This window comes from Hibiscus syriacus, unplaced genomic scaffold (assembly GCF_006381635.1).
Source record: "Hibiscus syriacus cultivar Baekdansim isolate YM2019G1 unplaced genomic scaffold, ASM638163v2 tig00110163_pilon, whole genome shotgun sequence".
Taxonomy (NCBI): Eukaryota; Viridiplantae; Streptophyta; class Magnoliopsida; order Malvales; family Malvaceae; genus Hibiscus; species Hibiscus syriacus.
Window position 1 is genome coordinate 1,826,677 of NW_024062610.1, and position 67,276 is coordinate 1,893,952.

The 67,276-nt window shown below is 34.8% G+C and overlaps 3 protein-coding genes, 1 long non-coding RNA gene and 2 pseudogenes across 6 annotated transcripts; 4 read left to right on the forward strand and 2 right to left on the reverse strand.

The window, feature by feature from the left end:
* Positions 1 to 7,011: 7,011 nt before the first annotated feature.
* On the forward strand, positions 7,012 to 8,927 carry LOC120216793 (putative pentatricopeptide repeat-containing protein At5g43820; the record flags this gene model as incomplete). Its single annotated transcript, XM_039214120.1, has 2 exons — positions 7,012 to 8,714; positions 8,854 to 8,927. A coding segment is annotated over one exon (1,695 nt), but the record flags the coding sequence as incomplete, so codon positions are not given.
* Positions 8,928 to 14,296: 5,369 nt separating this feature from the next.
* Positions 14,297 to 18,426, forward strand: LOC120216794 (annotated as a pseudogene).
* Positions 18,427 to 20,335: 1,909 nt separating this feature from the next.
* Positions 20,336 to 21,310, forward strand: LOC120216795 (annotated as a pseudogene).
* A 1,182-nt stretch (positions 21,311 to 22,492) lies between these two features.
* Positions 22,493 to 41,712, forward strand: LOC120216627. Its single transcript, XR_005525070.1, has 4 exons — positions 22,493 to 22,574; positions 22,699 to 22,885; positions 35,496 to 35,500; positions 41,703 to 41,712. It is a non-coding gene; the product is annotated as an uncharacterized LOC120216627 (long non-coding RNA).
* A 10,332-nt stretch (positions 41,713 to 52,044) lies between these two features.
* Positions 52,045 to 54,407, reverse strand: LOC120216634 (protein CUP-SHAPED COTYLEDON 3-like). Its single transcript, XM_039213989.1, has 3 exons — positions 54,065 to 54,407; positions 53,151 to 53,425; positions 52,045 to 52,719 (listed from the first exon to the last, which is right to left on the reverse strand). The coding sequence occupies exons 1-3, from the start codon at positions 54,264 to 54,266 to the stop codon at positions 52,045 to 52,047; spliced, it is 1,152 nt and encodes a 383-aa protein (XP_039069920.1). The 5' UTR covers positions 54,267 to 54,407.
* A 10,065-nt stretch (positions 54,408 to 64,472) lies between these two features.
* LOC120216725 (SWI/SNF complex subunit SWI3B-like) lies at positions 64,473 to 66,854 on the reverse strand. Of its 3 annotated transcripts, none has more exons than XM_039214070.1 (6): positions 66,589 to 66,854; positions 66,037 to 66,464; positions 65,512 to 65,865; positions 65,358 to 65,418; positions 64,764 to 64,894; positions 64,473 to 64,687 (listed from the first exon to the last, which is right to left on the reverse strand). In XM_039214070.1, exons 1-6 carry the CDS (start codon positions 66,785 to 66,787, stop codon positions 64,547 to 64,549), a joined length of 1,314 nt encoding a protein of 437 aa, XP_039070001.1. In that variant the 5' UTR covers positions 66,788 to 66,854; the 3' UTR covers positions 64,473 to 64,546. The 3 variants fall into 3 exon arrangements, with proteins under 3 accessions (XP_039070001.1, XP_039070002.1, XP_039070003.1); XM_039214071.1 differs by having other exon boundaries at positions 64,550 to 64,687; positions 65,358 to 65,402; XM_039214072.1 differs by lacking the exon at positions 65,358 to 65,418 and having other exon boundaries at positions 64,550 to 64,687.
* Between the last annotated feature and the right edge of the window lie 422 nt (positions 66,855 to 67,276).

Sequence of the window (67,276 nt, forward strand, 5' to 3'; positions counted from 1 at the left end):
AAATGTATTCATAGAACCTTACTCATGTGTTCGGTGTTAAACTTTGGGTTTGTATTATCTGATTTTAAATTATGTGTAACGGAGCTCCGATTTTGTAAAATATTTTTATAATAGTCATTTATGTTTTAATTATTATACCATTCAGTATATTTTAAGAAAAATGAACAGGTTTTGAAAATCTTGGGTTGCCTCGATAGCCTAGTATGTCACTTTAGTCCTAATCGAGTTTAGGGTGTTATGTTTAGTGATATTAGAGCGTTAGGTTGAGTTTATTCTATGACTTAGTGGTCAATTATAGTAAGATTCCAGTGAATACATGTCCCTAGGTACTAAGAGTACTCTTTTAAGATTGGAATCCTGATGGTGCTTCCTCTTTGTAACTGTGTTTTCGAAAGTGGCAAGGGTAGAGAACCATGACTTTACCTCGGTAAATTTTTGTAAGAGTTCCTACATAGGGTAGAGGATCATAAGTTTTCGATATATGTGAGGATCGTTAAGATGACATTTTCTAGAGGTTTGACTTTCACGCTCAGTGTGGTAGTGGATATTTTTGTAAAGTACATATTGCTTAACCAGTTGCTCTAAGTATGACAACACTGATATAGTCCCCAGTAAAGGGAGCCAAAAAGTATAAGACATTCGAATTTTATGGTTTAAATGATAATGATTTGATTTTAGTCGATCAGTGGTTGAAGAGACCATGAGGAACTTGAGGCAGTTTCACCTTACCCTAGAGGGTAAGGTAGAGTGTGTCAATACTTTGCTCAAGGGTGATGCTATCGATCGGTGGGAGACTGCAAAGATGGATCTACAGCCAGAGGTGCCTACGTGGGATCATTTCCTAGATGAGTTTAGAGGCAAGTATATTGACAAGGTGCACGTAGATGGTTTGAGGATGCAATTCTCATAGCTAGTTCAGAGAGACCGCTCAATGTACGAGTACGAGAGAGAATTCCTTTAATTGAGTCGTTATGCTACAGAGTTAGTTACAATTAAGTTCTTAAAGTACAAGAGATTCCTAGAGGGACTTCATATCGATTTCTAGTAGCAGTTGATAGCAGACTCACGTAGGGTGTTTTCAGAGTTTGCAAGGCAAATTAAGTCTGTGGTGAGAGTACAAACTATGAAGAATAATTTGTTAAGTAAATCATGTAGCCCAAGTATGAGGACTTGTGTACCAGTAAATCTATCTTAATCAGCGGTAGAGAGGACCAGGGGTCCGCGAGAGCAGAGAATAGTGATGTTAGCTTTGTCACTCCAGTAGAGTCAGGGTTTAAATGTAGGATATTATAGAAAACCGTCAAATTCACCGTCTGTGGCAAGCTCTAGAGGCTTTGGTAGAGTATTGAGGTATTCATAGAGTGAGCATTATGGCAAAAATCATCGAAAAATGTACTTAAAAGTTTCTATGAAGTGCTATAGATATGGATCCTTCACGCATAGGGTGAGGGATTGCCCTAATTCGGATGATGTTGGTTTCATTCTTGAGTATAAGAGTAGAGGAGTGGATCGACATGTTCCCGGTTCAATGGTGCACGATACCGCTTGTCAAATCATAGAGAGACAGGTTCAGGATGTTGATGACACAGATGAAATACCAGGTATATTTTCAAACGTCTCAACTTTTCATGTTGCTTCAGTGGGCATGAGTACATGCATTCTTTTGTGGTGTTGAGTGAACTAAATAGGAAAAGTCTTCGTGTAGATGATCTTAGAATGATAACCCAAGTGCCGAGTAGGTCGAATTTAACAGATTAAGCAACATTTACCTTCGATATTATTCGAGTATTTGTGTGATCGACCCACAAAGAATTTTGAATCCCAAGTTCATCGTTGGAGACGAAGATCTGCACGAGAGTGTAGAGAACACCCAAGTCATCATAGTATGTATGTTGATGGCCATGTTAATAAAAATAACAGAAAATGCCTCAGTTAGTGCCAAGGCACTTCAGTTGCTAACTGGGCGCAGATGCCCTAAGTACTCTCGAGGAGTAAGTTAGCATGGTGCATGTTCTAATACAACAGTTATGGAATTTCAGCCTAAGTTTTAAAGGCACCATACGTTAGGTAATTAGTTACGAGTCTCGAGGTGCAGAAACCTCTATGATTTTGTTAGTGTGCATTCATGAACGATCAGTATGCGAGTGAGCTAAGTGAGCTAAACCTCGTTAGTTATATATTGTGTAGGTATATAAGCGCGAGCTATATACAACACATAGAAGTATGCAATGTTGCATAGTATCGCAGACTTTGGGTACTTCAGATTAAAGGAAATCAAGTGCGTTAAATGTCGTATGACTAGCAATAACTGTCGTCAATTAGCTCAGTAGTTGTAAGAGTTAGCGGGTCCAAGATATATAGCCTCATAACCCTTAAGTCAGAATACAATTGCAAGATATCTCTGTTAGTGTTGCGTGCTCTCCAGGAGAGCCAGATGTTGTAATTTTCACTAGATAAGTGATCGTTTTTCAGTTGTAAGTACCTTAGATGCTTGATTAGGTGAGCAGAGCCTATGTAGGTTGCAAGGTATATGAGAAACAGTCAGATATTGTGGATGAGTATTGAATCATAGTTGCGTATTATAAGCATAAAGGTTGACATTGGTCGAGAATTATCATCACCTCTTTAGTAGTCGGTATCGAGACAGTGTTGGCAAGTGCCATAAGATCTCAGGGTGTGTCATGACAAGTTGAATATGTTCAACAAGTAAAAGAGGTTATCGAGTTATGCAGTGAGTTAGCCAGAAAAGGGATTTGGCGATAACGGTGAATCTTGGAGAAACATCATCCTTGTGGAACATTCTGAGCGTATAATTCAGATAGAAAATGTGTGACTTCTTTAGCTTTATGTTTTCTGAAAGTTTTTGTTTATGTTCAGCGTTGGTAGCACATTCAAAAAAGCCATATATTGATTTTGTGAGTTTTGAGTTGCATGTCAGATTGCGAGGACTTATTCATTCAGAATTAGATTTGATATGAGTTTAGGCGTTTCAAGATTCTAAGCATTTTACCCAATGATGTGTTGTTGTTTAGACTGAGTAAATTTTGATGACGATTTTTTTTAAAGAGATGAAAGTTGTAACACCTCAAATTTTGATCTAGTAGTTTCAGGTTTACCAAAGAGGTAAATGGAACTCATGAAAGTCATAAGTAAAGTCGTTGGGCTTAATTGAGTTTGGTTTTGGTCCCATTTAGCCATAAAAAGGGGATTTTAAATTGTAGAAAAACAAGGAATGGCTAATTGTACAGTTTCCCCATTTTACAAATATGAGGGTTTTATATCTCATTCTATTTCTCTTTATTTGTTCTTCCTTTATCTTCTCTATGTAGCCATAGCTCCAAGGTAAGGTCTTGAACATTTTTCTTGTTTTATTTTCGTTCTTAATCCCCATTGCAACATAGTTTTAAAAAGTCAAAGTTTTGGTTTAATCCTACCTAAAAAAAATGGGGGGTTTCATCCAAATCACCAAGAAAAGGATTTTGGATAAGCAATTAGCTTAATTTCGGGATTCAAACATCAAGGTAGTGTATTTCTAATCATTTTGAGTATTAAGTTTTCATGAATTTGTCGACTTTGTTAAGATTTGGTGATTTGAACATTTTAGGTTTTATCTTTAATTTCTCAAGCCAATCACGTACCTTAAGACCCTAAACAACTTACTAAAGATTCATAATAAGTTTATAAACCAAACCAAGTAATTTGATATTACTTTTGAGTCATTCTCGAGCCTAAATAAAACATTTAAGGGTTTGAGTATTGATACTAAGATAAACAATATCGATACTAGTTAAATTGGGGCTAAAAATTAGGGATTTCAGAATGAAGCATCGATAATGCCAAGGTGAGTATCGATACTGTAGGGAATGACAATATCAATAATGAGCTCATTTTTCACAATAAAATGCAATTTAAGTACCGATACTCATAAGGGTATCAATACTTGACCATAGGGTATCGATACTACAAGTAGAGTATCAATACTACTCACTTCGGATGGTTATATTTGACTCGTTTACGGCCCGTAAGAGCTAAAAACGATCCGTAATAGTAAAAATTAGTCCGTGGGGGACATAAATGATCTAACATACCTAGGAATACTCATAAAAGTTGGTTACAACAAATGTAACCATATTAAGCGTACTATATCAAAATATCTTTTGTCGAGGACGTATATGAAATGTTAAGGATGAGGATCATTACAGAGTATGTACCGGTAAGCGGTACAATGAATAAGTCATATTTTTAATAGCGAAAAGCATGAGCTTCGAGAATGTCAGTGAACCCGAAAAGTGTAAGCCGTTCATTCAGTTCAAGGGTTATTGGAGGGAAGTAGGATAAGAGCGACTAGAGCGTCGCTACTTAAAGTTGAACTGAGTCAGATATTGGGCTAGCAAATAATATAACCAATGATCAACAAACTCATGATTGACGTTGAATTAGTAACGCTTAGAGACTTATCTTGAGTCAAAGTGACTAAAGCGTTCTTAAGTGAAGAATGAGCCGAATAACTGCTAGTGAGAGGATAACCTCACTTTAGTGAGTCCAACTATGATAGGGTGTAACCATACTACCTTATTTACCCTAATGGGGTATTGCTAGTGCGCGAGGCACTTCAGGAGGTAACTAGGGCGCGAGGCTCGAACACTCGCGAGGAGTGGGTTAGCAGTGTCATTGTTGTGTAGCCCTTAGCCTTTAAGTGTGCATGGGTAGTAATGATTATGAATTGCCTTAAAGGTATAAAACCCTAAAATATTATTAAGCTTCACATAGCATTCTAAGAGAGTGAACGATCGAAATACTAGTAAGCTAGGGAACGTTCTCACCTACTTGTGTTGCAAATGATAATAATGACAAGATAATAATATTATACGTGTGATAACTATAAGAACCTTATGAGGTAAGATTCTATAAGACTTATGCCTATGTTTGTTGCTCGAGAAACGATAAGGACACCTGAGCTACTTGTATGCATGACGATCGTCTAAAATATATATTTGAAATAACTGGATATATGTCAGAAGTGTTAAGGCACTTTATTATCAGTGCAAATGCACTTTCGTATCAGTGTTTGAGCACTTTAGTACCAATGCTAAGGCACTTCCGTGTATTGATGGCAATGCTAATAAATATATGTATATTTGATGTTTGGTTACGTATCATGCTTATTGCATTTTGTCATTTTGGTATTGCGGTTAGAGACCCAATATTTGTATACTCATGGTGAGGCTCTTAGTTGAAGACTAAGGGAAACACGATACTCATACTATAGCGATAGACTGTCAAACCCTAAGTAGATAGCACTTGATCTAGATCATGTATGTACGTACTGCTTAGTACCATGTCTTTAGCATGCTTATGTTTATGAATTTTTTATGCTGATATGGATTAGAGATTATATTGTTGGGCTTTGTAAGCTTAGTCTTCGGATGTCTTCCGTTGGCAGGTCAGTAGCTGTTGCAATTTGTCGAGCACCATCATGGCAGGACAGTAGCTGGTGCAATTTGTCGAGCACCATCATGGCAGGACTTCCGGCGTCTCCTTCAGAGTATTGTATTGTAGTTTAGTGGGCAAGTATATTCATAGAACCTTACTCATGTGTTCGGTTGTTAAACTTTGGATTTGTATTATCTGATTTTAAATTATGTGTCACAGAGTTTTAGTTTTGTAAAACATTTTTATAATAGTTATTTATGTTTTAATTATTATACTATTCAGTATGTTTAAAGGAAAATGAATAGGTTTTGAAAATCAGGGGTTGCCTCGGTAACCTAGTGTGACACTTTAAGCCCAATTGGGTTTTGGGTGTTACAAATAGTCTAAATTCAAAAAGATTATTATTATATTAGAACTCATCATGTCGATGTCGACATGACGAGTTCTAAGAAAAATAATAAAACATTGGACCCAACGACTGAGTACGTTAAAATATATTTTTCATTGGAACTCGTTACGTCGGTATGACAAGTTTCATGAAGACTATAATAAATGTCGTAGATCCTAAAATAAACTTGTTTGTGTCATATAGGGCTAATTTTTTTCACCTAGCCTAATGAAAAAAAACTGTTGCTGAAATATAAAGTTGATCCTCATGGTTTTAATGCGATAGTTCTGCTGTACGACAGCCTAATATAAGGCTAAGGAAAGACGCAAACGGAAATGTTAATTTTGTTTTAATATTTTCGGTGGAGTGCTACCTAAAATGTTAATTTCGTTACCTAATATGTTAATCTTTTAACATTTCCGGTTGTAATCTGAAATTATAACCGGAAATTACTTTCTCTATAATATTTCCGGTTACAACCGAAGATTAACATTTTAGGTAATTACATACTCATTTTAGTGGGGATTGTGTCGTTACAAATGTTTGGGCAAGAGACTGAACAAATATAATATCCACCCATAGGTTTTTAATTAATATCTATATATAATTATTGCACTTAATTAGTAATATTAAAACAATAAATCCAAGCACATCGTTATATAATAAAAATAGTATAGTACTGACTATCTTTATTTTTCTCTTACTCTGATATATAAATATATATTAATATTTTGATATATCATTTCAAGTTTATCATTATTTTTAATATTTTAAAGATATTTTATATTTAATTTAAATACATCTAAATTACATAAATTTAAAATTTAAAATTATTAATTGATTTGAATAATATAATTATATTTTATTTTAAATGTAGTTATAAAAAATAAAAGATATTTAAAATATTTGAATTTTATGCTAATTGATATGAATTAATACATAACAATATAAATTAAAATAGACCGAAATGTATCAAAACAATTTAAATATATTACTAAAAATTGATTAAAATCAAATTAAAATTATTATTTTTATTAAGATAAAGTGATTATAAAATAATATTTTAATTAAAATCGACAAAACGGATATACTTAAAAGAGTGTTAATTTGCGTATATCCTCAACTTTTCAGTATTCTAAGTTAAAAAAATGACATTTTCAGATTAAACCAGCAACCGAGAAGTGTTTTAACATGGCGTTTCATTCCGGCGACTTCCCAGATGGTACTTGAGTTCTAACAGTGGCAGGTACCATTCGCCCCAATTTAGCTCGTTCCTTTATTTATTTCGATTTTCAACTATTAATGCTCTTTCCGATTCCTCAACAAATGAACCGTCACTAAATCAAATCCATAACCGGTGTAATGTCGACGAGCATCGCGTCCTTAGTGAATTATCCGATTTTTTTCAACTTTCTCATATTAAAACAACTATTTCATACCCGTACAAGGAGAGTTATCCGGTGAAACAAATAGAAAGTAGAGATGTTGGTGAATTTTTATTGCCCGATGAGAAATTGCGAGGGGTTTTCATTCAAAAAGTGAAGGGTAGAACTGCAATCGAACACGCATTGTCAAATGTTAGAGTGGAATTAAGCATCGATATTATCGCTAAGGTCGTAGATAGAGGGAATTTAAGTGGTGAAGCTATGGCTTTGTTTTTCAATTGGGCAATTAAGCAGCCAGAGATACCAAGAGACGCTCACAGTTACTACATAATCAATAGAGAAGGTAGAAAAAAATTCTTCAATTTCATGATTCAAATCCTGCATGATATGGTGAAAGATGACATCAAGCCTAATTTGGAGATCGTTTCAGCTGTAATGGATAGTTTCATTAGGGTTCGGCGAGTGCATAAAGCTCTGGAAACTTTTGAGAACTTAGAAGAGTTCGGATTGAAGCCTGATACTGAGTCTTTGAATGTGCTTTTACAATGTTTTTGCCGAAGAAATCATATAGGTGCTGCAAATTCATTGTTCAATGCAGTGAGTGGGAAGATGAAGTTAAATCTTGTGACATATAATATCATGATAAGAGGGTGGTCAAAATTAGGTAGAGTTAGAGAAATGGAGAGGATGGTGGACGCAATGAGAGCAGATGAATTTACTCCAGATTGTTCAACTTTCAGTTACCTTACTGAGGGTTTAGGAAGAGCAGGACGGATTGATGATGCCATTGAGATTTTTGATCATATGAAGGAGAAAGGTTGCATTCCAGACACTGGAGTGTATAATGCAATAATTTCTAATTTTACTTGTATCGAGAATTTTGATGAATGTATGAAATATTACAAGGAATTGGTGGAAAGTAACTTTGTCCCTGATTTAGATACTTACTCAAAACTGATATCCGCTTTTCTCAAATCTCAAAAAGTGGCTGATGCTCTTGAAATTTTTGAAGAGATGTTAGCTCAAGGGGTTGTCCCCCCTACGGGGTTTATAACCTCTTCCATTGAACCTTTATGCAGTTATGGTCCACCTCACGCTGCTGTGATGATCTATAAGAAAGCAAGAAAATTTGGCTGCAAAATATCACTTAGTGCCTATAAGTTATTGCTCAAGCGACTATCTAGATTTGGTAAAAGTGGAATGCTGTTAAAGTTATGGGATGAGATGCAAGAAAGTGGTCATACTTCTGATATGGAAGTTTATGAGCACGTCATTAATGGGCTTTGCAACATAGGGCAACTTGAAAATGCTATCCTTGTTATGGAAGAGGCATTGTGCAAGGGGTTTTGCCCTGGTAGGATTATATGTAGCAAATTAAATAACAAATTGCTTGCTGCAAATGAGGTAGATAAGGCTTACAAGCTATTTTTGAAGATTAAAGTTGCTCGCCGCAATGACAATGCTCAGAGATATTGGCGTTCTAATGGCTGGCATTTTTGAGTCGGCACGTGAATATGATTTGGGCAAGTATAGTTTGCCTTTGTATTTTGTCTATTTCATTAAAATAGCTTGTATTATTAGCGATGTAGTTATTTTAGTGGTATTCTCAGAATCTGTATCTAAGGTTTCTTTCCTATTCCGTTCAAGAAAAAAAGAACACACTGCATGTTATCATTGAAAAGGGTAAACTTTGGCTTTTCATTCACCTTATATCTCTACTTTGTAAGAACAGTTAATTTCTCACTTTGTTGCGTTTCCACACTTGATTACACCTTCAATGTGACAGTGCCGATGCCTATATAGTAGGAATAATTGCTTTTGGTAACACTATCTGCTTATTCTTGTTGCATTATATAGTATGCTGTCTTTGTGAATTTCTGCGTTTCATGAATCATTGGCATTATGAATGTCCTTTTACCAGGGAGGATTGCACTTCATATGTTGACCAAGTTGGCTGCATGCCATGTCTGTCTTTAGTACCCTGAATTTGGTGAACTGCAAACTGTGTCATTTTGTATGTTTGGGAATTGAGTTAATTGGCATTAGTTGAGTACTCAGGTTTTTTTTTTCAGCATGTAATATTTCATTTTATTCTTTTAGCATTGAATGATTGCTCAATGTTCACAGTAGGAGAGATGTTTCCTGCTTAATTCTCATGGATAAGATGTTGATACCTGTTCTGATCGTGCATGTGTCTCCCTCCATTCATGTATTAGTATAGCCTGCCAGTGCCTCTATTGATTGTTGCTTCTATCTTTTGGAAGAGGGTTATAACATCTAATTTTAATAGAACATGACTAACTTGTTGAAACAGAAACATTATACTTCTTCAAGGCAGGGCATAGAGAGATGATTAGCTGTCATGATTCTTGAATTTTTTAAATAGAGCATGATGGGCTAGTTGAACCAGAAAGATATGTGTATGCGTCAGGGAATTGAGGAGCTTCTAGTATAACAAAGTTGAAAACCAATTGTGAAGTGAGATGTAGATTATGCCATAAGGGGAAAAAAAAGAAAGAGAAATGAGTAATCGAAACTCTCAATTTAGACAGGGATGGTGAATTGATGAGCTTCTATCTTTTGGAAGAGGGTTATAACATCTGAATTTTAATATAACATGACTAACTTGTTGAAACAGAAACATTATACTTCTACAAGGCAGGGCATAGAGAGATGATTAGCTGCCATGATTCTTGAATTTTTTAAATAGAGCATGATGGGCTAGTTGAACCAGAAAGATATGTGTATGCGTCAGGGAATTGAGGAGCTTCTAGTATAACAAAGTTGAAAACCAATTGTGAAGTGAGATGTAGAGAAAAAAGAAAGAAAGAGAAATGGGTAATCGAAACTATCAATTTAGATAGGGATGGTGAATTGATGAACTTATCAGGATTTGGCAATGAGATAACTGTCAATATGAAAAATTGTCACACTCTGAGAGGAAAAGCTACTCCAGATGGTAGCTTGATCTCTGTTTCCTGTACCTATCTGGATGAAAAGCTGGTAATCTCTTCACTGCTGGTGAACATGCATCAAGAGTGAGGCTGAACTTCTTGAAGCAATTCCCCCCCCCCCCTGTTTTCAGCATCTTGACATCTTGATAAGCTACAACATCAATGTTAGAATTGATGGAAGTGGCATTACGCTCTGAGGAAGGGAAGACAGTTTCATCAAATATCACATGCCTAGATAAAAATTTACCACTATCATACATACACCTGTAACCCTTGTTGTGAGCTATATCCAAGGAAAATTACGTTGTTTTGATTGAAAATTTTACTTATTGTTGAAAGGTCATAGATAAGCCTGCTTGAGCAAGCAAAGTTAGTCCATTTCAACTACGTAATGATGTTTTCTTTCTGCCTTTACATTTTGTTCCGATGTTCTTGGGCAGGAAACTCAGTGCTGAATACCATTCTTAGCTAACCAAGTGTCAAGAGGTTGATACTTGATTCTCCCATCTGTCTGCAGTGCTTTGGTCTTTAGCAAAATAAATCCAAGTAAACCTACAAAAAAACAACAATAAAGGATAAGTTGGTATGAAAAAACACCAGATACAAGTGAGGTTCCCCACACATCAGAGACAAGTTGAAAGGAGCATTGTATTCAGTTGTGGACAAGGAAAAGGGCAGCTTATGGGCTTTTCCCCATGAGCAAGCTAAACACACAGTTGACACTCTATTATCGTGAACAGTTATATTACATGATTGAGGGCAGTCTTAAAGGACATTCATTGAAGGATGTCCTATACGCTTGTGTCAAATTTCAAGACTATCAAGTGACTTGGCCACGCTATAGATGCAGTGTGCGCACCGTTAGGATGAAATTCAAAAAATAAATCATTGTCACGAGCAGGTTGAGAAACATACATCAATTTCTTTCAATGTCAGGAACATACGGTAAGTAGGGAAGAAACGAAGGTTTTGAAGGGGTGAGCAAAGAACTTTGACCAACTCTAGTAATCACAACTCCATCCACATTACCCATGAGAATAGTCACTGCCTGTATAAGCAGTGTCCGCGTGGAATGCAGAACATCCATTTGTGATTTGATGAGTTGCTCCTGAATCAGGATATCAGGCAACTCCATACATTCTTGCAATTTGATTGAGCCGACTATTGTATATTCCTTTTGAAGGAGAGAATACTATGAACACTCTTGGTCGTCTAGTGTTACTTATATGGTTTTCTGTGGTTTTATTAATCAACTCCAGTTACACTGCAAGTCTAACATCAATCCTCACATTATCAAGTACCTTTTTTTTATGAGCGTTATTTAAGGGAGGAACTCAGCATATCTATATATAGGCTTGTTCCTCTTGTATCACCTGAAGATTATGCTTTAGCCCTCCATTGTAGTCCTGGAAATGAAGGTGTTGCTGCTGTAGTTGATGAATGTCCATACGTCGAGCTTTTCCTTTCGAGCCAGTGCAAATTCAGGATCATCGTTCAAGAATTTACCAAAAGCAACTTAGTTTTTCTGAGTATTTTTTTCCTATCATTGCGGAAAGTTATCATGATTCATGAGGATTGGAATAACATCACATGCATATAAGCATCATTGAAATTTTAGTTGTTCTGTGGCATCCCCCAATCGAGCATGCCATAAGCTCGTTTTTTTAGAAACAGAGAACATCATACAATCAATAGTAGCAGAAACTGAAAAAAAAAACAGAACCTAAAGATGTCAAAGAATCAGGTTGAACAGAGGAACAAACAGGCACCCCTAGACTGAAAGAATAAAAAAAAGTATAAACCTCGAGACAGCCTACTAATCCCCTCATTTTTCCACTTGAGAGTTCTTACAAAACACATAAATCTGGAGAAAAAGTGACACTGAAATTAAGATCTTTGGTTAACTTCGATACAGAGAGCAGGTTTTGTGAAAACTGTGGTACATACAAAACATTAGTTATAGTGTGCGAATGATCAAAATGAAAGGTTCCAGTATAGGTAATAGGAGTTGTTTTACCATTTTGGAGGTGGATAAGGTGTGATGATGGATCAAAGGATACATGAGAAACTAAGTTTTGTAAATCAGAAACCATGTGGACAGTAGCACCCATATCTAGAATTCAATCCAATGACTTACTAACATGAGAATTATTAGATAAAGAATCTGCAAGATTAGCTGCTGACTCCATGGAGTGTCCTTTGTTCAATAGGCCACTATCTGATCATATTGCTCCTTGGTGGAAACTGATGCCACGAGATGGTCACTCATATTGCTACCTTGATGGGGCTCCAAAACAGAAGTCTGAACTGATTGATTGGATGCAAGGGCTGCCTGACTTATCATTCTTCTTAGTGAACTTAAAAATGGGGGAAAGTCTACTAAACGACAACAATTCTCCTGTTTGTGTCCCCGTATTTTGCAATGGTCACAAACCCCATTGAAACGCCAACGATCATGATTGCTTGAAGCATTAGAATACATCATTGAAACCTCAGAGACAGGAGATACCCCCGAAGATAAAGACCGTTGCAACTTCTCTGCACGATCATGGAATAAGCTTGATTTACTTCTGGCATGTTCTGCATGAGTAAGATCTAACTACGTACTGCTGAATATGAGTCAATGAGTCCCATAAGGAACTAAAACAACCTCTGTTGAGCTAGATACCTGGAGCTCTACTGATACATCTCACAGTTGCAGGTTGAAAAAGGCACCAACGCATTGTACTCATCCCACAAAAGTCTTAATCAAGTGAAATAGGTCGAGATGGTATACTCTCCTCGCGTTAATAACGCAATCTCCCGATGAAGAAAATACACCCTTAAGCTATCCACCTTATCAAACCTCTCTTTGAATTCTTCCACACCGACGCAACACTAGATGCAAAAACAATCTCAACCGCAAAAACAATCTCAACCGAAACTCTTTGCTGGCTGTGTTAAGAATACACGATAATACTATGGCATTGCAACCCTTCTTCTTCATAATCCTCCCTTATGCAACTCCCATCTAACAATTCGAGCTTTTTTTTTAACCAACAAAGCGATCCTCATGGACCTACTCCATCTACTGTAGTTCTCGATACCCAAGAGTTGATGCGAGGCCAAGAAACCTCTAGGCGCATCGGAAGGATTTAAAAACAATGGACGATTGAAGTTTATCAGTGTATTCTCAGTCGCCAGAGGCATTTTGAGAGATAAAAGGGAAAACCGAAAGAAAAAGCAAAAAGAGGGAAAACCCTAAATTGTGAAATGAAAACTACTCCCGATATCTGCTGTCAATCTCTTGATAAGAATAGGCTTCAACCCTCGTCCAGTCCAAGAAGCCTCTCAACCCAATATTAAAAGAAGGAAGACAGAGAACCCAAGATCACTCACGCAAAGCAGATGGAGAACATCACAAAATTCTACAAGAAGGAATACACCTTTAACGATCGAAACCTTCTTGTTTTTTAAATTAAATTTACTTTGATACCACGAAATTTCATATATCAAACTTGAATATATTTATAGAAGTAAACTAGGCTATAACAAATTCATAACTAAGCTGAAACTAACTTCTAACAAACAAACAATTTATAACTACTTTCTAACTCTTATACTGCATGTTAATGCTACTCATAACATGGGAGAAAGAATCTCATCTTAAAATGATGTCCTTTACTACTATTTTATTATTTGATTTTCTGTTGTTGGATTGAACCGTTAATAGAAAACGAAGAGGCTAAAGCCCTTCAATTTCCAAGAACCATATACTAGTTTGAGCACTGAATATATTGCAAACTTACATATATTATGTCCTTTTCCTATCTTTGTTGAGACCATCCTTTGTTTGATTGATGATTCGAAAGAAAAACACCAAGCATGTCCATGTGGGCCAATCTTTTGTTTTGATTTCGCCATGGTAGCCAAACCTCAAATGCAGACAAACAAGTGAAGCACCGGCAAAAAAACGGAAAATAATAGTCATGCACGTGAATGTTCTGTCCTTTGCACGTGGAATCAAAGTTCAAGCTACATATCGTTTAGTTATGACGCCGAACGATGTCGTGTTCTGAATCCCACTTCCTGTTTTCCGATTTAAATTAATCACACTTGTACTCTCCGTAGTTTAGTCCACCTTTTTTCCTCTCTTCTTCAACTTCAAGGCTTCCCTCTCTCTCCGGTCGATGTGCATTCAGTCAATTCTACAAACCCTAAAACCGAAAACTAACTTCATGCCTCTTCTTTAAATTATTTTATTGCTGCTGGGTCTAGTTTGAGCCCCTTCTTCTTCCTTTTATATTTTTTAGTTTTGTTTTGAGTTTATGGGATGCAATGATTTTGATGCCAATAAGCATTAAAGGAACCACACCAATTGGAAGCAAACGTATTTGGGATTTTGCTTTAAGTGTTTGCAAACTGGGTTTTCTCAAATGTGGAGGTGAATGAGAAGTTTTGGAGCAGTTGTTTGACAATGGTCAGGCGTCACGTATGGCAACTGCCGGCTCATGCATTTCAGGTGTTTTTTTATAAAAAAATTTCTAGTATATCGGCTGCTTCTTTTAGTACATTGATACTTCGAACAAAATTTCCAGTTACCGCCTGATTCTTTTAGTCTCGTTTATGCACATTATTGTCTTTAGCGATGAGTATTTTTTTTATTCTCTTTTGCGTTTGTTATTTCTTCCTATATTTATAAGGGAATTGTTATATATGCCTACTGTAGAATGAATTTATGAATACGGGTTGCCGGAGTTTTTATTGATTGTGATGTATAATGATTTTGTGGGTCGTGACTTTATGAATTTTTTTGATGAACTAAGCCCCATGTTTATTGGATGTTTGTGTGAATTTCTTTTATTTGATCCTATTAACCGTTTACATGTAAATAATGCTACTTGGGGAAATTTTCATCTTCCTGGAATATGCACAGTTGGTCAAATTAATGTATCTCTTTGCATTTGGAAGTACAAAAGAAAGTTGAAATTTTATATGCTAATAAAGTTTTAATTTTAGTTTAATTATCGTTCATTTTCTGGCTACCAAGTTATTTCATTGCAATGCGACACCTACTTTTGATGAGCATGTTAGGTAATTACTAAGACTACCAATATGATAAAGCAATTTGAAACCTGGTCACGACTTTAGATGAAGTCGTAATATTCCATGAAGCCATGGCAGACATGGTGTTAAACATGGTGGTTTTTTGTGTCCTTAGTAATCATTACATATTGCTGGCTTATGTTCTTGTGATAAATTTCTTGCATGTCTCATTTCAACAACCACTCATTATCCTTTTTTTCCTTTCTAAATGGTGTACAGGTTGTGGCCATTACCGTTTTCTTTTTGCTATCGGTTTCATATTTTGCCTTCTTTGCTCCCTTTCTTGGAAAAAATATCTATGAATATGTGGCTATTGGTGTCTACTCTATCATGGTAACCACTATAACGTATAAAACTTCTTTAATTGCTTTCCTAATTATTAACTTAATGCTTGATTTTAATTTTCAGGCACCCTCTGTTCTCATCCTGTATGTTGGATGAACTGCCATTGACCCTTGTGATTCTGGAATTCTCCTTGAAGCTGACAAGGCATCAGTTTGTAAATCACACAATTAAATGGATCTGCCAGGTAGGTAACCTTTTGATTATTTTTTATGTATGGTTTTGTTAATAGATTGCATGATAATTGTGAACTTAATTGGATGATGGTTAGAATTGTCATTTGAATTTTTTTAATAGTTTCCTGTATTAAGATATGAGCTTCTGTGTAGACTGTAGTCTATTGTTCGTCTCAATTAACCATAGATTTCTTGCTATTTAACCAGAGAATGCATCTTCTATCAAAGAACCTTGCAGGATAGGATTAAAGTATGGAAGTGAATATAATAGGCATAGTTCACGATGGTGTTCCAAACTTGGAGGTTTCTTTTGTGCTTGCATCGTACAAGAAGATTGCTGCAAAGATGAAGACCTTTTGCAGCAACAATCTGGAGAAGAAGATGCTTCATTCTGCACATTGTGTAATGCAGAAGTAAGGGTCACTCTACTAGGATAGTCCTCTCCCTACTCCTGAGCCACTCCCCCCTTCCCAAGAAAAAAAAAACTTTTGTTTCCTCTCACTGTTTTCTCCCTTTTCAATGAAAAACAAGAAAAGAGAAAGAAAATGAAAGCTAATTTTTATAAAATTAGCAACAGGAAATAGTCCATGCTTAGACACAAAAAAAAAAAAATTCTTGATATAGCTTTCACTTCTTATATATGAAAAAGAAATTCCCCTTTACGTTCTGCTCATTTACTTGTATCTGAATAGACACCTCCGTGCTTTTCAAGCAAGAATATCCCGAGGGTTGTATTCATATTAATTCTTAAGAATTGACATACTAATGAAACAACTGGCTTGCTCATATTTTGCTTTATCTGGAAGAAGCTTGTTTTCTGATCGCATGTTTTTGAGCTATAATAACTCTTCATGCCCTTCCAACTCACCTTTTGCAGGTGCGCAAATTCATCAAGCATTGTAGAAGTTGTGAAAAATGTGTTGATCGATTTGATCTTCATTGTCGAGTGAGTTATCAAATATTCATCTTTTTCCATTTCATAATTTTCTTGGGTAAATTTCTTGTTTTTTGAGAACTACTATCGAGAATCGAATAGTTTGAACGTTTAAGTTATGTTACTGGACTGGAAAGCACCTAGGGTTTCTGGTTGACTAATTATAGTGCCTTGGCCATTTGCTGAAGTCTGCATTTTGCTCTATAACTTGTGATTTCTTAGTAGTGTTCTGAAAACAATCCTGCCTTTTTGTACTGATTTAGAACTTCATGTGGTCTTGGCCATGACTAAACTGTTTTACCATTTATCCAGTGGTTGAATAATTGCTTGGGCAGGAAAAATTACATCAGTTTTGTGTGCTTGATGGCAGATAGCCTTGTTTGGGTAAGTTCTTAGGATAACTTTTGGACAACGGCTCATGTCACTCGTTGGCATCTCCTGACAAGAACTGAACTTATTTTTATGTGCCTTCACATATGCATGTATGTGGTTGAATTTGGAGTTGGCATTGCTGTCTTTGTGCGATGTTTACTGATAGAAAAGGTACAGAAAGTGATATAACCGAGAAGCTCGATGGATTCTCCCGTACCCCTCTGCTATTGTGGTGGTATGTTCTCTGCATTCTCTCCTAAGAACTCAGATTGTTTCTGTAGTATTACTATGCTTGTGAGAGCACCTTGATTGATTGAGAAAATTTAGCATTGTTGATTTAGTCATTTTCAAGTACCAAGATGCTTGATTGTAGAGTATTGTATTTGATTTATTTTCTCGTTTTGGATCTATTTTGCAAGCTCTAGAAAGTGGATTTTGACTTAAAGCTCTGATTCTCGTGGGTATTGAAAAACAAAATTCCTAGTTCTAAAATGTGAATTGTGTGGTTGGTGCTTCAAAATGTTCTATAATTATATATGCTTGTTTACCTGAGACTGGTTGAAATACATTACCGCTAGTGTTCCCTTCTAAGAATGAATGAAAACCTCGGTTGTCATGGGTTTTGCCTAACATTATACAAATGATCACAGGCCTTCTGCACTGCTGTTTGTTTTCTTGCAATTGTGCTCTGGGAGAACTGTTCTTTTTCCATATAATTTTGATCAGAAAGGTGTTTCTTTAGAACTCCCTCTCTCTTATACTGTCTTAATATGTAAATATTGAACCATTTTCATTTCTAACTGCGGGGTATCACTACATATGAATATGTTGTTGCAATGAGAGCGCAAAGTGAACCACCTGGACAGTCTGCAGATGATGAATATCAGCAGAGTATGCCATCGTCACCTACCAGTTCAGCTGTGACTGCCATAAGCGGAAGAAGCTCTCTTGGAAGGAGCTTGCAATACAAAGGAAAAGTTATAACTGATTAATTTGTTTTCTCACAAAGGATGAAATAATCCCACATTTGGACCCGGGTCGCTTACCATCCACAGTAGATCCGGATGCTGTACGGTCACCAGACAAGGGTAAAAGACTGCCCCAACATCCTGTCTGGATAAGTGCATGGAAACTTGCAAAATTGGATTCTAACGAGGCGATTAAAGTAGCTGCCAAAGCTAAAGCAACCTCATCCGTCCTTCCTCCTGTAGGCTCTAGGCATCATCCATACAGTGCTGATCAACTGTCTGGCAGTAACATCAGTGGAAGAAGCAGTCCCATTAGTACTGATAATGGGTTCAGACTAAAAATGCTAGACCAGGGCATTGAGTTCATACCCTTCTCTGCGGCATGTTAATTTGCTGCAGGGTGTAGGTTCCAAGCTTTTAAGGTAATTAGTTGTCAGTCAATTCAGGACAGGTTTTCTTTCAGAGGAGACTGAAATGAATCAGCTTTACAAAATCAAACAGTTAGTTAGCAATGCATTTTGAAGTTATCCCCCGGGGTTTTCTGCGATTCAATTATATGATCACGACATAATCTAACCACTATTTACTTTTGATAACGACATAAGAAGAATCTGTAAGAACAATGTTCAGCAGCAAAAGCAGTAGGTGGTGAAAATGAAATAGCATTCATTTGTATGAATGTTTAGGCTGTAACTTCACTGCCCGTTGCTTTTGAAATGGGCTCGGTATGTTTTTCCTATATATTATAGTATAATGGACGGCTTAGAGTTATCTCACTTGAAATATCCTATCTAAATTATTCAATTTTGTTTAAATATTAGAAAATATATTTCTATCTTAATATTTATATATTTTATCATTGAATTGAAATAAGTATAGCTAAATTTGAAATAATTTAATCTAATATATCAATATGTCTACTTTAAAAGGATTAATAATATAATAAATTAAGAATAAAATTATTCAAAATATAAACATCTCATAGATGTTACATTACTTAAAAGATAAATATTAATAGTTCCTTCTTATATTTTCAAATAATATTGTTTGGTAATATTTTATTATCATCAATGAATAATGTTTAAATATTTTAAAATATGCAACGATAAAAAATAAAATTATATACTCAACCAACAATTTAAAATAGGATAAACAACATGTTTAATACCTAAATTGTTATTTTTGTTTCATTTTATCACTTAAACTTTATTTTCTTTCAAAATCATACATAATGTTTAATTAAAATTTTATTTTGATACCCCGCCGTTAAAAATTTAATAGTAATATTGATATATCACCATAAGATAATACCATATAATTATTGAAAAAAATATCATGCTAATAATTTTGTTAATTTTTAAACGACATGTGCTAAATTAAAACCTACTAAACATTAGACATTATTTAAAAAAATAAAGTTTGAATACTAAAACGAAATAAAAAATAATAATTTAGATTACCTTTTAAAATAAAGTTATTATATCAATAAAAAATATTTTTTAAAAAATTATCGAGACTTATAAAAGGTTAGCCCAGCCAGCCCTATCTTATCATCTTGGCCGTGCATAGCGTAGAGCATAAAAAAGGCTGGAAGACAACCACTGGAGTCTGGACGCTATTAAAAAGATAGGAAAATCAGAAACAAAGAAGGAAAAAATGGAGACTTCGTTGAGATACAGTGGAGATTCCAAAGCTCTAAGAGTCCACGCCAAGGAGAAGTTCCCCATCGACTCCAAAACCTATTTGCAGGTACGTATGCTTCTAAAAGCTTTGTACTTTGTTGATTTTGCTCTTCCATTTTCTTTTCTTAAAGATACTGTATTCCTGTACTAAACTCGATTAGATTATTCTAGATTGTAACTTCACTCTCTGTTTCTTTCCAGCTTTTTGTGGATTGCTTATTTGAATTCTGTTCTGAGAGATATAGAATTTGAGATTTTTCTCTCTTTGTTCTTTTCTTTCTCTCACCAGTAGGATTTGAGATTTGGCCGTGAATGTTATCGGATATTCCAAATACCCAAAATGACCCTATTTTAGGTCTTCTCACCCTTTTATACGGGATATTCGACATACATACGCATATTGAGTCCATTTTATTTGATAAATCTTTGTATCTATCATTTTATATGTCAGGTTCAAGGCGAGCTGGACACAAAACTGGAGTCCCCCATAACTTTTGTGCAATGATGAGGCACTTCTATGATGTATGTTATCCCTAATGGTTATGCTCTTGTTTTAAGAGCATTCTCTTGCAAATTTGGATCTTTTCTTTTCCCAGTTTAATAATGTGTTTGATAATGTTCTGTGTTGTCTACAAGCCTTGGTGTAGGATTGCGCTATGATAGGCGTGAAAAGGTGCGGTACACGCTGCGAGGGAAAAAATCTTTTCTGGTAACCAACGATGATTCGGTGAATTCGTTGTCAAGGGAAGATATGATGTTGATCAAGAATTCAAGGGGGTAGTTCAGCCTTTAATTTTGCCAATATTTGGTTTGTGTGATTTGTTTTTTTTTCACCCATGAGTACATTTTAACACCTGTTTATATGATGGATCAAGAATTCAAGGGGGTAGTTCAGCCTTTAATTTTGCCAATATTTGGTTTGTGTGATTTGTTTTTTTTTCACCCATGAGTACATTTTAAACACCTGTTTCTTCGATTTCATCTTTGATTGGGAAAATACCACCTAAGCTTCCTTTAATCTGGTGATTCTTTTGTGAGAGTACTCAAGTAATTTATGTGTAGTTTTAGCTTTTTTTGCTGATAGTTTATGCAATTACTACAGAGGAAGTCGGAAGGAGCTGCTGAATTTACTTATAAAATATTGAATTTCCGAGAGACCAAGATGTTAGACTCAAAGTTGGTTATGAAGTACTTGAGAAGGTAATACCATTTTATAATGTTTTTTGAAGATAGCGCCTACTATGAATATTGCTATACTGTCATATTATCCCTCCCCAATGCAAGCCTTCTGATCGTTACATCCTAAGTGCATTGTATTTTCTTTAACCTGAAATTATTTCCTTTGTCGAAAGTAATCATTTTCAATACCATTAACCAGAACTCTTGAGTCGATTTTTGCTCGACCCTCCAAGGAAGAAATCCATGCTTTGTTTCCGTTCATGAGAACTTGTAAATTCCTTTGTTTTACCTGCTTCTTTGTTTTTTGCTTGGTGAATGTTCCTCTTTCAGGTTCCATATCTGCAGATTAGGGAAAATAATTGGACCCTCAATGCTGACATGAATGGTATGGAATGTAAGATTTGATTTGTGAGAATGCACGAGATCTACCACATGTAGTGGTGAGATGTGTAATGCGAGTTTGAAGTGCAATAGACATGTGTAACGATCATTTCGATTTGGGTGGAAGCACATTGCCTGTTGAGGCTTATTAGTAGAAAGAAACCCACTAATATCATGGATGGGTCTTTAATTATTTTCTTTTTAAATTGTGGATTCATTTTCTTGCAATTGCCAGTCAAATGTTTTGCCTTGAGAATGGTAAATGCTAGCAGTGTGGAAATGCAACCTACGTTTCCATGGTAGGTGGGATGCTCATCTAAAGGGAGAAGAGTTCGCCTCCTAAGATGGTAAATGAATCGAATTTGGACAAATAAATCCTTTATCATGCTTGTTTATTTATTTCATTGCTAAAGTTATGGGGGGAATCGGCTTTGCTATGGGGTAGAGTTAAATTTAAAATTGAATTAATTTTCTTTTAAGAAAAAAAAATTAGGTTGTTTCAAGTTGAGTGTAAAAAAATGAATCGAATTTGGACAATAAATCCTTTATCATGCTTGTTTATTTATTTCATTGCTAAAGTTATGGGGGGAATCGGCTTTGCTATGTTGGTAGAGTTAAATTTAAAATTGAATTAATTTTCTTTTAAGAAAAAAAAATTAGGTTGTTTCAAGTTGAGTGTAAAATTGGAGAGAACGAGATAACTAGAAAGAATATTTTTAAAATAATTTTATATTATCATTATTTTTGATAAAAATATATGTAAAAAATATATAAAGTACTAGCATAATATTAAATTAAATTATTTAATTTTATATTATTAAACTAAAAACTAATATTTTATTTGATTAGTTTTTATCTGATAAAATATGTAAAAATTAAAAAAATCATGTTAAATTAAAGGAAAAATATAAAACAGGTAAAATATTTTGAAAGTCGGATTAAAGCGAAACCGAATTTTGTTTGATATCGGGTCGGATTGGATCGGCCAAAAACCCAACCTGCCCGCCCGTTGCATCCCTACACTTCTGAATACTGATCCGGGGGGAATGGCAAAAGCGCAAAGCTAACCCAAAGACAGGCTTCGAAATTGGGGATGGGGTTTTACTCAGCTGCTCCTGCACTGTTGCCCTTTGCTTGCTGTATCCTATATCGTTTTTCTTTTATTGTTCAATTAATCATCATCATGTGGAGGCGACTGAAATTAATCCTTTTTTTTTGTTTAAGTGTGAGGATATCTCAATCTCCTAAACACAATGGCATCAATTTGGCTTCTTCAATTCTCCCTTCCCTTCCAGGTAATTCCCAAATTTTCCCAATATATTTTATTGCCTTTATATATGCTTCCATTGAATTGGGTTTCTTTCTCTCGGTGAATCTCTGATATTTGCTTTGTATTTTCCTTCAATTTGGGGGTGGAAGCACCGGGTTCTTCAAATGGAACATTGTTGCTACTACATCATAGGCATTGTCTAAGCCAACGGATCAACTGGATTCCTCTTAACACCTAATAGAACGTTTTCGATGAGAGCTATTAACGATTCAATGAGCTCCGAGAGGACAATCGTGCCCAGAACGAGGTTGTTGATACAGCGAAAGTACTCTGGTGGTAGATACCAAACACCCACACTTGCCTTATTTCAGGAATCTATTACAGCTTTTCCTCCCGTTGTTTTCCTGGTAATATTCACATACGGTTCTGTATTCCAATTCCAAACAGACTAAGGTACGTTTGGTTCACGGAATGTAAAATTATCAGTGGGAATAAAAAATTACCAGGAATGGATTACTAGGAATGTTGTATTTTGTGTTTGGTTGGTTTAGCATGAATGTAAAATTACCGTGTTTGGTTAAAGGAATAAAAAATTATTGTAATGTATATTTGACCAATTGTCCTTATTATATATTTGTATAATATTACAAATTGTAAAATATTTATATATTTTCTTTAAAAAATTAAATTCATAATATTTATATTTTTTTTACAAAATTAAAAATATAAAAAAATGTTTAATGAAAGGGTAAAAAAAATTTTAACCTCTGAACTTCATATAAAATTTTAATTATAGATTTTTTTTTAAATCTAAAATAATTGAAGGATAAATTTGTAATTTAACATTCGTAAAATTTTTATTATTCAATGACGAAGAAGGATATTTTGAAAAAAAAAAATTTTATGGGCATTTTAGTCCAAAACGCCGGTAATGTTATAATACCTAAGGGAATTGAGGTAATGACATTTCCGGTAATATACCCAAAAAATTTACTATTGGTAATAAACATTACCAGGAATGAGATTCTCGGCCAACCAAAAATGAGAATGTGGGATTCCCATGAGAATCCCATGGGAATTCCACAATCCTTGAACCAAACACCCCCTAAACGTTATTGATAGTTTAGATTTTGAGCCTACGCGAGTATTTTACTATATAGTGTTCCAACATCGGCTCCTCTGTTGGTGCGAAGGATTACTCCAGTATGATACCAACACCCACACTTGCCTTATTTCAGGAATCCATTACTGCTTGTTTGTCATATTGCTTTCATTTTCATGCCGGTAAAACCAGTAGAGATGGTATTTGTATGAATTACTAGGAACTCTGAGTCTAGCATGAAGAACCTGCCCATTTCATTCGTCTCAGATGAATTTTTTCCCAAAAACTACCCAAAAACTACTTTGCACTGGGATGTGTATTACAATTACAATTGTGGTTGTTGCTCTGAACATGATGCACTGCAGAGAAAGCTTAAAGTAGTACAAAAAGTAACTAATTTTATAAGTTTTGCAGTGGCAATTAAATATTACTATCAAGTTTCTCACATGATAGATGGCTTATATATTATTGACAATTTCTGTAGCCAAAGTAATTAGGTTACGTTGTCTGCATAGTCAACGATGTAGTTCCATCAGTAGTTTTGGATGATAACAGATTAATGGACTAGATTAGTTTGCACTAACATTTAGCAACTGCAACATGTTTGATGGACTTCTGCACACGTGAAGCTAATAAGTTGGTAAAACATTTGTGCTTATCCTAAATGAGGCTTTTTTTGTGGGTGGGGGCAGGTGCATAATGTGTTGGGGATTCACATCTGCAGGCTTACTGATTGAAGTTTCTGTGTACCCAAACGGTTAATTAAGCCTTATTCATTGTACGTCCTGTCTGCACATTTTAACCTTTTTGAAAAATTGAATTGTTTGTATGCTGGAGGAGAAGTTTAACAATCTGTTTATGGACGGTAGAAATGCTAAAGATTTCCAAAGACCATTCAAATTAAATGACAGGTCGGAAGAACCTGTTGAGTAGGGCCCCATTAACAATTCCAGAGTTGAAGCTAAGCCCACTAAACCAGAGCATGCCTCTGATTCGATTGAAAATAACTTGTCATTGGAGGAAATGTAGCAACCCTGAAATATTTGGACTTGGTATCAGTTTATCGAGTACTAGACATTCGGCAATGAACTCCTGATTTTGTAGTATTTGAATCTCCTTGTGAATTACCACTAGGTGGCCCAAACTGATCAGCAGTTGTAAAAGGAGAGCAAGTTGTTCATATAATTGCAGTATTAGATTTTATCCATATTATAAAAGGCAGATTTTATCGAGTACTAGACATTCGGCAATGACTCCTGATTTTGTAGTATTTGAATCGTCCTAAATTACTGATCAACGTACGTTGAATAACCGATGGGTCATAGGTTTCAGATCTCGTAAACCCCCAATCAATCGTCTTAATCTTCTTTCCCTGCATGCATTAAGGAGCCGAAGAGTGAAAACGGACCGAGACGAGTGAATCTATGTCTGGCTCGATCATTTGATTATTTACTCAAGAAAGCAACGATGACGAAACCAAATCCAACAATGAGCAATGCCTTATAAATGCATTCTTGGGATATGATCAACCCCCGTCTCCCTAAACAAACGCCCTACTAAACTTAGGTGGAAGGCTCAAAGGACCCTATTCACCATCCCCCTAAGGATGATCACCCCTATTCACCCATCCCCCTAAGGATGATCACCATCAATCAATCATACCCTAATAGTTTAAATGGCAAATTTATTCATTTTTTTATTAATTTATTACAAAATAACCTTATCCAGAATCATTTGGTAAAATGACAGTCAAATGGCCCATGTAGAATATATCGTTTTTAAAAAGCGTTTAAAAACCTCGCATTTTGCATAACGTAAGATCCATACGACGTGGAACAACTTTCATATAATTCAATTTAATATTTGGATAAAGACTAGAAGTAAGATCTCCAAGAAATTGAATTTATCGTGAAATTTATTATAAGAGCATCGCGTTTTGTAGACAGCGATATCAAACTTTAAAAATAAATAACAATTAAAAATATCATATTAAAAATATGAAAATTATTAAAAATATCCTACAATTATAATTAAAAAATTTTAATTATTAGTTATTAAAATTTAAAAAATAGAAAAATGATTATTAAAAAAGATGGTAATTAAAAATATATTAAAATATCCTAATCATTTAGCTATGAAAGAGAGGTCAAGATTAGAGCATAATGACAATAAATCCAAGAATAACCAATAATAATAAAAAAAATAAATATCATAATCAAATGTCATAGAAAATATCCAACAGAATATCTAAAATAAAATACTAAACAATATCATAAAAATCTAAAATAAAAATCCAAAGTATGAAATTAATCAATCCTCAGATGGAAAACAAACCTCCAAAGTGTCAATACGAGTTCCTATAACATCAAGTGGGTATACATGATGAAGAACCTAATCAAAATGAGTAGACATGTAGTCATAAAGAGACTCTAAAGTGACGGGAGGGTAAGGAGGAACAACATCAATAGGTGCATCGACTCCATGAGTGACGAGATCATCACCGGGAGCAATGTCATCATGTTTTTTTCATCCAATTTCGATTTTCAAGCCTAAAGCCCATTTTATTAACCAATGCGTAATCAAGTTTACTAGATAAGGGAACGCGAGGATCAAAAGAAGTATTAAATGGGTACAAAAAATGTGACTAAGAACACACGCAGAAAGTAAAGAGACAGTAACATTGGTTCTTTTGATGATTGTGTTCACTAAGTCAAGAAAGATGATTTGGTATTGTTTTGGACAATTTTTGTGCGAAAATGTAATGCCACCAATAGTCCAAGTGGCGCATATGAGTGGTGCCACCATTCGAATGAAGGAGGAACCAAATGATGAAGAGGTGTAAAAAACGTTCGTCAAATTCAAAAGTGGTGGGATTATCACCTATAATAGGTTTAAAATGAATAAAAGTTTCCTCATTATAAAGACCATTATAAGGAATGCCTAAATCGTAGCAATGGATTTGGGAGTAAGCTCAAGTTCAACACCCATAAGAAAATAACGAACTCTAAAAAACTTTTCAGAAGGGTTTTCTTAAGAAAAGTAGCATGCAAAATAATACTCGAACAAGCTGAGGGTGAATGGAAGGTTCAATTGAGATGAAACGTATGCAATGTCAATAAGAATGGTACGGTAAAAGTTCAATTAATACTCACCCGAACTAAGAAATTCACATCAAAATTACATTCAGATCGAATAAGATGAGTGATATAGCGTGCGTGGTAACAAGAAAGAGCTTCAAGATTAGGAAAGCATAGGCTTTCAAAAGATTGTGGATCAGAGCTTGAGAATTGAAAGCTTGATCGATCCTAGGGCATTTGGTAGGAAGTTTAAAGCCATTGGAGGTGAGAAAATAAGTGTATGTGCAGGAAATTTTCATTGGGGATTTTTTACAAACACTTCGTAGGCAAGCCTAAAAAACAAGGGTTTGCTAAAACAAGCATATTTAACACTAATAAACAACTCGATTGATTCAAAATGACGTATTTAAAATCATTATAAAGTCATAAATTTAAATTTAAAAGCAAGAAAATGTTTTAAATTGAAAAAAATATTTAAGGTTAAGAAAAACCACGAGTGAAGATGAATGAATGAAGAAGGAGAGGACGAACGGTGATTTATGATCAGAGGAGGAGGAGTCGTGACTTCGGGCAGAGATTTGTCGGGTTTGTGTTGCTATGAGTTACGAATGAGTTCAAAATAGGTTTGTGTAAAATAGTCGTGGTTTTAAAGAGTTTTTTGGGGGTTTAGAAACCCAATGAGACAGTTTCAAAAAATCACTTATAGTTTCGAAACCCCTTTAGCAGGGTTTAGAAACCCAATGAGACAGTTTCAAAAAATCACTTATAGTTTCGAAACCCCTTTAGCAGGGTTTAGAAACCCAATGAGACAGTTTCAAAAAATCACTTATAGTTTCGAAACCCCTTTAGCAGGTTTATAAACCCAATCAATTATACGAACCTCAAGCCTCGTAGTATGGGCCTATTGACATGTCACATTAATAACATACGTCGGTGTTGTCACGTCAGAAATTGAACTTGTTTTCTACGGTACTCTTATAATTTATATACGTCTAAAAATACGAATTAAATATATTACATTAACTTGACAGACATTCAATAAACATAATAACTTAAAATTTTGTTTCGTTTAAAATATTTTTATTTCAACTTTAAAATATTTCCTTAACCACTTAAATCATAAATTAATATTTGACATCAAAAAACCAATCTATTTTAGGCAGTGATTAGACAAGTTTATGTTGTTTCATAAACTATATATTATTATTAAACATTACTAGGTTTTAAAACCATTTTAAATATGGTAATTTATTCATTCATCAATACGGATATAGTTAGTTTAATCAAAATAAAGTGGTCATATTTTATTATTATAGACCATTTAAAATAAAACTGATAAAGCATATGATAACATATATACATGTCACTACTAGTCAAAAGTAACATAAAAAATGTCTTACTGATACTGATAATGAAGAGTTCGCAAAAAGATACTCGGGAGGCTTCTCACTGCACGTCCTTATCTCATGAAAATCATCATGCGCTAAGTATAACTTAGTGGCAATAATAAACTAAGATGAAATAAAAATGAAAATATCATAAATATAATAAAGCATTAAAAAATAATTTAATCAAAACGTTAAACTTTCAAACCGACTTATTCAAGTCTAGTACTTCATCGTAACCTGAAAATCAACTTGTTCCATTCTATAGAAATCATGATATACCAGATAACATAAACATAATATTCTGTGCCAACTTAACATGTTCATGACTTCATATTTCATTTTCATAGCCCAAAGTATATTTAAGAAAATATAGGTATATGAGTAGAGCATAAGGTGCACACTACGCACATCACAGTGCTAATCATAACTGATCATAAATGCACTCCAATGCAAATCATATCATAAGAACCAACAGTGCAATACATAATGTACATGAATGTACCATACTTCAACTTGAAAATAATCAACTTAATGGCATGTCAAATGTAACCTACGACTCTCAATGCAACATACAGTGGCTTATAAATCATAATATAATTATTTTAATCAATGTCTTAATATCATAAACATTTAAAATTTATCAGCATAGAAATCGTACTTGGACATTCATACCCTAATTAATTCATATATTTGATAAATATTATGGAAATAATCCATATTAAAATCATAAATCATATTTTAAGAATAATATGAGGTTGACTTATCGCAAGTCGTCACGATCATAAATAATTAAATAAATAACCACACTCACCTTTGCCTTACTACGAACCTTTTATGAGATACTCCTAATCATGCTTTATCATTTCCTTTCGGATCGTTTGGATCACTAGATTTATCGTAGTCTAACAACGTAACATAATAACATAGCATATTCAAAACTATATGTTAGTATCGAACTAACATAATCCAAACTTAAAAATAAAAGTCTATAAATAAAATCTATAATTATCGATACAAAAAAAATCACGCTTTCATCATAAATTTCAAAATTCTCAAAATACTCTTTAACCTCCATAAATATTAATTCCAACTTTATCCCTCGACTTTGCCAAATTCATAATCAAGCCACTAGTAACGAATTCTTTCTAGAATTCACCTTAACTTTTCCATTAATTCATAATGATCCTTCACTATTATGATCATTTCATATAATTACTAAATTTTCAGCACCATAGTAAATACTAAAATCAATACTTTTAACATTCAAAAACTTGTAATTTCATCATACTTAGACTTTTCAAAATCAACCATCCAATTTGGTAAACTTGCAATTCAACCCAACTCAATTTTAAATTCAAAAATCAGCATACTAATAAAATTTCAGCATTGCAATAATTTACCCAAATGATACTCTACATTTAATGAACTTGCAATTAAGTCATAATACTTATAGGACCATTGGAATTCAACCCTTTTAAATTTCCAAAATTTGTAATTTGGTTCCAATCAACTTTCTATCTTAATTTCCAGCACTTAAATGTTAAATTAACATTGAACACCCAAACATCACATCCTTGCAATAATATCCCACAATTCTCAAAACTTGTATATTAGCCCTTTTACTAACTCAAGGTTCCAAATTGATCCAAATTAATCTCCAAATCACATAGAACACTTCTAATATCATTTATAGACCATATGAAAATTTTCAATAATTTCCCCCCAAATTCCTCCTATTTTCGAACCTACATAGTAATTTAGGACGAGGTTTTCATTCAATTTCAAGCATTAATCTAACCTCCTAGCACCAAATTCATGTTATTCCAATCATCATAACATCAAATTAAATCAAATTAACCAATTTCATAAAACCCTAATCATGGTCAAACCTTATACACACATGTACAAATAATTTTAATCATTATACATGCTTTAGAAATAATCTCCAACATCAATAACATAAAAATCCTTCATCAAGTCTTCAAAGTCCATAAACCCTAAATAAACCCTAATATCCAAATCTTATGAAATAAGCATGATCACTATGTAATATTTATACCAAATGATAGACAATTTCATGTAGATTAATTCTCTATTTAATAGCTTAATCCAACAATCAAGTATGTAGCTTCAAAAATAAAAAAATAAAATCTTACATTTGGAGAGCAATGATGGTTCAACCTAGGTGAAGAAAATGGCTGAAAACGTGTTTAATTCTTGATTATTCTAGTATTAGAATCCTCAACAAAACACTACTTTATAATATATTTAATTTAAAATTCAATTAATGAGAATCCCAAAATACCATTAATGAAACTTGATAATTTCCAAATGCAATTGCATTGTCTTCCATTAAAATTTCATAGTCAAAGATGAATCAACTTGGCTTTGACTATCTATTTTGACCATGTAATTTTTAAAAATTGCATTTTAGACACTAATATTCCACTGTTAAACCACATTTGAAAAATTACACTGATCCGTGCTTAATTTATAGAATCTAAAATATGGAAATAGTATTTCCAATCATTATCTAACATCCTTCAAATTTTCGTAAAATTCCGGTTTGATCTGACTATTCGATTTCTATATTGAACTTTAACTCTTTATAGCTTTTAACATAAATCCCGTACTAAAAATATGAATAGCAAGAAAATTCTTGTCTTAGGCCACACTATTATATATTCAAAATTATATTTTTGGTCCATAAACTTTTCAAGGTTTATACTTTAGCCATCAAACTTTTAAAACTTACATTTTAGTCACTAACCAAAATTTGGGGTATTACATTCCTTCCACGCTAGGAATCTTGATGAACTTGCTCTCTGCAGAACGCGAGGTCCATACTTCAGATAATGAAGGCAAGCACAAGGAAAACAAATATGAATGAAAACAAACCAACCATAGAAGACAAACACAAAGGAAGTGAAGGTGAAGGCAAACAAACCAACCATAGAAGGCAAGCACAACGAAAGTGAATATCGTCAACTTAATTTTCTAGATGTTACTTTCAAATAAGTGTTTCAATTGTAAATTTATTCGAGAAAGACTTCTCGAATCTTATATAGTTTGAAGTCATTACAATTTCTCTAATGTTTTTCTTTATCTGTATGATCATAGATATTCTAAAAAATATGTCGAGAAGATGAACTATTACTGCTTTGATATACGATGACCAGATGTTCGATGATGTACTCTCGTATCATATTTTAGTCGTCAAACCGTTATGATAACACTACCAAGAAAATTAACATATAAGAAGTTGATTAAGGAAGTAAAGAGAAATGTTTCACATGCTTAAGGGAAAAATAGAACCGTTGAAGTATTGATTACCGACATTGTTAGAACCATTAACCTACTCAATATACCACATTGCGAATAACGATGATGTAGAATTGATAGTAGAATCCCATTTGCAATATTCATTAGGAGGGCCCCTAGAGTTGTATGTAATTTTTTCTAATGATAATGATATTACTATATCATAAATTAGAGACTACAAATTTTGACCTCGATCCTAATGTCTGGAGTCTGACAGCCAATTTATGAAATGACTTCAACTTATAAGTACACACAATACACACAACAACTTGGGTGTATCATCGTATTCAAGCTAAAGCATTCTTGTGTAGCTAGCTTCCACTTGACGTGAACTTGCCACCAAAGCAACATTCAACGTACAATACATACAGTCTAGGTGTGGCAATGTCATCTTCTCAAAATGACACGAAGCCTCCATACCATGAAACGTTTAACATGTTAGATGATTTCTCATCTAGATGATATTCAACTATATCCCTAGTACGGATTACGTTAGCATCTATGAGGAGACTTCTTGGGCTCGTGTGGTCGACTTGATTTTGGTGATACGATTCGTGAGCGGTCTCAAGATTGATACACGACTACTACTCTATTTTCGTAGCATTTTACAACGTAAAACTATTTCGATTGAGGGGGATCATTCTGGTGAATAACGGATTACGTAGCCTTGAACACTCTGAAATTTTTGTAATTCCCATAGATTGAGTAATACAATAAATGTGGTGATAGTGAACTCTATATTGGAATTACCTTCAAGACAAAAGAACTCGTCGAGAATGCTATTAAAAACTACAATATACGTCGCTCAGTTACGTTGATTGTGAAAAAAGCACCGGATATTTACAAGGGTGTTGCTTCTTGGGAGAAATGAATTCGCTCATTTGATGGGGTAAACGATATGATCATATGATAACGAACTTGGCTAATGTGAGCAATTCATAATAGAAGGAAGTGTAACATTTTCCTATCACTTCTATTGTCAAAGCGACATATTATTAGTTGGCAACTCTTTTTGCAACCTTGGAAAAGAAATAATTCACTGGATGGGTGGGTGGCCACATAGTCCACCCAAATTTCCTCACAAAATTCCAAACATTTATGCAACATTCAAATGCAATGAATGTGACATGCGTCTCTCGTGAACAATATAATTTCATGTCTTGGAATATTCGAGGCAATTGGAAGACATACAGTACAATGCATATGCTGTTAATCTTCAACAAAGAACCTGCGAGTGGACTCTTGTGTGCACGTCATTATTGTATGTTCTTCTGTATAGATTCACTATATGAGATTCGTTGATATGGTATACTTACTTGAAACCATATTCAAGGTTAGTGTTGAGTTAATCGATCGACGAAATCGGCCAAGAGGGGGGTGAATTGCCAATTAAAAATTTCGTGGAAGCTTTTGCAGAAAAATTGAAAGTAATTGCCAGCGATTTACAGTGGTTCGACTTTCTCAAACAAAGTCTACGTCCACTACCTTAGCTATCCACACTAAGGATTTTCCTACAAATTCACTAATTTTCTTCTTTTGAGGCCAAAGAGATAACCTTAAAATCCCTCAAGAGTATACCCCAACTCTTGAGAACACTCTTTTCCCAAAGAAGATTACAAATTTGCAAACTTACAAGAAAACCTCACAAGGTAAGATGTTTGCACAATTCTAGAACAAGAAAAGAATACTCAAACATAATTACAAATGAGCACAAATGGTGTTCTTGAAAGCAAATGAATATGAAAGGAAAATTGGCTTGATTTGCACAACTTGGTGTTTGATGCTTTCTCTCTTGTTTCTCTATGATTTCTTGTTGATCAAGAGCTTCAGAACTTGTTTAAATACACCTTGAATCTCTTCTGAACGTTGGGGATGATTAGTGAAGATCATATAACCGTTTTAGTGTGAAAACAATTAATAAAACAGTTTGGAGCGTGGGGGAATCGGTACCCCCTATGGGGAATCGGTTCCCTAAGTGTAAAATTCAAATATTCGACCGTTGAACAGGGGGAATCGGTACCCCTATGGGGGAATCGGTTCCCTCCGAGCATTCTGGAAATCTCGGAGCCAAACCATTCAGGGGGGAATCGGTACCCCCTTGGGGGGAATAGGTTCCCTCTGAGCAATCTAGAATTTTGGCTTGAAATGGTTCGAAATACTTTGAAAGATTATTTTGAAATTGTTTTAAGATTAAAACTTAATTTTACACTTAAGTAAGGATTAAAAATGATTTTTGAAATATTTTGAGTAATGTATTGATATTCGAATAATTATATCGAATATACTTAGAAAATCATTTGGAAAATCTTAAAATTCATTTAACTTAATTTGTTATATCGAAATATCAAAATGTTTTCAACAATCTCCCCCTTTTTGATATAACAAAACATTTTAGTAATTTTAAGATTTTGAAATCAAGTTTTGAAATTACTCCCCCTTACTTTAACACTTCTCCCATTTATCATTTTAAAAACATACTTAAAATACACTTTTACTCCCCCTTACTTTAACACTTCTCCCATTTATCATTTTAAAAACACACTTCTCCCCCTTTTTGTTAAATTAAAAAATTCATACTTATAACACTTCTCCCATTTATCATTTTAAAACACACTTCTCCCCCTTTTTGTTAATTAAAAAGATTCAAATAAACTGAAAATATTAAGCCAATTGATTAGGTATATGTATGCATAAGCTGCTAAGATCACAATTAAGAGAAACGTTAGCCATTAGTTCCGTAATCAATATTCATAAATAATGTGATATGGCAAAATTGGTCATATTGCTAAAATTATGTAAATGATGCAAAAATAAACATTAAGCTCAAAATGAAAGTGAAAATCAAATCAAATATATAAGCATGTAAGTTCAAATATCCAATTATTCAACAAATTCAAACACCCAAAATAAAACAATCCATGAACATCAAAATGTTTCACAATTAAAAGTTCTGAGTTCGGGACGATAAATCCATTGACCCTAAGGCCGAGTTTGATAAACAAATTACTAAGGAGACAACCATAAACCAAGGTTTCTATATACTTGGAAGGAACAATGTTTATGAAAACTCACTAAAGATGATCTATGGCAGATTAATCTTCTTTTTATGTTGGATACAATATATCCACCATATATCTATGTTCCTAAGGGAGGAGTACCTACCTCCGGATGGTCTGAACCACCAAGAGATCAAATAATGAATGAATCTATCACGATGAGTTCTTAGGGTACTCTCACTATCCTTAGACTTATAGGATGAATCCACAGTCTCTTTTTCATTAAACCTGAGTTATCTAGTCCAAAATGGGTAGCGATTGTGCCGGAGTCAATAAAAATGAATTGTCCTAAAAGATAGGATCAAATTCCTATAGTTTCAGATCGGTGCTCATTTTGGACACATACCACATTGGAAAAAAAATGTGGACTAATTGATGATAAACCAAAGGTTTGAGTTTAAAGAGTTTATCAAACTTCTAGTATTTAAGAGTAGGAAGATATTGGAAGTTCATATCTTCTATAGCTTGGATCGAAAGGATACGCTCTTCCCAGATTTTGTATGACTCAAAACAAGTATGGTACATATGTATAGATTTTGTCCGTAACCAGGTATGTTGAAACAAGAGTTCATAATGGTCATATTTGGGTTATTTGGATTGGGTGGAGGAATAAGAGGTCGATTTTGACTTGAGCTACTAGACAAAGTCCTAGGTCGTTTAGGATTTGACATCGTTTAAGAATCAGAATAAAACATATAACCTGCAAATTTAAACACACGTATGCAATATAATCAAACTCAAAACTCAAATGAGTCATCAATATTTCAAGGTTCTCTAAACTGAATCCTAAAGGGCAATGTTTTGAAAAACTATTTGGAAAATAATGTTTGAAAATCATAATACGTATAGTTTTTATGAAATTGGTTGTAAAATCATCATATAACCAATGCCCGATGTAATGTTCATCTTAGAACTAATCAAAACTAGTTCTATGTTCATAAATTGATAAAATAGAAGTTTTGGAAAAATACCTTGAATGATTTCAGATTTGAGTGAGATTAGATGAAGTTTGCACGTTTTTTATGATTCCAACAGGTTTAGAGGATGATATTTGAAGTGAATTTCGATTAAAAACGTTGATTTGAGGCAAAAATGGAGATTTGAGAAATTGAGAGAGAGAACGGCGGAATGGTTTTGGGGTTTTGGGTGTTCTTGCCCGATTTTAACAGAACCCCAGGGGGGTATCGATTCCCCTGGGGGGGGGGAATCGGTTCCCCTTCAAAGGGGGATTCGATTCCCTCATGGGGGGATCGATTCCCTCTGCACCAAAATGCTAAAATCTGACTTTTAAGCACATAAAATGCTAAATTAATCTTCTCTAGTGGTATAGGCAACTCATATATTGAAAAATAATTATGTTCAAACAATTAAATTAATCTTTAAACATTATTTGAACATAAAATTAATTTTCACTAAGAATCATAAACTCCCCCTAACTAATAGCAAGAATGCAATCAAAAATTATTATTATAAGCATTTTTCAGTATTTATTAAAAGTGCTAAATTATTTTAAACACTAAGTGAAGATAGGTTAGTTAAACCTAATTCTCTTCTAAGTGTCCAAAACCTTTCCTTGTCTAAGGGTTTTGTAAAGATATCCGCTAATTGATGCAAAGTATCAACATATTCTAGAACTACATCTTCCTTAGTGACATGGTCTCTAATGAAGTGATGTCTTATTTCAATGTGCTTAGTTCTAGAGTGTTGGATATGATTTTTAGTGAGACAAATAGCACTAGTATTGTCACACTTGATAGGAATGCTACCTACTTCAATTCCATAATCAAAAAGTTGTTGTTTCATCCATAAAACTTGTGCACAACAACTATCGGCTGAAATGTATTCCGCTTCAGTGGTAGATAATGCAACATAATTTTGTTTCTTTGAAAACCAAGAAATCAGCATATTTCCAAGGAATTGGCAAGTACCGGAGGTGCTTTTCCTATCTAATTTGCATCCTCCATAATCCGCATCAGAAAAGGCATGCAAGCTAAAGCTAGAGTCTCTAGGATACCAAAGTCCTAAACTAGGAGTGTCCTTAAGGTATCTAAAGATTCTCTTAACAGCTAGTAAATGTGATTCTTTAGGACATGATTGAAACCTAGCACACAAGCAAACACTAAACATAATATCCGGTCTACTTGCAGTTAGATAAAGCAAAGAGCCAATCATTGACCTATATAATTTAACATCTACACATTTACCTCCTTCATCTAAGTCAAGCTTTGTTGAAGAGCTCATTGGAGTGTTATGAGGTTTCCTATTTTCCAGTCCAAACTTCTTGAGCATATCTTTGACGTACTTAGCTTGATTAATGAAGATGCCATCTTTTCTTTGCTTGATTTAGAGTCCCAATAAAAATGAGAGCTCCCCCATCATGCTCATCTCAAACTCACTTTGCATTAGCTTAGAAAAATCTTGGCAAAGAACATCATTAGTAGAACCAAATATTATATCATCAACATAAATTTGAACTACTAATAAATCTTTACCTTTTCTCTTTAAAAACAATGTAGTGTCAACCTTTCCTTTTAAAAAACCTTTTTCAATTAAAAAATTTGACAATCTTTCATACCAAGCTCTAGGAGCTTGTTTTAAACCATAAAGAGCTTTTGTTAATTTTAAAACATGATCCGGAAAATTTGAATCTTCAAAACCTGGAGGTTGTTCCACGTACACTTCTTCTTTTATAAAACCATTTAAAAATGCACTTTTAACATCCATTTGATATAATTTAAATTCATTGAAACATGCAAATGCTAATAACATTCTAATTGCTTCCATCCTAGCTACGGGAGCGTATGTTTCATCATGGTCTATGCCCTCTTCTTGAGTATACCCTTGAGTAACAAGTCTAGCTTTGTTTCTCACTATATTACCACTCTCATCAAGCTTATTTCTAAATACTCATCTAGTACCTACAGTAGATTTATTTCTAGGCCTTTCAACTAATGTCCATACTTTACTTCTCTCAAATTGATTTAACTCTTCTTGCATAGCCATAATCCAATGTTCATCATTATGCTTCTTTAATATTCTTAGGCTCTATGCATGAGATAAATGCAAATAATTACAAATATTTCTAAGAGAAGATCGAGTTGTTACCTTTTGATGGATCACCTATAATTCACCATCCTTGACATAGTTGTACTGTCTTGGATAAGATACTTCCCTTTCTTCAATGGTTGGATTCTCAAGAGGATCATGAGTTTCCTCATTTTTCGTTTCTTCCTTTGATGATGGTTCTCCAACGTCATGTCTAACGTCATTTGTATTTATAACACCTACATCATCATTCACACAAGAATCCTTCCTCGGAAGGGGATTATCATCGAAAACAACATGTATAGACTCTTCTACAACTAAAGTTCTTTTATTAAATACACGATAGGCTTTAGAATTTAAGGAATAACCCAGAAAAATTCCTTCATCACTTTTAGCATCAAATTTGCCAAGGTTTTCTTTACCGTTGTTTAAAACAAAACATTTACATCTAAAAGGATGAAAATAACTAATGTTAGGCTTTTTATTTTTTGAAAATTTCATATGGAGTTTTCTTTAAAATTGGCCTAATCATTACTCGATTTACAACATAACAAGCGGTATTTGTGGCTTCCGCCCAAAAATATTTTGGCAAATTATTTTTACAAAGCATGGTTCTAACCATTTCTTTTAAAGTTCGATTTTTCCTCTCAACAACTCCATTTTGTTGAGGGGTTCTAAGTGCTGAAAAATTATGGCTAATACCGTTAGAGTTACAAAATTCAGTAAATCCAAGATTTTCAAATTCAGTTCCATGATCACTCCTAACACTAGTTATAGAGTAACCTTTTTCATTTTGGATTACTTTTGAAAACATGATGAATTGTTCTAATGCTTCATCTTTAGTATTTAAAAATAGAACCTAAGTATATCTAGAATAGTCATCTACCAAGACAAATGCATATTGTTTTCCACCCAAGCTAGTAGTTTTAGTTGGCCCAAAAAGATCTAAATGGATCAATTGTAAAAGTCTACTAGTTGATACATCATTAATGGATTTAAAAGAAACTCACTTTTGTTTTCCTTTAGCACAAGCATCACAGATTTTATCATTATCAAATTTAAGCTTAGGCAACCCTCTTACTAGGTCTCCTTGATTTAACCGTTGCAAAACACTCATACTAGCATGTCCTAGTCTCCTATGCCATAACCAACTATCATGTTCATCCTTAGCAACTAGGCATAAATTAGTCATATCAAAAGAATCTAAATGCACCATGTATATATCCCTTTTTTTATGACCAATAAGCATAATCGAAAGTAGATGCAATGTCAATCAATTTTGTAATCATTTAAAATAAAACATTGTATATTTTATCAAATTTATTTTTCAAAAGATTATGCTTTTAACCCATTCACATAAAACATTATGCAATGTTGATTATAGAGAGTAAGAGCACATGCATAAAGTTTTGAAAATGTTATGCATTAAAACTTTATAATATTTAAACAAAAATCTATGCATAAACATTAAAAATTTCAGATCAAAATTTTGCAAAACCAAAGTTCTTGAAAAATCAATATCAATTATTAAAGAGATATCAACTACATTTTAAAAAAAATAATTTTGAGCAAAAATTAATATGATGAACTAGAGTTTATAAAAAAAATTACCATGTTCATCATACAATATTTTTCAACATACATGAGACAAACATAATCATTTAGAATTATTTAACATTTAAAACCTCATGCATGCATAGAATAAATGAGCAACCAAATAAAATAAAATAAAAAATTAAGTTTAGAGGTTACCCATTACTTTTTCATGTGTGGCTAGAGCATCTCGAATATCATCAACTTCATCACCATTGCTCCCACACACCTACAAGAGACATTTAAGTAGATTTTGGTATCCAAATTGCTTTGGATCCTTGAACATTAGTTTCAATGCCTCTTGTTCCTTTTGGAATCCATACTTGTCTAATTTTAAATCGTTTTCCTTTCTTTAAAGGACAAGTATGTTCCTTATGACCATGATAATGACAATGTGAACATATTGTCATTATTGAACTAGATGAATTATTTAGAATTATCTCTTTTTCTTTTGTTAAACATTCAAGCTTATCTTTTAAATTGAAATTTTCTTTTTCAATACTTTCAAATTTCATTTTTGAGAGTTCTAAATCCTTCTTCAAGATTTCATTTTGATTTTCAAAATCCATTTTCATTTCTAGAAGAAGTTTGTTTAATTTGAAAATTTCTTTTTCAAAGTTTTCAGATTTTATTTTTGAAAGCTCTAACTCCTTTCTCAACATTTCATTTTGATTTTCCAAGTCTGTTTTAGCTTTCAAAAGAAGATCATTTTTAGCAATAAATTTAGAAATCAATTTATTGTATTTGGAGTTCATGGTCTCAAACTCCGAAAATAATTTATCATAAGCATCTTGTAACTCATTAAAAGATTTTGAATTTGATATATTTGAGTTAGAAGATACCTTTGGCTCTGTGAGAGCTAATAGAGACATCACTTTTATTGGTTCTTCTTCTTCCTTGTCTCTATAGATCTCCTCAAGCTTATCCCACATTTTCTTGGCACTTGAACAAGAAGAAACTCCTTTATATACATTAGGATCAATTGCACAACACAACATGTGCATAGCCTTTGAGTTTTGTTGAGCTTCATTCTGTTCTTGAATACTCCACTTCTTTGCCTTCTTAGTAGGAGAGGAATATTCTTTCTTGATTATCATCCAAGCTTCCATATCAAATGCTTTGATGAATATCATCATACACCTCTTCCAATGACGATAATTTGTTCCATTGAAGTGTGGAGGCACGTCAATTGGTCTGGATTCTTCCATTGAGAATGAACCGGAAGTGGACGCCATCTTTATCGATTTAACTCTTCCCGGATCGACTCAAGAGGTGATTAAACCTTCAAATGAGTTAGGCTCTGATACCAATTATTGAGTTAATCGATCGACGAAATCGGCCAAGAGGGGGGTGAATTGGCAATTAAAAATTTCGTGGAAGCTTTTGCAGAAAAATTGAAAGTAATTGCACAGCGATTTACAGTGGTTCGACTTTCTCAAACAAAGTCTACGTCCACTACCTTAGCTATCCACACTAAGGATTTTCCAACAAATTCACTAATTTGTTCTTTCTTTTGAGGCCAAAGAGATAACCTTACAAAATCCCTCAAGAGTATACCCCAACTCTTGAGAACACTCTTTTTCCCAAAGAGATGATTACAAATTTGCAAACTTACAAGAAAACCTCACAAGGTAAGATGTTTGCACAATTCTAGAACAAGAAAAGAACACTCAAAGATAATTACAAATGAGCACAAATGGTGTTCTTGAAAGCAAAATGAATATGAAAGGAAATTGGTTTGATTTGCACAAACTTGGTGTTTGATGCTTTCTCTCTTGTTTCTCTATGATTTCTTGTTGATCAAGAGCTTCAGAACTTGTTTAAATACACCTTGAATCTCTTCTGAACGTTGGGGATGATTAGTGAAGATAATATAGTCGTTTTAGTGTGAAAACAATTAATAAAACAGTTTGGAGCGTGGGGGGAATCGGTACCCCCTATGGGGAATCGATTCCCTAAGTGTAAAATTCAAATATTTCGACCGTTGAATAGGGGGAATCGGTACCCCCTATGGGGGAATTGGTTCCCTCCGAGCATTCTGGAAATCTCGGAGCCAAACCATTCAGGGGGGAATCGGTACCCCCTTGGGGGGGAATCGGTTCCCTCTGAGCAATCTGGAATTTTTGGCTTTGAAATGGTTCGAAATACTTTGAAATATTATTTTGAAATTGTTTTAAGATTAAAACTTAATTTTACACTTAAGTAAGAATTAAAAATGATTTTTGAAATATTTTGAGTAATGTTTTGATATTCGAATAATTATATCGAATATACTTAGAAAATCATTTTGGAAAATCTTAAAATTCATTTAACTTAATTTTTTATATCGAAATATCAAAATGTTTTCAACAGTTAGTCATTACGAGTTTCCTCTAATTGGAAATGAAGTTGATTTGGATGAAGTTGATTATGAACCTACAATATGACCAAGATTTGAAACCATTTTTAATGTGATTTTCACCCTACTTACAATGTCTCGTATGTGCTGACATTACTCTCAACTGAAAAATAAGTTATATTAATACGCCTCTAATCTTATAAATTACGAAAATTTATCAATTAACTTCCTAGAAATATCCCTCAAGCATGCCTATCAAGCCTTTTTAGCTTGTTCTTCTTGCACAAAACCAAGCTTTGGAACAATTTTCAACGTGATTTTTACCTAGTTTAAATACTACGCTTCTAAGCTTAAAATTTATAAAAAATTTCCAAATTTTAATCCAGGAAAACACCTCGAATATGCCTATAAACTCTTGTATCGAGTGCTGAAAATCCAAACTCGTCTGCAGAACACGAAGTTCATATACTAAATTACGCAATAAATTCAATTTCTCGAAGGTCTCGCGTTCTGCATAAGGCAAGGTCTTGTATCCAAATATTAAATTAGGTTATCTGAAAAGTTCTTCCATGCCAGAAGGATCTCGCGTCTTGCAAAACACGAGGTATTCTTACGTGAACCATTTTAGGGTTTTTTTAAAATAATTGTAGTTGTGATTAATTTTGCAATAAATTAATAAGAAAGGTTTTTTTTTATAAAATTACCAATTTATAGCTATTTAGGTGATAGGGGTGTTTAGGGTACCCGTATGGGTACGAAAATGTTTGCCCGTGTTCTGGTTTATTATATTCAGGTACCCATAAAATTTGAGTACCAGTATTTTTAGGTCACATGTATTATGTTCATTTTTTTTTAAATTATATTATTTTAAAATAAATAAATAAATATATATATATATATATATATATTCTAAAATTTAAAATCTATAATATATAATTTAACTATAAAGTTTAAAAAATTAAATTACATAATTGAAAAACAAATTATTAAAAATAAAAATAAAAAGTATAATTAAATTTAAAATATTTCGAATTTAAAATAAACATTTTAAAAAATAACTTAAAATATTAATTTGAAATAATTTAAGAAATTAAAAATTTAGAATATTCTGATGGTAAAATTTAAGAAATTAAAAATTTAGAGAGAATGAACTAATTAGAGAATTATATATAAAAAATTAATAAAAAATAAAAAATAAAAATATGATATATATATATATATAATAAACCATATATCGAATTGACAGGTACCCGATTAAGTAATATTTTATGATCGAGATCTGACTCAAAAACTCGAAGAATTTAGCGGGTTAAGTATCCGACCCAAAAAATCAGGTATTTCAATATAAATATTAAGGGTGTGTTTGGTTAGGGGAATGTGAGATTACCGGGGGAATGAAATCTACATTCTCCATTTGGTTGGCCGATAATCTCATTCCCGATAATGTTTTATTACCAACAGTGGATTTTTTGGGGTATATTACCGGGAATGTCATTACCCCTTCCCTTATGTATTGTTGGATTATCGGCGTTTTGGACTAAAATGCCCTTATAATTTTTTCTCTCGAAATATATACTTCTTCTGTTATTGAATAATAAAAATTCTACGAAGGTTAAATTACAAATTTATCCTTAAACTATTTTAGATTTACAAAAAAAATCTATAATTAAAATTTTATATGAAGTTCAAGGGTTAAAATAAAATTTTACCCTTTCATTAAACCTTTTTATAATTTTTAATTTTGTAAAAAAATTATATAAATTTTTTGAATTTAATTTTTAAAGAAAATATATAAATATATTATAGTAATATTATATTAGAATTCAACTTGTTAAAAAAATAAATATATAATAAGGATAATTTGGTCAAATATACATTTCAATAATCTTTCATTCATAATCCTTTATTCTTTTAACAAAACACGATAATGTTACATTCCTACTAAGTCAACCAAACACAAAATATAACATTTCTAGTAATTCTATTACCTGGTAATTTTACATTCCTTAAACCAAAAACACCCTAAATATTATTTTTAACCGGATCGATGGATCGGATCATTCAAATAGAATATTTTTGAACAATGTAAGAGTTGAGGTCAAACCTAGTAAATACCTCCCAGCCTATCCACGTGTCATGTCAAGTAAAAGCTTTTCGTCACCGCCCACTTCCTCTTCTAGCCTAGTCCCATCCCATCCTATCCTATCCCATCCCACCCCACCCCACCCGGCGATTTGACCAAACTGACACCCTTTAATCGAATATCTCCCTTTTTAGCACCGTTTGTTCTATATTTCCCGAAGTGGCACCCATTCGGTTGAGGTGGCGAAAGGCGCATCCCCGGGGACGCGCTTTACCTTTATTTTGCTGATTCAATTGCCACGCGGTATTTTTTTCATAATAAAAATTTTATTTTTATTGTTATTATAAATTAGTAATATATTATGTTAATTGTTTCAGTTATAATTTTATAATTATCGAATGTATTTTTTTAATGTGTGTTAAAGGTGGAGTATATTATCCACATTAATCAGATAGAACAACAGATGAAAACTAGTTTTTATTTTATTATAGTTATATGAAAAATGTATAAAATTATTATATTAAACGTATGATTATATTATTATTTTTTATTTTGATTATCGATCTATTAATTTGATCACTTAATTATTTAAATATTATCAATATAGTCATCTGTTATTATTATTTAACCAAAATATTGATGCATAAGTAAATAAAATTAGTATAATTACACATTTAATCTGTTATTATTATTATACATTGAGAAATTATAGAAAATGCAATTACATTTAAATATTAGAAACAAAAAGATTCATTTAAATAGAATATTAGGTTACATAAGGGTTAACGATTATGTGATGATAATAGAGCTGGACATTTTTTTCTATTGTGTTCGATGTTTCTACAATGCCCATATCATTTTGTTCTGTTGACTTCTCCCGAATATCCATATCACAATGTATTCTAGTAGATTTTGGACGACCTGAGTCCATAAATAACAATGGATTTGGTACAATTGTAAGCCAAGTTTGAATCTCATCTGGGTTTCTTTCGTTTCCTATGGGCGGAAACTCAAATTCATATACCTTGAATACTTGTGAAAGTTGGTATACGGGATCAACATAATTTTTGTAGTCCAAATACGAATGTGAGCAAGCTGCAATGACATGAGAGCATGGATACTTGAGTGCTTGAAAGAAACCACAATCGCACCACCTCTAATGCAGATTAACTCTGAAAGAGTTAGCTTCAATCCCTTGCAACGGACGTGGCATTTTGGTTACATGAAACAATTCACGGGTGCGAGAAAAATTTGTAACCAACATCCCATTTGATGCTGCCATTTTTTTCTGTAAATCAGCTACTAGTTTTGGGTGGTAAATATGACCGTTTTGCATCCAAGTAAGAGCTTGTCCACCGAGCTTTGCAAAGAGTTGACCCAAACAAAAATAAGTCATTTTGACCAATGCCATGACTGGTAAATGACACGCTCCCTTTAAGGTTGAATTTATTGCTTCAACCAAGTTTTTAGTCATATGACCATAGCGATACCCCCCGTCATACGCATTTGTCCACATTTCTTTGCTGATGTCCATAATGTACTCGCACCCCTTCTTATTTTTGCCAAACAACTCTTGTAGCATCGACTCATACATTTGAGGTAAGAGTTCGTAACCTAAGCCATTAGGAATATGTAATAGTTAATATGAAGTATAAATAAGTAATACGAAAATGATAGAAAAATTGGGGAAAAGTAACATACTCATCCACACGACTAATTGACGTTCATCGTTCTTCTTGTATTTTCCATAATAGTTTGCAACAATATGACGGACACAATAATGAAGTTGAACATGTGGAGGTCTATACATTGTACCCAAAGAGTCCATTGTTGCTTTTATCCCGGCTCCTCGGTATGAAATAATGCATACTCGTTCCCTGGTGACAACATGTAAACGTAAATTTTTAAGGAAAAAAGCCCAAGGTCTCCTTGAACGAGGGCAAACGCAGTGGGAAGAATATTGCGGTTTCCATCTTGGACCACATCCAATAATAAAACTTGCTTGTATTTCCCATACAAGAAAGTACCATCAATTTGGACAACTGGTTTATAGTACTTGACTGCATTAATACTCTGAGGGTAAGTCCAAAAGACACGGTAGAATTGGCAGCGATCACGAACCACTCGATCATTCACGTAATGATGTTGAATTTCGAACTCAACAATTATCCCGGGATTGAGTCTTTGCACAACATGAAACCAACTGGGCAGCTCGTTGTAAGATGAATCTTATTCTCCATGAAGTTTGCAAATGGCATTCTGTTTTGCCAACCAAGCTTTTTTATACGAGATGGTGTACCCATATTGTGACTGTATAGCAGAAATCAACACTACAACAGCTATATGAGAGCTTTGCTTCACAATGGGCATGATTGCTTGGCAAATAATGTTGGAGTCCAAGTTGGGATGATCCTGGTTTATACCTCTTGCACAACACGTATGAGGACCGTTGTATCTGGTTAGTTCCTATAAGTTGTTCTTCCTCTTCCTCTTTGATACACGAACCATCCATTGACATCCGTTGTCACGTTGGACGCAGTAGAAGACATATTTCTCTGTGTTAGATCGATCAACTCGGGACTGAACTGAGTTACGAATATTGTAACTCTTTATTGACATCATTGCTTCCTCCTTCGATGCGAACTCCATTCCAATATGTAAATCACCATCATTAACTGTTGATTGAAGTCCATAGTTGACAGCATCAGGAAGATCCAGAAATTCAGGCTCATACATTGCATCATAATCAGCCCCATATATATGTGCAGGAAGTTCGGCTGGTATTGTATTTATCGGAACGTCATCCTCGTCATCATCAGAATGTACGTTAAACTGTGGTGAGTCAGGTTCAACGAATAATCTCGTTTCAGCACCATCTGCACCTGGCTCCCGAAGAGGTTCTTCTGGTGGAGATGATGGTTCCTCCGATAATCTAATGTTGAGGTCAAATAAGTTTCCGCTTGTATGTCCTCCCCTTGAACTTGAGGCCATTGTATCATGTGGGATGTGAATAGAATGCCGTCTCGTTGGCATTTCCATATGTAAGTCGAAAACATTGGCAGATGAATATCTACCCCTTGAAGTAGAAGAGATGTTGCCATATGGATTATTCATTAAGCCACGTGGGTTGAGATCATAAGCAGTTGCAGATGAAAGCCTTCATACAGAACTTGATGGCATGGCATCTGGTGTTGGATCCACCATTAATGATGTGAAATCATTACAGATCAGTTGTGTCGGGCTATCAACTTGATCAGCTTGATATATAATGCCAAAGTGAGAGGAATATGGGAGACCAAGAGAAGCACGAACCTCAATAAAAGATGCATACATTTCAATAAGAGATTGTGAACTTCCCATATGAGCATTAACCATCATAGAAACATCATCATCGTTTGAAAGATGAAATGATGTATACGTGAGCGGAAAAAGTTCAGTAGGAAATATGTACTGAAGTGAAGATAGTCTTCTTCGGCCTGCTACACGAATCTTTAACGAAATTTTTGTGATTAACTCCTCAAGAGTGATGTTTCTCTTCAAGGTTAAGGGGATATAATGATCTGACTCAAAAACTACCCCATCTTCAGCTTGTTTAATTTCTCCATCATACAAAACAACAGTAGAAAAATGACTCATTTTCAGAGAATAGAGGATTGAGATTTTTGAGAAATTTAGAGTTTGAGAATATCAAAGCTTGTGAACTGAAGTTTGTTTTGAAAGTTTATAATACGTTGCATATAATAGTGTCTATAACCAGGGTACTATTCACGTGAAGGCGCGTTCCCGGGGGCGCGCCTTCCATTATTTTGTTAGAGAATATGTTATCATTGCCTTATTACGTCACTTATGTCCCCCATGAACTATTCATGTCAATACCTATTATTCCTTAGGGGACCGTGAAGGCGCGTTTTCGGGGGTGCGCCTTCCATTATTTTGTCAGATAATATGTTATCATTGCCCTATTATGTCACTTATGTCCCCCGGGAACTATTCATGTCAATACCTATTATTTCTTAGGGGACCGTGAGGGCACGTTCCCGGGGGCACCCCTTCCATTATTTTGTCAGAGAATATGTTATCATTACCCTATGATGTCACTTATGTCCCCCGGGAACTATACATGTCAATACCTATTATTCCTTAGGGGACCGTGAAGGCGCGTTCCCGGGGGCGCGCCTTCTATTATTTTGTCAGAGAATATGTTATCATTACCCTATTATGTCACTTATGTCCCCCAAGAACTATTCATGTCAATACCTATTATTCCTTAGGGGACCGTGAAGGCCCGTTCCCGGGGGTGCGCCTTCCATTATTTTGTCAGAGAATATGTTATCATTACCCTATTATGTCACTTATGTCCCCCGGGAACTATTCATGTCAATACCTATTATTCCTTAGGGGACTTTAAAACGCGTTCCTGGGGAACTATAGATGGATGGTGAAATCAGGTAAATTATAACCAAAATTTAACTTCTTTTGGAAGTTCAACAAGTTAAGGATAAAATTATATATATAGATAAATTTAAGTTCATAACTTAAATTAAAACGTTATGTGAAGTTTGAATAAATTAGATAAAATGTTATGGATAAATTGAATAAATGTGAAGTGATAAGTTTATTGTGACATTGAAATTGTATGGAATGAACATCGACATGTTTTTACGAATAAATGTGAAGTGATAAGTTGATTTTAATGTATACGTTTTAATATATATGTTAATGATAAAATCATATGTATGGATAAATTTAATTTCAATTTAAGTACTGTGAACTATAATTGGAATATAACTTTTAATTTCGAATACAATTGGAATATTAACTTGAATTTAATGTTAAATTTCGAATACTATAATTTATATTTTAAATTTAAATTTCGGATAATATTATTTGTATTTTAATTTTAAATTTCGAATACTATAATTTGTATTTTAAAAACATTTATTAAACATTTAATGTTAAATTTGAATAAAAAATAACTTTAAAAATATTGGCATTAACAACCCTGAAATATTTAAATAACATAACCAAATTACATAAATTTCTGAAATATAACTATTTAAATAACATTAAAATACAACTGGATCACCGATGTCATCTTCTCGAATGAGTTCCACATAGTGGTGGTTGTCTATTTCGCGGAGGATTTCTTCGTGGAACTTGTTCTTCAGTCTCCTCATCTTCACTATCATCATCATCTGCATTTTTTTCATTTGGATTAGATGACGCTGAAGGGGCTGTATAAAATAACGACCTTGGAGGAGTGCTAGTAACCATCCCAACGCTCATCGGGAACTGTGAAAACTGTGGAAACATTGGCATCGATTTCTGTGATCCAGATGGAGATTGAGGTGTCTGAGGAGAAGCACCACCAGCCAAATAAGATGCATATGAACCATATGCTGGATCATTAAACATAGCCGTATATACACCTCCATATGGTATAAAACCCTGCGGGCTAGGCATGTAACATGGCGGGCTAGGAATGTAACCCTGCGGGTTAGGAATGTAACTCTGCGGAGATGACATATGAACTGGTGGGCTTGATATATACCCCTGAGGAGATGGCATCTGAAGTGGAGGGCTGGGCATGTACCATTGTGGCATCGGTGGATAAAGATGTTGTGGTGGGACTAATGTAGAACCGATAGCACCTTCTCTCCGTCCAAGCGTCGGAGGACGATGATATTGAGACGGTTGACGTCTTTCTCGGCGCCTAGGAATGCTAACCCCTCGTGCTTCCGTCGAAAGTAGAAACGGCTTCCTATTTTCATTAAACTAGTCCATATAGTTATCCGTAACCATATGACCAGTTTCAGTGTAATATTATCGAGGGGCCAACTGTGCATATCGGTTCTCCCAAAGCGCAATCCAATCTCTGTGTCTCATCACCCAGTTAACATCTTTCTTTCCACGTCTATCTATGTTATGCACGTCGTCTAAATTCCTAGGTGCTCCAGGAATACATTGCGTACAACCATACTGACATAGCACACGATCAACTGGATGCCACTCAATAATAGCATAACATATAAGAGGTATAACCGATATCCAAACCTCTAATGACCCACCAAGGTGGGGTGGGATGCAAGCCTTCACTTCATCGCTCGCATAAGGTATCCATTGAAACTGAAATATAAATATACAATTCAAATAAATAAAATATTCTAATTATATCTAGCATTTTAAATTAAAATATTAAGATTTAAACAAGTGTAAAAACATACCTCAGACCTAACTTTTGTATCAATAAGTAGACGAATTTCCTCTAACCAAGTAGGTATACTTATATGGTTCATTCTTTTCATCAACCACCTATGAAATATAATATAAACTAAATATCACCCTATTTAATTAAAAATATTTAAATCAAAATTTAGTTCGATAATTACCTCAACAATAAGGGGAATATGTATGGTTCATTCACGATCGGGCATAAGAAAGGCATGCGGAACCACGCCCATGATTGCAGAAGCAGGAGACATCCATCGATAGCAGTTTTCTTATAATTCATCGCCTGACACATTTCTCTAAAGAGAAATGCCAAAACTGCAGCGCCCCAATTATATATTCCAGCTTCATCAAAATCGATCAGATGCCGCAACCACATACAATGCACCTGTTTGCGAGATTTGTCGGGCATCAATATTCCTCCAATTATACGTAGAATATATGCCCTAGCACATGCCTTTGCTTGATCCTCTGAAGCATTTTCATTTAAAACCTCAAAATTAGCTTTCAACCAAGATAAAGCTATTCTACCTCCATTAAACTCTGGCGGAGCAGATCCAAGATAATCAATGCACATTGACTGCCAATCACCATCCGCCATACCACACATCATATTTCCGTCGACGGGAAGCCCCAGATGCATAGAGACATCCTCCAATGTAATTGTAGCCTCTCCACATGGAATGTGAAAAGTGTGTGTCTCGGGCTTCCACCTCTCAATCAATGCAGAAATTAGGACAGGTTCGAATTTACAACCGCTAATGATTGTTACAATATATCCGAACCCGGCAGAAGCCAAAAATGACAAAATACGTTCCGGTGTCGATATACGTGGATTTTTAATAAATGTCACTAAAATACGATCAGTATCCTAGATAATATGTATTATAAAAAAATAAAATTAATATAAATTCATAATAAATTTAAATTAAACATAACAATAAATATTAACATTAATTATAAAAAAAATATTACCATATCGCTAAAATGTCTGGAGATATGGTTAGCATTCAATCGCAGCAACATTTCACTTTCCATTATAACTGAGACAAAAATAATAATTAGCACAAAAAATAATTAATTAATAAATTTAAATAAATAATAATTATATAAATATTATTTTAATAAAAAAAATAATATTTATATAATTATATTAATATAAAATATAATAACTATTTAAAAAAAATAACTGAAAAATAAATTTCTAACCACTAATAAGAAATTTAAAACTCAAAGATTTAGAGAATTTGAGTTATATAAGAAAGGAGAAGAAGATTTTGGTGTGAAGAATGAGGTGGGGTTGAGAGGGTTTATATAACGGAGGAGGAGGGGTAGTTGGGGAAAAGTCGGATGGGCATTTAAGACAATTAATGAAAGGCGCGTCCCCGGATATGCGCCTTTCACACGTGGCAACTGAATCAGCAAAATAAAGGTAAAGCGCGTCTTCGGTGTTGTGCCTTTCACACGTGACATCCAACTCAACGTAAAATCAGGTAAAATGTATCCCCGGAAATGTGCTTTTCGCCACCTCAACCTAAAAAGTATCATTTTGAGAAATATTGATCAAATAACGCTAAAAAAAAAGATAATTTATTAAAGGTGTCAATTTGGTCAAATCACCATCCCACCCACGGTTTTAGTTTTGTTTTGTCTTGGCTTTTCTTCGGAGATACGTTGAATAATATATTTGGATTCATTCTAAAAGTTGTACTTAAGATACACGTAAACACAGAAGTAACCCATAACCCAATATACTTGTATAAATAATACACATACATGGATAGTTAATCATAATAGGAATCCTATTCCTAACAACATAAAGATCTTAACAATCCAGTGGCCAGGATTCTCCAGAGGCCGTGGCGGGAGGATTTAAAATAATCTGACCGCTGGTCCGATTGAAAGCAATTGAATTGGACATGTCACGGCCCGTAACAGCAGCTTCAGAAAACCCCAACACGGTATAATCCATCTCAAACAAGGGATTTTGACATGGTGGGGTGGGATGAATCTTGTCCATCCACTTCATGGTTGTGTTGGAATCTAAATGGGAAAAGTTAGCCTCAGTCTTGCACAGTCTGGGAATAGTAGCTTTTTCCTTCGAGGTGCAACCTTGATGTGAGAGCAGGGACTTCAAGAGAAAAGTTGTACTTAAGATACACGTAAACACAGAGTAACCCATAACCCAATATACTTGTATAAATAATACACATACATGGATAGTTAATCATAATAGGAATCCTATTCCTAACAACATAAAGATCTTAACAATCCAGTGGCCAGGATTCTCCAGAGGCCGTGGCGGGAGGATTTAAAATAATCTGACCGCTGGTCCGATTGAAAGCAATTGAATTGGACATGTCACGGCCCGTAACAGCAGCTTCAGAAAACCCCGACACAGTATAATCCATCTCAAACAAGGGATTTTGACATGGTGGGGTGGGATGAATCTTGTCCATCCACTTCATGGTTGTGTTGGAATCTAAATGGGAAAAGTTAGCCTCAGTCTTGCACAGTCTGGGAATAGTAGCTTGTTCCTTCGAGGTGCAACCTTGATGTGAGAGCAGGGACTTGAAGAGCATCGACGCTGATGAGTTGTTGGCGTTTGTCTCAGTGTGCTTGTCGGTTGCGCAACTAGCAGCAATGGTGGATATGGCTGAAAAGAACCCATTGGATGGGAAGAGCCGGGACTGTGATTGTGGGACAGCCGTGTTTATCAGGCTTTTCATGTCTTTTTCTTGGCGGTGAATCAGATAAGAATTGCGAGTTTGCATTAGAGTTTGAGATTCTAAGAACGATACTGGACCCGGGGTTTCAAGCAGCGGAGGCAAAAAAGTTGCTGAAGACGAAGATACTGCCATCAAATAGCTTTGTCCTTGAGCGAGGGCATTTTTCTTCTCACCCGTTTTGTTGAATATTCTGCAGATCACCCATTCTTCCTGCACAAAGTAACCAGCAATCAGTGCATAAGCATGTGATGATCCGGATAAAGGGTCCACACACAAACCTGGAGATGTTTGGTTGTAAGATTGAATTATAAAGAGAAACGAATAAGAAAATACAGAAATGGCAGCTGCAGCTACTGACAGCCAAAAGGCGCGATAGAGTGAAAACCAAAACCAATCACATCAAAAACTACTCTGCAAACTGGAGTTGTTAATAATAAGGTGAAAGTTGTCAAGTCGGCATGCACGCTAACACCATATACCATGCCCCTACCAGTGCAGATGATCAGTTTCATGACAATTATTATATTATATTAGGACCATCAATGAGCAAACCCAGAACGCGACAAACAGCGATCATGAATGAGATGAGACTCCCACGGCAACGCTCATGAGGCGGAGGGCGCCGGGGGGGGTCGATTTACCTTGCAGGACGGGCGGCAGGAGAAGTCACCGTCCAAGCGGTACTCATGCATAACCCACTTGGTCTTCTCTCCACGGGGCGCTCTGCCCTTGTAGAAAACAAGGGTTTTCTTCATGCCCAAAAGAGCTCTACTTGAGGTACTGTATACTTGCCTATCTTTGCCTGTGGCTTTCCAGTACCCGGCTCCCGTGGCTCTGTTTGTTCTCAGCCCGCTCGGGTATTTCCTGTCCTTCAGGCTGAAGAAGTACCACTCCCTCTCCCCCATTTTCGCCACGTCTGATCATATCAAGTTTATTACTACTACATATTTACTTTAACAGAAATTAAAGATAGACAATACATTTATTTACATACACAGAGATATACATATATATTCTTCAATTAATTGTGCTATCCATACTCGGAATATTAATGACCAAGTCTTCAAATTTTCGAATTTAAAATGCCTGCAAGAAATATTGCAATAAACCCAACATGCCTCCATCTTTTGGTGGAAATGTTTACAAGACCTGAGAACTCTAGCTAGGGTTCTGTTAGTATGCAAGATTTCCCGCCAACATACTTATTATACAATAAATGCATACAGTACAAAATTCATAGAATCTGGTAAGGAACATAACCAAGATGCAGTAGGATTTTTAAGTTATCTGAGGATCAGAGGTCACCCTAATTCCTAAACTGCAGCTTTACTAGACTCCATTGGCAAAGAAACCAGCAGGTTTAAGCTTATCCCAAAAAGGGGAAAAAAGAAAGTATCTATCTCCATAGGCTCGGCTTGAGAGGAAAACAACAAAAACTTATTAGATTCTAAGCAATCTATAGAAGCATGTCAATCGGGTAGAGAATATTGTTTGATAGTTTCATATAATCACACCATTAACACTTGACTTTGGGTAAAAGCAAGTATATATATACCTGGAAGCTCCCATGGTTCGCATCTGTTAAGGTCAACCTCCTCAATCTCCACTCCGCAGAAGCATCCATTAAATACCTTTGAAGCCAAATAGAAGGTTACCAGTTCTTCGTCAGTTGGGTGAAATCGAAACCCAGGCGGCAAACCTTGCTCGTTTTCCTCTTCCCCAGCAAGTTCACTTAAAAGTTCTTTGACTGCCAACATCTTCCAACACAGCTCTACCCAATTCGTATGTCTTGCAATGAGAAAAAAGATAGGGATAAAGCGAGAAAGCTTGTGGTTTGCAACAAAAAAACAAGGGGTCGGCGTGGTTGTGATTGTGAATGAAGGGAATGGGTAACGACTAACGAGGGTCAGTAACATGCACCTGAAAGGCCTTCCAAAACTGGGAAAAAAAAATCTAAAAGTGGTTTCTTGGAAAAACAAGAGGGTTTGAGGCTTTTGAGAAAAAATAATATCTAATGGGCGTACATAGTAGGGGGTAGTAAATGCAAATGCAAAGTCGGTTGCAGAGATTTATGCGTGCGTATGTGAGCATATCGGGAGAGAGAAAATAGATAGATGGTTTCAGATTCTCAGATCGATAACAGTGAGATCATCATCGCTTAATTATTTATTTATCATGCGCGAAATATGAATACTAGTGTTAATTTAGTTGTTGCACAGCAAAGGGACTGCCAGCTTCAGAATTCCCCAGAGAAGTTATTTTCCTTTAAACATTTACACACGTTCCATCATATATTCTTTCATATATCATATTAATAAAAATATTTATCAAAATAAATTCAAATTATTTCTTAAAAACTTCTTTCCTACTCGACATATAATCGAATTCCCATTCCTATAAATGTTTAAATGAGTGGGGGTATTTCCTTGAAAGTTGAAAGAAATGTGGGCGATGTTGCACGTGTAGAATGATTAGGTAAATTAACAAGGCTGTCGCTGGCTCTACAATCTCTGTTTTTATAGTATAGCAGCAACTAAGCGGAGTTCGGATCTTATAGAATCACCTAAGTAAAAGATAAACAACGGCTAGGATCCTCTCCAGTCTCTCCCTGCACGTTACTAGTTGCTTTAAGCCTTTAAGGCTTTAACCCGGGTGAATTCACGAGATAATGTTCTCGATTTTTTTTTCACGAAATGGTGCACATCCCAGATTAATTGCTGGAATGGAGTGAATTCTACAGTGGTCTTGGAGGTCGCCATGGCATCCGGGCGACCTTGGAGGTCGCCATGGCATCCGGTGTGTATTTTGCAAAGGAATAGGTCGCCATGCAATCAACATGGGACGTAGGAATGCATGGGGGAGGGGATGCATGGGACGTGGGAATGCATGGGGTGGGAATGCATGGGGGAGGGGATGGTGCATTGGACGTGGGAACTGTGGGAATGCATGGGGGAGAGGATGGTGCATTGGACGTGGGAACTGTGCATGGCCATGCACGTCGAACGGTGTAGGTCACGGTGGTAGGTAGGTCGCCATGGAGTCTCGGCGACCAAGGTCCTGTAGCTGTTGCATGCATGCGTTGCATCATAGCTCATAGCTCAGAGATTCCTGCACCCGTAGCTGTATGTGTTGCATCTATAGTTGCGTTATTGCAGCGTTAATTTAGCTGTCAGCCTTTCAATGCTCAATAGTTAACGCTCAGTTGCTTTATATAAAGGATATGGGGTTTAGGGTAGAAGCACAAGCAGAACCAGCACATATAAACTTTGCCGAGAGAAATAAAAGGAATAAGAAGAAAAGAAGATAAAGGCTCAAACATAGTTCGTGAGGTAATTTTTTTATTGTTTAATTTAGTTTATTATATGAAATTATTAGTTTGTTAGTTTCGGGTTTAGGGTAAAACTAAAATCTAGTTAATTAGTTTGTTAGTATAAATTATTATTTTGTTAGTTTAAGTTATATTATATTAGTTTATTAGTTTAAGTTATATATTATATTATATAAAAAATTAGTTAATTAGTTTCTTAGTTTAAGTTATTAAATATAAAAAATATTAATTAATTTGTTAGTGTCTTTAAACGTATATTAGGTTGTTCGTTGAAGTTGAAGTTATATTATAAAAAAATTAATTAGTACTTAATTAGTTTGTTATTTTAACTAAGTTATATTATAATAAAGAAATAGTTTATTAGTTTAAGGTATATTATAATATATTAGATTATATAAAATTAATTTGTGGGAGCTATTGTTGTTTAAATAAATATTTTGTTTACACATACATGACATTATTTCACAATATTTGCCCACGTACATATTGATTCGAAGAAAGAAACAAGGCAGGAAAAGAAAGTAAAGGAAGAAGGCATAAAGACGTGAGTAATTTATTATTTTTGTTGTCCATTTTTTGTTGTTGTGTATGTGTAAATTAGTTAGTTAGTAAGTTTATATTAGATTATATAAACTAATTTGTGCGAGATAATTTCGTTTTAAAAAATATTGTGTTTAAAAATATTTAGTGTTGTTTTAAAAATATTTTGTTTAATTTACATTGTATGTGTATATAGTAAGAAGTAAAAATTAATTGAATGAAATAATCCGGACAACGCATTATCTCGCGAAATAATTATTTCGAGAACATTATCTCGACAGTTTTGCCTAACAAATTTGTTTGATATTTTTAAAAAATAAAAAATATTATCAAACTAATCATTATTATTAGTAATAATTACTAAATGATTAGTATCAAATCTAAATCATTAAATATTTATAATAAATAATTATTAGTGATTATGACTAAATCATATTATTATTAAATCATTAAATATCAAATCATTAGATTAATAGTAATTATCAAATCATTATTAGGTTTATTAGTAAGCAATCAATCAAGTTAAATAATAAATTTATTTGATCATTAATATAATAGTATATTATATTATATTTAATAATTTATGAAATTATCTTATCTAATTTTTTAATCTAAATTAATTTATTTTTTTATTTGTAGAGAAAATGAGCAACAACTTTTTCACGATTGTCCATTATAATGGATAGATTATGAAAAATGAGGTCGGAGTAGTTTTTCAGTCTGAAAAACCAATAAATATGATGTTCAAAAAAGACATCACATTTATAGAAATGAAGCATAAGATAGAAAGAAAAATTCGAGCTGCAGTTGATGGTTTGAGGTATATGTTTATGATATGCTCTAACCCAGTCAGATATGCTGCAGTTCCACTTGAAGAAGATGATGATATTGAAACCATGGTTGGATTACATGAGTCAACCAATATAGCAGTTATTGAATTATTTGTTGATGTGCGTAACATATGTGATGTTCCTGGGTCATCAAGAGGTGTGGCTCAAAATCCATCTGAAATGGCTTTATATAGTCAGTTTGAGGAGCCGACATACAGGTTCCCGAACAGTTTTATGGCACTATTGGAAAGTGTAAATGAAGTCGGGGGGACATCTACAGCAGCAGAGTATGAGACGAGAAACATACCGGAATTGGTTGTTGATATTGACGCTGAAAATCGATGGGGAGAAATTCATGATGATTCAAGCGAAGATGAAGAAACTGAAGAACCCGTTTTGGGCGGCGACGAAAATATTTTTGGTGGAGGTGCAATTGATGAAGTTCCGACACCGTATGAAGCTACTCCTCACATGTACGAGATAGATTATGATGCAATGAGGGCACCTGAATTCCCAGACATGCCACATTTACCTCCGTACCAAATGACTGAATCATTCGATAATTCTGGTGAATTTTCAGTTGGGGTGCAATTTAGAGGAAAAAATGAAGCTACGCTGGCTATTAAAGAGTACTGCATCAAATGCCATGTTGATGTCCATGTTGCAGAGTCCAACCAGAAAACCCTATACGCAAAGTGTGTAAAATATGGCCCAGAGTGCAAGTGGAAGATCAGAGTGTCGAAAAATCAAAGGCACGATGTTTGGGTCATCACGAGGTACAATGGTTCGCACACATGTTTGCGAAACTCCATCGAACAAGACCACCGACTATTGGACTCCGATGTAATATGTGAATACGTGAAGGCGATGGTTGAAAAGGATCCAAGGATATCTTGTTCAGTGTTAGCTGCATCTATTCGAAGCCAATTTGGATATCAAGTAAAATATGGCAAGGTGTGGAATGCGAAAATGAAGGCAATGAAGTTGACGTATGGAGATTGGGATACATCGTACAATGAGCTACCACATTTGCTACAAGCAATGAAGATATTTATCCCAGGAACTATAGTGAAGTCTCAAACCATGCCCGCATATGACGAAGAAGGTCAACTTCTGCCAGGGAAGAAAATATTTCATAGACTATTTTGGGCATTCAAGGCATGTATTGAAGGATTTCCATTTTGCAAACGTATGATCCAAGTAGATGGTACGTGGTTGTATGGTCAATATAGGCATGTACTTTTGATGGCAGTTACTCAAGATGGTGAGCGAAATATCTTCCCAATTGCATTCGCCATTGTTGAGGGAGAGACAACAGAGGCTTGGGATTTCTTTCTGACCAATCTACGTCAATATGTCGTTCGTGAAGATGGAGTTTGCTTGATATCCGATAGAGGAACGGGTATTTTGGCAGCAATTGAACGACCAGGAAGTCGTTGGATACCTCCGTATGCATATCCGACATTTTGTATCCGTCATATTGGCAAGAATAGTATCGACCAGTTTCATAACGCACATATTCGTAGCGAGATAGTCAGCATGGGTAAGTTTTATTTTCAATATTTGTGTATTTTTTACGTGGTTTTTTTAATTGCGGTTTAACACAATATATTATGGAACATGATACGAACTACGTCGACCAAATTTTGACAAGAGATTGGAGAATTTGAAGGTATTTTACGATGATCAGCGTGTTTGGAAGTGGGCTTCAAAAATACCGCGGGAAAAATGGTCGCAAGCATACGATGAAGGTCGGAGATACGGACATATGACCACAAACCTTGTTGAGGCCATTAATTCGGTACTAAAGGTACACGCCATCTCCCAATAGCGAGTTGGTGAAAGAGACGTACTTTAGACTGGGTAAAGTTTGGTCGGACAAAGGCAAGGAAATTGAGAGTCTCATAAATAGAGGTAAAACTTGGGCTCCTACAGTGGTGGAATCAATGGAAGCAAATGAGCGATTGGCAACATCAATGGTTGTTCATAATTTCGACCGAGTTGGTCATACTTTTATCGTGTCGTGCATACATCGTAACGTCGGAGGAGAAGACCAAACATTTAGAGTTGATTTATGACACAAATGGTGTGATTGTGGTCGTTTTCAGGCATGGAAATATCCATGTGCTCATGCAGTCGCTGCATGTATGTATGCTGGTGTAAGCGCATACACTTATGTTGATGAATGCTTCCACCTACGTAGGATATTAAATGTCTACAACTATGTGTTCAGACAGATCCCGAATGAATCATATTGGCCCAAAAAGGATCATGATGAATGGCTACCAAATCCAATGCTTCGCAGAAGTCCAAAGGGTCGACCTGAGTCCACTCGAATTCATACCAGTATGGATTTTCATGCTATAGAGAGAGGTCAAGCAAAGAGATGCGGATTATGTAGGGGTGAAGGCCATTCAAAAAACAATTGTCCTAATTTACCAAGATATAGGCCTCATCATTAGTAATCATATGTATTTCTATGTATTTATTAATCATTATAAAAATGATTTAATAATGATTTAAATATTTAATGATTTGATGATTTAGTAATGATTTGATAATAATCATTATAGTAATGATTTGATAATAATCATTATAATAATGATTTAGTAATAATCATTATAAAAATGATTTAATAATGATTTAAATTTTTAATAATTTGATGATTTAGTAATGATTTGATAATAATCATTATAGTAATGATTTGATAATAATCATTATAATAATGATTTAGTAATAATCATTATAAAATGATTTAATAATGATTTAAATATTTAATGATTTGATGATTTAGTAATGATTTGATAATAATCATTATAATAATGATTTTATAATAATTATTTAGTTATTATTTAGTAATTATTTATAATAATGATTTAATACTAATGATTTAATAATTATTACTAATAATTATAGAATACTAACAAATGAGTGTACAAGTGTGGATTACTGAGTTTAAATTTATACATAGTCGAATTTATTAATGATTTTTAAATATTTAATGATTTGATACTAATGATTTACTAATTATTATTAATAAGGATTTATTGTTAATATTTAATTATTTGATACTAATGATTTAAAATAGTTGATTTACTAAATATTTAATTATTTGATACTAGTAATGATTTGATACTAAAATCATTGTTAAGGTTAAAAAAGTAGTCTAATTTCAATAAATAATTTGTAATAAATAGCAAACGAGTTTACAATTGTTGTCGATGTCGGGGTGTTGTTGAATGATAATGTCGGGGCAGACGTCTGATACGTTGTGGCCGTTGTGGCTCAGGAGTATTGTACCCATCCCCCTCATTCATTGGGGGTATTTGAACTGTCATGTGTTCAAATTCATACGTCGACGAAAACGTAGGAGAATAGATGGGTGCCTCAGGCTGCACAAACTCTGGTATGTATGCCGGGCCAGTAGAATCATCAACTGCGTGATGCAACGATTGTGGTGCGCTATTATCCACATCGGTCATTTCCGCTTCAGTTTGTAGAGATGAACTCCCACTCCCACTCGGTAGAGAGTATTCAGCTTTACCAAATCTTTTCTTAAACCTAAAAAATTGTCGCCTCTCTACTATTGTTGTGAGGAACGGCTTTCCATTATCCAAAAAATAAGCAAGGTAAGCCGAAGTCTCAAAATTAAAGTCGTCGTCTTGAATGGCGTCAAGAGTTGGCATGAATGAAGCCCTATTGTTCCAAGCATTAATGTAGGTTGCATGCTTCTCAACCCAATTAACGCTTTCTTTACGACGACCATCAAATCTGTGCAGGTCGTCATGCGTCTCAACCCAATTCACTGGACGACGACCATCTAAGTTTTGGAGGAGGTCATGATCCCATGGACTCCGCGGAATAGGTTGGTGGAAGTGGAATTGCCTCAGCACTCTATCCCCAAATTGGATCTCAACAAAAGCAAAATTGATCAATGGTGTAACAGCACACCAATATTGAAACCCATCTAAAATATCGTGCGGTATCAACACAAATAATTCTTCATTCATGTATGGTCTCCAATTAAACTGTAAAATTACAAAAACAATAAAATTTATTTAAATTAGATAATATAGTTAATTTAAATAATAATTAAAAAATACAAATTATGCATACCTCCTTTTTGGCCTTAATGTCGATCTTCAACCTGAACTCTTTAATGTTGTTGTGAACCAACCCTGTGCCTTCAATTTTATGCCTCCATCTGTATATCAATCAAAACAAAAATAGAGACATTTTGTTCAATAATTTTATTCAAAATAAATATTTTTAATTAATATTTATATTAAAATAGAGGATTCATTTTACCTTCCGGCAAGTGGAAAGTCAACCGCAGTCCGACTAATCGGTGTCAAAAACGGAAGTCTATGCCAAGCCCATGATTGTAGCAGCAACAGACATCCACCGATTTCTACTGTATTATTATCATTCACGACTAATGACGCCTTGCACATCTCTGGATACAAGAACGCCAATATCGTCGAACCCCAGCTATATTGCCTACAATTCTCAAAATTTGTTAAAAAAAGAAGATACTGAGTGTGAACATAACTACCGGATTTATCAGGCATCAAAATTCCCCCAATCAATTGTAATATATATGCTCGTGTTGCATATATAATTTCGTGCTCCGTACTATTTGATTGAAGTTGAAATTCATTCTTCAACCATGACAACCTCACCCGCCACCCTTTACACTCTGGTGGTACGGGCGCTTTCCCAAGAAACAAGTTGCAAAGTTGTTCCACCTTATTAAACTCATGTGACATTACCACCGGCATCCCATTAGTTTGGACCCCGAGTTGCATTGCCACATCCTCCAAAGTTATCGTGCATTCGCCACACGACAAATGAAACGTGTGCGTTTCTGGTCTCCAACGTTCAATCAACGCACTGATCAAACCTGGGACCAACTTGTAATCTCGCACAAATGTGATATACCAAAATCCAGCCTCTTGCAAATTTTCTTCTATTAGTGGGTGTGGCTTGGGCACTTTATGTAGTCGAAGACGAAGGACTCGCTGCTCGTCCTCCTACAATTAAATATTTCAAAAAAATTATCACAATCATAAAATAATATTTAAATATTTATTAATTATAATTCATTAAACAAATATTTTATTCACCATTATTCCCAAATGACTTGAAATATGTTCATTGTCAAGCCTCAACAGTGGAATTTGGTCAGCCATTGGAATGAATCTGTAAAAAAAATTAAACAACAATATTTAAAAAATCATTTAATATAATCTAATATAAACTAACTAACTAATTTACAACACTAAACTTTAATATAATAACTTATAATATAATAAACTAACAAACTAAACTTTTTAAAATATAAGTTAAACGTAAACGCTAAACCCTTAAACAACTAATAAAATATTCTTCTATATAACTAAAACTAACTAATAAACTATTTTTCATTATAATATACTACTAATAAACTTACTAACTAATTTTTATATAATATAAATTCAACAAACAAATATAACTTAACTATTTAACTAACACAAACTAATTAAATAATTTTTTTATATAACTAACTATTAACAAAACAAACTAATTAATTATTTTTTAACTATATAACTATCAAACATATATTAATTAAATAATTTTTAATTTATGTATACTATAACTTAAACTAACAATCATATAACCATAAACTAACAAACTAATTAGCTACTTTTTGTTTTACCCTAAACCCTAAACTAACAAATTAAACATTTATAATAATAAACTAATTTAAATATAAAAAAATTTACCTTATCTCCCTTTCTTCTTCTTACTTTCCTTTCTCCCTTTCTTTCTTTCCTTTCTCCCTTTCTTTCTTTCTCGGCTGCAATCTCTTCTCCCTTTCTTCTGCAATCTCTTCTCCCTTTATTTCTTTCTTTTATAACCGGCTGCCTCAATTATTTCACCAACCGGCTGCCTCAATTATTTCACCAATAATTGTACAATTGCAGCTATGATATTTCACGCAGCAATGGTTCAATTATTGTACCAATTATTTCACATGCATGCATTGACTCAAATGGTTCACATGGTTTCATTGGGAGCTGTAGGCATGCAGCATGCAGCGGGGAGCACGTGAAGGAATCTATGTGGCTGCATGTGCATGGATGATGGGAATGGCGCCGGGACTACATGGCGACCTACAAGGTCGCCGGGACTACATGGCGACCTACAAGGTCGCCGGGACTACATGGCGACCTACAAGGTCGCCGGGACTACATGGCACCTACAAGGTCGCCTAGGCTGCATGGCGACCTCTCTATTCCTCGTATAGGACTGCATGGCGACCTCGCATGGGGAGAACCATTGGCTCATATGGCTCGTATGCATGGGGAGAACCATTGGCTCGTATGGCTCGTATGCATGGGGAGAACCATTGGCTCGTATGGCTCGTATGTCACCCCGTATGTCACCGGAGAACCATTGGCTCGTATGGCTCGTATGCATGGGGAGAACCATTGGCTCGTATGGCTCGTATGCATGGGGAGAACCATTGGCTCGTATAGCTCGTATGTCACCCCGTATGTCGCCTGGATTGCATGGCGTCCTACAAGGTCGCCCGGATGCCATGGCGACCTCCAAGGCCACTGTAGAATTCACCCCATTCCAGCAATTAATCTGGGATGTGCACCATTTCGTGAAAAAAAAAATCGAGAACATTATCTCGTGAATTTACCCCTTTAACCCAATCATTCTCTCTCTCTCATCTTTAATTCATTTGCTACAAGTTTCGCTGGTCAGATTATAATAATGCTATCTCTCTATTTACCCTGCAGGCTGCAGCTAGGAAGCTAGGTGCATAGTCCGTAGCCTTATAGGCCTGCCTTTTCAATTATTTTCTATTTACTTACTGTTTCTGTCAGGGGGTGGGGCTTCTCTCTACCTCCCATTACTCAGCACCTTTTTCGAGTAACGCCTTTACTCTCCTCTCCTCTTCTCTTAAACCAAACAAACAAATGCTCAATTTATTCTCACAGGGCCCACCAATCAATGGAGTGACTGGCACAATGGGCTTTCCTTGGCCGACGACTTTAAAACCGAACACTTCATTACCAGTCCATCGTCGTCCATATACATATAACATCCATTATTCATATTATGTAATACACACGCACATAAGGGTAACATATTTTGAACGTTGGACCAGGAGCTTTGGTTATGGTTTACTATGGTTCACTTTTGCCTATATGTTTACAGAAACATCGTTAACGCAATTTACTTGCAATTCAAGACCATTGGCACAGGCAAAATGTAGAATAAAACAATTAATTACAAAGCATCTGCTGTTAACGTTCTCAATCACTTGTTCTTCAGTGTTTCATGTCTAATTTGAATTCTTACGAAATGAAAGATTGAGGTGGTCAATAAAGAGTAGATGCTTCATGCTCTCCAGTTGTTGCCTCTCTTTCTCCATCAGCAAATCCATCTCCTCAAAGCGCACAATCTTGTCCTGGATCTCTTTCATCTGCACAGTTTAGGGTATACAGTACATAACTATAAAAACCAGCATCCTAAACACTGATCTTTAAAATCTTACATACCTGCACTTCTGTAATCTCAGTAATTGCTCTTTCAATATCTTGTTCTTTCTTGTCAAGTTGTGATTTTGCATCTGCATATGCTCTTTCCAATACATTTTGGTTGGTGTCGCCATTAGATGTAATTTCTGATTCTGTGCCACAATGAGATAAAGCCTCAGCCATATGCCAGTCTAACCAATAAAAACCCGACAAAACTGTGAGCAAAAGATACTAGATGATCCGTTTTATTTATCTATATCTCTATAAACATATATTTTTATTTCTCAACGTTTGGATGGTTCATTGTGGAAATGTCCAAAAAGTAAACTACTTGGAGCGAACACTTCTTTGCATATCAAATGTTAAATTGGCCTGACTAACATGTAAACCTTTTTGCTGCTAGTCACAAGCAAGGAAACTTAATAAAGTTTTACATCATCCGTTGGATGATAGGGGTGAGCTGCTTATTGATAACTAATAAGCCGCAGTACCATGTTAAAAAAGATGATACCTCCAAGAAATCGTGAGTCTTAGATCCAATCAGGAGACAATGCAACTCAATTAGTAAATGTTGCAATGCTAGGAAGTTAGGGTAAAACCAAGAGGCGTTCAAACCTTGTTTTGTGTTTCTTTCAAAAGATCCATTACCCCCTCTGCTAGCTGTGATGTCATCAACCTTAGATAGAATCAGTGCTTATTGAGTTGGATGCTTAGCAAATTCCTAGTCCATGTTACATTATGTTCGAGTTGAACAAGAAAAAAGCCATACCTGAGCCATGATAGGGTTGCTTGCATCTGCAAGAGGTGTGAGGCGCATCCTTTTATTAGTTTCAAATCCAAACTCAGCTTCATCAGAAAATGGATTACCAAGATACTCCTCCCCAAAAGGAAGTTTAACAAAATGAGCCACACATTCCTTCTCGGTTCTACCACCAACATGCTGCGCAGCCTTCTTCCAGTCATCACCATAATGCAAAATAGCCTCAAGAAGCAGCAGGGTCTCTTTTTCTGACCAATCTGCCTTGGCTTCATCACTGATCTCCACCCGCCTGAAATCAGCATTGCTTAGACCAACCCTAAAGTTGCCCCGAACATAGCACCTTGCACACAGGGTGGAGTCATACTGCACAACAAAGGAGGATTAAAAAAACTCAGCAGCTCGGGGCATCTCAATAGTTAACATAATGCTGTGTCCTTTCCTTAATTAAAAGTAAGATGATTCTTATAAATTAGACTTGAGAATAAAAGGAAACACTAGTAGAAAAGGGTAACAAGAATAAGTTATTAAAAAGACCTTGTCGCAAACGAAGCAAGCAATGGTACAAAGGGACTTGCAGGCCCCGCAAAACCGCCGAGAAGTAGAGGACTGCTTGGGGGTGGGAGCAGCCGTAGAAGGGGATTCGAGAGAAGGGGAATCGGAGGATTTATTATTAGAAGCGGTATCTTTGGAGTGCTTGGAGACAGCCGAAGAGGCAGAGTAATTGATGAGACCCCAGTGGTCGAGGAAATCGAAAACCCTTCGAATGGACCCAACATCGCCAACGAGATTCCTCCTGGCGTTAGTGAAGGTAACCTTACGGTAAGGGTTTTCCCTGAATAACTTTATAATTGAGTTCCTGTAATACATGTAAAGATTGGGGCCTTTGGACGGCGACCGTCCATCGAAGAACTCCGGGAGGAAGCGGGACTCGCAAGAGTCTATCTTGTCCCACGAGAACCACCCTGTTCATTTTAACCCAAACCCCAAAAAAAAAAATCAAACGAACAACATTATTTGACAAAATGCAAGTGAGAAAAAAATTGGGGGAGGGGGGAAGAAGGAAGGATAAGAAAACAGAGCACTTACGGGAGTAGCTAGGGACATGAATGACGTCAGCATCGACGACGGGAGGACGGCTTATGGGAGTGGAAGGGATATCGGAGTTGGGTGGCGTTGGGGTGGTCAGTTTGGCGGAGAACTGGGGAGATGGCTTCAACTGGTTTGAGTTCGAGATGGGGATGCTCTCCGATGAAGCAGCTTCTTTTACCGGAGATTTTTCCGCCATTGCTTCCGTCCTTTCTTTCCTCTGTCGGGTTCTACTATGATATTTACGACCCGCTTCCCAGTAACAGCACCTTTTACAACAATATTCATAAAATCTCAATTATTATTTTTGAAATAAGGGTAAACTATGCAAATAGCCTCATTTGTTTTCGGTAGATAATCTTTGGTCACTAATTTAAAAATTAAAAATAAATGACCTTTTATATTATTGATTCGATTGATTTAAGTCTTCTATTGTTAACCTCTAAACGGATATGTGACATGACAATTTAAAAATAATAAATAAATCCCATAAGTCACCAACTGTAAGTAATATGAAAACACCCTTCTTTAAATTTAAAATAATAAATAAATCTCATATATATTACAGGAACAAATTAGGGATTAGAAACTAAAAACCCTAACATCCTTTTTCCTATAACATAAAGAATAAACGAGGGAGAATAGGCAGAAGAAGAAACATGGAAGAAGAGGTAGAACAAAAAGAGAT

Excerpts from the sequence above, each read along its gene's own strand:
- LOC120216634 (XM_039213989.1), bottom strand. The coding sequence starts at position 54,266 with ATGTTGGCAGTCAAAGAACTTTTAAGTGAACTTGCTGGGGAAGAGGAA. Across the intron at positions 53,426-54,064 it reads CGAACCATGGGAGCTTCCAG|ACGTGGCGAAAATGGGGGAG; the intron begins GTATATATATAC and ends TGATATGATCAG. Across the intron at positions 52,720-53,150 it reads CCTGCCGCCCGTCCTGCAAG|GAAGAATGGGTGATCTGCAG; the intron begins GTAAATCGACCC and ends TACTTTGTGCAG.
- LOC120216725 (XM_039214070.1), bottom strand. The coding sequence starts at position 66,787 with ATGGCGGAAAAATCTCCGGTAAAAGAAGCTGCTTCATCGGAGAGCATC. Across the intron at positions 66,465-66,588 it reads TCATGTCCCTAGCTACTCCC|GGTGGTTCTCGTGGGACAAG; the intron begins GTAAGTGCTCTG and ends TAAAATGAACAG. Across the intron at positions 65,866-66,036 it reads CTTGCTTCGTTTGCGACAAG|TATGACTCCACCCTGTGTGC; the intron begins GTCTTTTTAATA and ends TTTGTTGTGCAG.